We start from the raw sequence: 69,859 nt of genomic DNA on the forward strand, positions 1-69,859 counted from the left end.
GTACATAGTTGTATATTCTTCGTTGCAGGTCCTTCTAGTTGTGGCATGTGGGACGCTGCCTCAGCGTGGTCTGACGAGCAGTGCCATGTCCGCGCCCAGGATTCGAACCAACGAAACACTGGGCCGCCTGCAGCAGAGCGCGCGAACTTAACCACTCGGCCACGGGGCCAGCCCCACCAGTGAATTATTTTTAATGAATCGTTTGTTTAAATGTTTAAAGAAGAAGTGACACAATTTCTGTACAATATGTTCCAGGATAGAAGCAGAAGGAATACTTTCTAATTCATTTTAGGAAGCTTGCATTCCCCCAATACCAAAACCAGACAAAAACATTTCATAAGAGGAGAATTACAGACCAATATCTCTCATGAACATACATGCAAAAATCCTCAATAAAATATAAGGAAATCGAATCCAAAAACATATAAAAAGAATTATACACCACAACCAAGTGGAATTTATTCCAGGTATGCAAGGCTCATTCAACATTAGAAAATCAATTAATATAATCTGTCATATTAACATGATAATGAAGAGAATCATGTGATCATATCACTAGCTGCAGAAAAAGCGTTTGAAAAAATGGAACACCCGTTCATGATAAAAACTCCCAGCAGAGGGCTGGCCCCGTGGCTGAGTGGTTAAGTTTGCGTGCTCTGCTGCAGGCGGCCCAGTGTTTCACTGGTTCGAATCCTGGGCGCGGACATGGCACTGCTCATCAAACCACGCTGAGGCGGCGTCCCACATGCCACAACTAGAAGGACCCACAACGAAGAATATACAACTATGTACCGGGGGGCTTTGGGGAGAAAAAGGAAAAAATAAAATCTTTAAAAACGAAAACAAAAACAGAAAAAAACTCTCAACAAACTAGGAATACAGGGGAACTTCCTCAACCTGATTAAGAATTTCTACAAAAAACCCTACAGCTAACATCATACTTAATGTTGAGAAACTATTTTCTTTCCCGCTAAGAGTGGGAACAAGAAAAGGACGTCCCCTCTCACGTCCCCTCTTACCTGTTCAACATTGTACTAGAAGTCTGAGTTAATGCAATAAGACAAGACAAAAAGAGAAAAGGTATTCTGATTGGGAAGGAAGAAATAAAACTGTCTGTTCACAGACAATATCATTATCTATGTAGAAAATTCTCCAAGAATCAACAAAAATCCCCCTAGAACTAATAAGCAATTACAGGAATTGGAGAAAACAAGGTTAACGTGTAAAAGTCCTGTATACCAGCAATGAGCAATTAGAAATTGAAATTAAAAATAAAACATTTTCCTTGGTAACAAAACCCAAAATACTTAAGTATAAATTTAACAAAATATGTATGAGTGATCCGAGGGAAACTACAAAACTCTGATGAGAGAAATTCAAAGATTTAAATAAATGGAGAGAGATTCCATGTCCATGGATAGGAAGATAATATTACTAAGATGTCAAATCTTCCCAACTTCATCTATAGATTTAATGCAGCCCCAATCACAATCCCAGTGAGTTATTTTGTGGATATTGTGTATGGGATGTGTGCGTTTGTATTGTGTTATGTGTATTCATAAATTCTGCTAGTCTAAAATGCTGATGTGTGACAGCTGAAATTGTCCATCCTCCCAGTTTATTCTGTGAAATAGAAGTTCCTTTGGTTAAAAGTTTTAATTAAATGAGACTCTACTGTGATCAATCTTGACAGACAGGTACAATTTTGAATGCAAAATAAAGAAATGTGTTTATGTTAAAGGAAAAGCTCTTTGTCCTAAAGTGAAATGACTGGTTTTTGCAGAGTAAGGAGAGGGGTGAAGGACCAAACCTGAATGGAAATAGAAAATAGCGGAAGGTTCATGGAAAGGGAATTTTATTGGCGAAGGATTATAGGTGTGCAAATAATGAGTCTGAAAAGCTATGAAATGTGTTAAAGTCCTAAAATCTGCTCAGTTTTGATGCTCTTGTTTCTGTTTATTTTTATTGTTTACTGTCGTTTTCACCTACAATATACAAGGTCTCCCCACCCTCCACCCATAATCTGCCTACATAGCAAAGATTTTGTGTCTTCCCACAATAATTTTCTGTGTTTTGTGTTGGCTTTATGGCCTTGATTATTTAAGAAAACAAAGCTTTCTCATTTATGAAAGAGCTAAGGTTCTTGGTAGGTAATCATAACACCTTCTATGCTTATTTTAAAATGTTTTGTTGTCACTTTCTTTTTTTTTTTTTTAAGATTGGCACCTGGGCTAACAACTGTTGCCAATCTTCCTTTTTTTTTTTTTTAAGGATTGGCACCTGGGCTAACAACTGTTGCCAATCTTCCTTTTTTTTTTTTCTGCTTTATCTCCCCAAACCCTTCCCTGTACACAGTTGTATATCTTAGTTGCAGGTCCTTCTAGTTGTGGGATGTGGGACGCCGCCTCAACGTGGCCTGATGAGCGGTGCCATGTCTGTGCCCAGGATCTGAACCCTGGGCTGCCGCAGCGTAGTGCGTGAACTTAACCACTCGGCCACGGAGCCGGCCCCTTTCTTTTTTTTATAACTTTTATTTTATTTATTTATTTTTTTGAGGAAGATTAGCCCTGAGCTAACATCTGTGCCCATCTTCCTCTACTTTATCTGGGATGCCTACCACAGCATGGCTTGACAAGTGGTGCCATGTCTGCACCTGGGATCTGAACCGGCGAACTCTAGGTCCCCAAAGTGGAACATGTGAACTTAACCGCCGTGCCACTGGGCCGGCCCTGTTGTCACTTTCAAATGAATAGCCAAATATTGTTTCTAAGGCACCCATGATCCTATCCTAAGTGTTCAAAGCTGACAACTTTTGAATTTTTTTGTTTCTAAGATTGACTCCTAAGCGTGAAACGAAGCATAGTAACTTTCAGAGTCTCTTATGTATCTAAAACTATCTTTGAGATTTCCCAGAGGGCCCCTGGTAAATTCACAAAGCCTTGTTCTTCTACCTTATAAAAAAGACAGGTGCCAGAAACAATTAGGATTATCTGATATGTTACTGTTAAAGTTTCATGGGAAAAGTCATCAAATCAGAAGAGATTCCTTAGCGTTTTCCAAGTTAAACTTGTATAGGTCAAATATTACAACATTTCAGCAATCGTATGCCCTACGGGCAGTTCCTAGAGATTTGTCAATGCCCTTGCTGTCCGTCATCTATTTCTATTTTTCAGAGTCCTGATGGCGGTTTTCTTATGTTAGGTAACAGTATAATCAGTTACCATTTATAAAATGCTTATTTGGTGACAATCTTTTAAAATTTGAATCTTGCATCTTTTAGGGCCGTGCTTTTCATTTGGAGATGCACATCAGACTTACCTATGGAGTTTTATCAAAATACACACGCTTAGGACCAACTCCAGACTTACTAAATCTCTTTACTTGGTATTCTTGATATATTTTTCTTATATGCTTGGTATATTCTTGGTATGTTATGTATATGTCTTTATCTAATCGTATGTTATACCTCAAGGTATTTTCTCTGTAAAGATTATGTTTAACCATCTTTATGAATTGGATGTAAAACATGCTGAATCATTACAGACATTTTGTCCAAAGCTTTTAGATTACTTTTATCAAGTTTGTTTTGCATGCTACAGGAATGACCAAATTTCTTTGTCAGTTTCATTATTGCGACAAAATATTTCACTTTAAAAAATATTTTTTAATCATAGCTTATCTACTAAATTAGTCAGTTACATTAAACCTTTCATTTTTTTTTTTTTTTTTTTTTTAAGTTTTGCACCTGAGCTAACTTTTGTTGCCATTTTTTTTTTTTTTTCTTCTTCTTCTCCCCAAAGGCCCCCAGGACATAGTTGCATATTCTAGCTGTGGGTCCTTCTGGCTCTGCTATGTGGGACGCCACCTCAGCATGGCTTGATGAGCGGTGCTAGGTCTGCTCCTACGATCAAATTGGCGACACCCTGGGCCGCTGCAGCGTGCAAACTTAACCACTCGGCCACGGGGCTGGCCCCGAAATATTTCACGTTTGAAAGTTATCAGTAATAAGTTAACCAGAGTCATTTTAAGTCTCTGTCACCTACAGATACTTTTTTTTTCACTCCAAAGCTGTAGGCCAGTTTTTGTCTTCAACAAAGGACTGCCTCAGAACTCCGACTGGAAGGACTCTGTTGGGTACTGATAACAACTAGTACAGTAGTGAAACTCATAAGGGGTTGGTTCTTGGATTTATGTTCTTCAACTAAGGAGACAAACCATCCTCAAATTACTGAAAGATGGTCTCAACCGGTGACCTCAGGCGGAGGGTTCTTAGGAGCCTCCTGAAGCAGACAACTTCTGGATGGAGACAGCTGTGCCCAAGATCCATGGAACAAGACCACAGACTGTCATCTTAAATCTCGTATTCTTCTGTTTTCTAGTCTTTTACCTTTCTTCTTTCCTCTCACTAACTTAAGGCTACTTTTAACTGTGTTACTTATAAGCCCCTATTTCTAATATTGCTATTTGCATCCTTAATCACTCTTTGGTATACTTCTAATAACCAGCTACAATTCACCCATGAACTGGCTAAAGTGCACATTCCCTTGGGAACCACCCAGTTTCCTTTGGTACTTGTAAGAAATCAGTTGGCTTCCTGGGTAACTGGACTCAACACTGGGTGACTTTTTAGATGACAAACTCTACAGTAGGCTGGGTTGCCAGAGATCCAAAACCCCCATGGCATCCTAGAAGGGCATTGCCTCCCTGAAACAATACTTGGGGACCTTTTGTGACAGCTAGTCTTTGTAACTGACCTTTCACTGAAATAGAACTTGGAAGAGGATTAGTGGACAGGTGGTGTATGTTTGGAGACTGTCTCACTTTCACAAATCTTACAAGCAAGACACGTTACTTTTCTTTTGCTTCAGACCCACCTAATGATCTTGATACTACAAAATTCACTACCTGACACCAAATAATTCTTAATGAATGGTGCTAAAAGGTTACAGCATTATTTGATGGACCCGTAGGAGTATTTTGGCCAAAACCATATCACTGTTTGACCCCCAAAGACTGGTGCTGGATCTGGCACAGAAGACTATTAGCTACTACTCACAAATCAGACAGGAGCTTGTTACCTTGGTAAGCTAAGGCCTACTCTCAGGATTGTCTCTGACATCACCCAGGGTCCATTTTGGCCCATTGGTTTCTCCTCTAGGAAAAAGAGATCAGTAGATAATTCCACTGAAGAAGGATTAAAACTGGGCCCTGATTCAGGAACCGAAACCCTAACTACTCTAGGGGAATTCTGAATTTCTTCTCTCCTCAGGACTCTTCATGTTTTACAAGAGGCCTGGATAGTAGAGTGACTCTTACATGCTATGACTGAGAGAATAGTTGCTGATTTAGGCAATGCCACTAAGGCCATAAGAACCTTATCTCCCGAGAGCTTTATGAAATCAGACAGGTGATGGCTCAGAACAGAGCTGCTTCAGCTGTAAAACTGACCTCTTGAGGGCCAAGGTGATGTGAGTTGTTTTAGGGGAAGGATGTTGCACTTACATTCCTGCAGATCTCTCAGAGACCTTTACCATTGTTAAAGGATTCCAGAAGTAAATAAAGACATCAGAAAACTGGGCAATTTGACTAATGACCCCATATTTGGTTCTGTGCACTCTTCAGATTGGGCATGAGATCTGTTCTATTGTTTAGCATGGGCACTCCTGGCTCATGGATGAAAAGTGGACTCTATAAACTCTGGTCATAATCTCTTAGTATTTACCTGTGCACCAGTGTTCAGGTGTGTGACCTCCAGATACATCTGCTGTGCATCAAATAGTCCAGCAAAGGGTCATCCAGAAGAAAGAACTGGGCAATCTGACTCACAGGTTGAAACAATTACCATCAGAAACTTGGAGGCTGAAATAATTATCAAGGGACAATTGACATGCAAGTATGAGACCTCAAACAGTGGTGACGATCTGCACTGACACTCGCAGATACTGATGGTCTGTCCTTCGGCTCGGGCTGAAGAATGACCACAAGGACAGACTGAGAACCAAAACCATCTAGCCCACACTCAGCCTGGACACGGAGAACCCAGGCTACACCTTTGTCTCTATATTAAGATGACTTTGTGCTATGCCTCTGTCTTTATTAGCATCACTTTATTTTTCTGGGGGTCTCTTGCCCAGGCAAATGGCTTGACTGTTCATCATAGGATTTTCCCAAAGACCCATCAACTCTTCAATGGAAAGCATCACAGAAAATTTGCACTCTAAGATTCTCTGAATGCCTTGCCTCAAAATCCTGGCCTTGCTGTTGTATTGTGATTTTTATCCAATCCTAATCAAACTTTCACTTTGAAAGAATTGCCTTAAATCAAACTTTCAATTTTCAATAAATTCTGACCTTACCTTCCCCTCTGTGAGACACTGCCAAAGCTTTGCCTGCTCTAAGTAATAAATCAGTTTTGTCTCATCAACATCTTATGTTGGTGATATTTAGGGAGCCGGCTTTTGACGATAACTTAGATAAACGTATTTTGTTTTTAAAAAGAAGGAATAAATGGTGGACTAAAGAAAAGAGGCCATGGAAATACAGAGTGGTGAATTATGATCGGGATGGTTGGAAATGCTTCACAAGGAACTGATGTTTACTTTGAATCTTGAAGGACGAACAGGAGTCTGCCAAGAGAAGAAAGGGGTGGAGATAGGAGAGGGTGGTGGTTGTTACAAAGTGGGGGGATTCTGGGCAGAGGAAACAGGGGCTCGAAGGGCCCCAGTGGAAATGCCAAGAAGTTTGGGGCATGGGTAACCAAGGCAGGGCCGAGCCTCAGGTATGGTCAGGGCAGGGTGTGTGGAGAGAGGAGGTTGCTCAGAGAGCGGTCCATGCCTATGGGGAGCTGGGTTGAAATATGGAGTGTGAGATTCTGGAGCATGTTTTGCAGGATGTGGTCTCGTCAAAGGATCATGCTAGCAGCACTGAAGAGGCTGTTGGGGAGTGGGTACACTGATCCCTAGTCACCGTAGGGCAGGCCCTGTGAGCATGTCTGCTGTGGCTCTTCACTTGCTGTGAAGGCAAGAAGAGGCATCAAGCATGCGTCTGACTCCACCATTAACAGTGTCCATGTCTTTTGGACTTGGTTTCCAATTGCTGCCATTACAGCAGGGACCAATGAGATAACTGAAAAGCACACTGAAAAGCACTGGGTGCTGTTTACAGATTCAAAAACAGATAATGGTCTGTGTGGCAGGACATGTTTTCTTCCTCCACCTTTGCCCTAACCTCTTTCTTCTCCTCATCCCCTGTAGGAAAAGGATTTTTGGTAAGACAATGTAAAGAAAGATTAAATGTAATAATAACTCATCCAAGTTAGGAAGCTGGCCAGTATTAGCAGTGAGAGATGGGTTTGTCCTGTAGATGCTCCTCCCCAGGGCTCTGGAAGACTTCAACCCTCTCCTGGAGGAGGGAGGGAGCCAGAAACAAATCCACTCCCTCCAAAGACATGGGAGTAAGAGTGAGAATATGTGAGTCACTGGAGCCAAGACTCCTAGGAAAGCTCTAGAACTGAGCTAGGCTCTCAGAGAGGGCAGAGGAGCAGAGAGAGTGGGCAAGGGATTAAGGAGAAGGGTCTCCTGGGCCCGCATCCAAGACTGGCTCCATATGCTCGAAAGGACTGGATAAGAAAGTCAATATATGTTTGCATCCTCTTCTGAACTCCATGTGTCCTCAATCAGCTAATAAATGGTTTTCTTTTTCATAATGAGCTGTACCAAGCATTCTTCCAAGCAACGTAGCTATAACTTGGGGAGTTCATACATTTTTTTTCCAAGCTGTGATTCCTATTGTAATCTAATTTCCCAACCGAACAAACTTCATGTGGACTGTGGAAAGCAAGCCTGCGTTTGCCCTTCAGTCTTCCCCAAACCTCCACACAGGAAAGAAGCTGCTTTTTCAGTTTCTCTTCATAGTCAGTTTTCAATGGACTCCACACGATGCATAATTTAGGAGCTAGAAAGGCAGCTGTCGCCTCAGGAAGACCTCCAAGCCCAGCATTGCGCTCCCTCACACACGGCAGGCCTCCTCGCGTTTGTGCACCTCACTGAGTCAGACAATTCAGAGCGGAAGATGGGCTGAGGAGCAGCTGGAAGCCCACTGGGTCAGGCTCACCCTCCAACTTGGTGATCTGAACAGGTGAGTGCATTCGCCCGATGACACGGGAGGAGAGAGCCTTCTGACCCTCTTTCACTAATGGAATAATAACTCATTTTGAGAAGAGAACTCTGTGTTCTCAGACACTTTTTTTCCTCCTTGTAGAACATAAGCTGAAGGAATAGGATATCAGGTCCCCTAGAGGTGACTCCAGAGGAGATTTAAAATGGAAATCTTCGTGTAATTGGTTTTCACTTAATTTAACAGATTCCCGACATTTAACTTCACGGCACCCCTGGACCATTTGGAGCCCTGAGGTGAAAATTCCGACCCATTTCCTCTTTTCTATGGGGAGGGGAGAGTGGCAAAGAGAAGGGGGGGTGTGTGGAATATTTCGGTAGGAAAAGGTTTTCGTTTCAGGCAAAACAACTTTCCATTTCAGTCCTGCCCAAGGACCATTTGCCCACAGGGAGCCCCGACAAGGTCAGCCCCTTCAGCTGGGGCAGAGGGTGACCCAGGCTGGGTGCGGAAGGGACAGCAACTGGAGGACAACATGGGAATGGAACGTGAAGGACCAGACTCAGACACCCAGCAGACAACTGTCACCAAGGAAGCTGACCCTGTGTGGAAGGGGTTTCTCATCCCGCCACACTGGGGCACGGTGCCCTTTCTCATGCCCACTCACATGTCCCTGGAGGGAGGTAAGGACTGGTGGGGTTGGGAGGAGGGACAGTGGCCACGGGGCAGCTGCGGGGGCAGGAAGCAGTGCTGAGACTCCAGTGGTGCCTCCACGGCCCCTCCCTCCTGCCCGGAGCCCCGGCTGTTCTGTGTGTCTTCCTCTTGGGTCTCCCTCCTTGTCATGGAGCTGCCTCATCAGGGACTCAGGCCCCCAGCAGTAGAAGCGCAGTAGGCGACAAGAGGGAAGGGCTTGGCAAAGGAGGCAGATGAGGTGGATCCTGGGGCCAATGCCTCCATGTACTGTGTGCCAGGGTGGGGGCCAGGACAAGTCCCTTTGCCCACAATGGGGCAGGGGCATCTCTTCCAACCCCCCAGAAGTCCACTGCTCCCCAAGATTCTGCTTCCTCACCTACACTTGGGGCCCTGCCTGGGATGCAAAGAGGAGAAACAACATCATATCCACACACATCTGTGACCTGAAGTGTAGGATGCCCAACCGCGTGTGGCTTCTGGCCTCCTAATGGCAGCGGATGGTCTTCTCTCTGGCCTACAACTTCCTCCGGCTTCTCCAGGAGCTGGTTGCCCGCTCTGGGTAAAGCCTCACTGGCTCACAGAAGACCTGTGGCCACATTCCTGATGGGAGGTGACCAAGCACCCACCTCTGCTGCATTTTGTGGAGGTTAAGAGAGGGCTGTCTGGAGTCAGGTGGCCTGGGTGTGAGTCCCGGCTCTACCTCCTCCCAGCCGCCAGGAACGCGCTTCCCTGCCCCCCAGGCTGGTGGATGTTCACTGCTTCCCAAGGCTCAACTCAGTGTCACTAGCTCTGGGCGTCACCCTGCCACCCAGGGCTGAGGGCAGGCCCTCTCTGCCCAGCACTCTGCTCCCTCCCCAATTAAACCACCTGCCTCGGAGGGCTCCTTGCATTGTGTTGAATAAGAGTGAGCAAGGGAGGGAGGAATGGAGGGAGAGCAGGAGGGAGAGAGAGGAGAGAGAAGAAAGAGGGTGAAAAAGAACACTGGATGGGGGCTGGATTGCCAGGCTGAGCTGGCACTGCAGGCTCCCCAGAATGCACGCCCCTCTCACCTGTGCCCGGAGAGCCGCTCCTCGCCCGCCCTCTCACTCCACCTCCTGCTGTAAGAGATGGACCCGGGATGAACAGCTGACCTCTGGAAAGTTCCCCTCTCTGCACTGCCCCATTTCACTGTGCGAACCCTCAGCTGGTTCGCGGCTCCGCAGACTGGAACCCGGCTGCGGTTATTTGACTAGCAAGCCCCAGAGTCTCCAGTCCTGACATTTATCTGACATCCTGGAATAGTCATGGAGTCAGGACATCCCCACAACCCCTTGCCCCAAACAGACAGACAGAGAAAACTGCTGAAGGGATTGCTAAGGAAAGGTGACTCTAACAAAGACAGCAGGAGGGTGAAAGACCCTGGCGGGCTCTGATGGCCTCTGCCACACGGTGTTGACACAGGCGCTGTGCAAGGTACTGTGCACATGTTGTTTTTAATCCCTCCAATAGCCCTGCAAGGAAGCGGTGGCTGCCTTCATCTCATGGATGAGGCGGGGAGTGGCTGGATAACCAGACTGAGGCCACTCAGCGAGCAAGTGCCAGGCCCTGGACTCAAACCCGGGTCCCTGTCCTGGCAAGACATCCTCTGCTTCCCCGTCTCCTGCAGCAGCCCAGGAACCCTGTGGGTGGGCCCTGTGAGATGAGGGTGGACTCACCTTCCTCCCCCAGGCCCTGTAGCTGGCGGCTCATGGTCAGCAGGGCTTGCTCAGCCCCTGAGGGCTCATGCGGCTTGCTTGTCCATGCAGGCCTTCAGCCTCAGGTGCCTTCCTGCCCTCATGGTGCCTGGCCTCACTTCCTGGGCCCCTCCAGCAGCCAGGGCTCCTCGGCTTGTTTGAGATTCAGCGTGGCGGCGGGTGAAGCGTGGGAGGGAGGCGGCGAGGCCCTGAGTCCCCGGTCCTTCAATCCGGCTGCACACTCCTCCACTCGGGTTTCTCTGCTAGGAGGCGGCGTGGCCTCATGTTTCAGGCATCACTTACACGCGGAGGGGCCCTGGAGGGGCCAGGGGCTGCCGGCTCATCTCTGGCAACGACACCACTTGCACTTGGGCCGGGGGAGGAAGTGAGAGCATCCCAGGGCTCTTTTCTGTCTGTCTTGTCCCTGGTTGGGATAGGGCACCAGAGAAGTTCTAGGATGTTTGTGAAAGCTGTGAAAGCTGTCACCGGAGCTCTGTTTAAAGTGCAGATTCCCAGGCAAGGGAACTAGTTGGTCTGAGCAGGGCCCCAGGAATCTGCACTCTGAATCCCCATGCAGGAGGCCCAAGGTCTTTCTTTTCTTTTCTTTTTTGGAGGAAGATTAGCCTTGAACTAACATCTGCTGCTAATCCTCGTTTTGCTGAGGAAGACTGGCCCTGAGCTAACATCCATGTCCATCTTCCTCTACTTTATATGTGGGACACCTATCACAGCATGGCTTGAAGACAAGCGGTGCCATGTCTGCACCTGGGATCTGAATTGGCGATCCCCGGGCCGCCAAAGTGGAACGTGTACACTTAACTGCTGTGCCACCAGGCTGGCCCCCACCCCCAAAGCCCTTTCTGATGTACTGTCCCATCTCCCACTGCTAGAACCTCACTCGTGAGCTCTTCTCACTGCTGCCCAGCTTCAAAAAGGGCAGATTGTCTGCTTTGAACAGCAGGACCAGAGTTTCAGAGTTGACCCTCTGGAAGGCAGTCACAGGCCCTGGAGTGAGGGGTTCTTAACCTGGGGCTCCTGGAACATGAGAGTGATGGAGGGGATTTTGTGAGTCTGTAAACAGGGACGGGGAAAATATTACATCTTCATTTCTCCTAGCCTTTAACTGAAATTTAAGATTTCCCTAAAAGAAGCTGTGATTTTTATCCCCAATAGAAGTCACAGATATTTTCATAGCACATTAAACTGTTGGGGATATTTCAAAATATCATTTGTGCTTATCACTACTTTGAAATTACAATAGTTATAGTCCTACCACTAGATCTTGTTGTTTAATTATTAGGAAGCACATGTGTCATTATATGACAGATTTGGTTTTTTTTTACTGAGGAAGATTTGCCCTGAGCTAACATCTGTGCCAATCTTCCTCTATGTTGTATGTGGGTCGCCGCCACAGCATGGCTGACAAGTGGTATAGGTCTGTGCCTGCGAACCAACCAAACCCGGCTGCCAAAGCAGAGCACATAGAACTTAACCACTAGGCCACTGGGGCTGGCCCCATGACAGGTTTTTAAAACTATTTTGATACCTACTTCAGGATCATTGATCTCCTTTGTATTTCCAGTATTTTATTTTATGGATTTAAAATCAACGTTCTGAGAAGGGATCTCTGGACCTCACTGAGATTCTGTGACACAGTAAGATTAAGAGCCTGCCCCAGGGCAAGCCTCACGTGGGTGCTGAGGACAGACTCAGCCTCAGACCTTTACACGCTATTTCCAGCAGGGTCGGGAGTAGGAGTGCCTGTCACCTTGTGACCTTGGTGAAGGGGAGGGGTGAAGGAACTGCCACATGTGGCAGCGTCTGAAATGCACACACGACAGTTCAGCTCAAGCTTAAAACTTTTCTCTTTGTCACCTCACCTTCCTCTCTGGTCCAATGGTTCCTGCAGCACCTCCTCAGCCCCAGGGAGCGAGGGCAGTGAAGGGACTCTCAGGTGCGTTCTCTGTCCTCTGTGGTGTAGGACTGGGACCCTGGGGTTCCTGCAGCTAGCCCCTCTCCCAGCTGGGCCACCCTACTGCAGGAACTGACTCTGCAGCCACAGGCCAGCCTGCCCGGAGGAATGAGGAGCAGCTCCCCACTCTCCTGCCAGCCTCTCCCCATCCCTGATGAGCGAGGTGCCTCACAGCCTTCCTTTTGCCCCGCCCCTCCTGCTTCTCTGTTGTCCAGGAGGGGGCCTTTCTACCTCACCTTCATCTCCGGAGGGAAACTCCCTCATGTTCCAGCCCCTGCCCTGTCTACACAGTGCAACACACCACTTGTCTGCATCCCACAGAGGAGGAGGAGCACCCACTGGGGGCAGACCCAGCCCAGGCCCCGGGGAGTCATCAGCCAATGAAGCAGAGACCCCTGGTGTGTTTCTGCCATCCAAGGTGGCTACATTTAGTCCATAGTGTCAAGCGGTGATCCAGGAATTTAGAAATTTCGTCTCTCACACATCAAAGCCTGTTTTCCACAATTATAGGTGTGGAAATCAAAATCCAATTTTGGGAGTCAAATGCTGAACCCGGAGTGTTTTGTTTATTTTTGAGCACACTTATATCAATTCCACAGCTTCCAGAGGCCAGTACACGTTCGGCAAAGAGGGAGAAGGTCTCACATCAAGGAGTGAGACAAAGAGAATGACACCGATGTTTTAACACTCTTGTCCACGTTGCCCGTGTGTTGTACGTGGCTCTGTGCTCAGTCCCCCTCCCCCAGGGAGCTCTCCACAAGACTCCTATTCCTCCCAAGTGCCTGGGGAGGCGGTGTTTCATCCCCACTTTTCAGATGGAGACTGAAAAGACGCAGAGAGAGCCCTTGTCTTCTGGGTGGGTCTGTGACAAGAGATTAACCAAGCCCCTGCCCGAAGTCAGAAGATGTGGCTTTGACCTCGGTCTACCATTACATCTCTGAGTGACAGTGGGGAAGGTCGCTCTGACTTTGGCCCTCGGTTTCCTCATTGTTCAGGGTTAGACTCTGTAGTGGTCACTGTTGGTGTTCCTCTCAGATGCCCCGTCCCCCAGCTGCTGATGGAGCATGGCTGACCCCTTCTCTGGAGGAGAATTGCCCTGGGCTGAATGAGAGCCGCTGAGCCCTAAGGCAACCCCACCACCATTCCTGGATCAACCTGCAGCCACAGACTGGCTGAAATGGAGATGCAAGAGCCCAGCCTCTTTGTCAAAGGGAGGCAGCGTTTTGGTGTCACAAATGCTCCAGAGCTCCCTGTAGGATGGGCTGATGTTAGAGTCCAGTGGGATCCTTGCTTATCTCCTCCCCCTGCCCCATCTAAGACCCTGCTTCCAGGGAACCAGCCCCAGGGTCGATTTTTCTAGATTAGAAGACAAAAGCCATGCATCCTTCTGAGGTAGGTAGGGTGAGAACTGGGGGAGTTAGACAGGCGGGGATGATGGCATTGGGGTGGAGAGGGAAGGGACGAGGATGCTCGCTCAGACCTCGGGGAGACCGGGTCTGAGAGGAGGGCAGAGCTGGACTGACCATCCCCTGGGCTGGCTCACTTGCTTGGATGTGGAGTCCAAGGTGTATCTTCTGACCATATAAGGTGCCTGTCACCCTAGGCTCTAGTATCTAAGGGCCAGGCCTGTTCCTCCCCAGTCCTCGTCTACCCCTGAGTTTTAATTAAAGGGCAACAGGGCTTGCTACAGTGGAAAATGCAGAGCCCAGGGGAAACTGAAAATGTGGGGCTCCTTGTTCAAAGAGCAGGAAACAAGTGTGGTTAAAGGTACTAACATATAAAGCTTTTCCTTTTCTGCTGTTTAATGTCATTCTAAGAAAATAAAATTTTAAATTACTAGCACAGATTTTACTGTTCATCTTCGTATTGAGCAATGCCAGCTTTAAAAACAAGTACTAGAGCATTTAACTCATATGTGGAGTCACCGCAATGGTGCAATTCATATTTTACAGCTTGCACATAAGCACGTATTTCATTCTTACCAGGACAGCGGAAATGCTACACAAAATGAACTCAGCTGCTTTTATTTCATTTCTTGATACTCACATATTCTACCAATACTCCTTGTCTGTGGCTTACTGATGAGAAAGAAGACTGTCACGATTCTCTTCCTTTCCTTCTGTGCCATCGTTTTCAGTGTTAGTGGTTGGCTCATACAGGCAAGTAACATGAATAAGAAAGGATGGATAGGACCTCTTGTTGTTGTGTTTCTTAGAACACTGTTGCCTTCTTTCTGTGTTTGAAGCAAGCTCTGGTTAAAATGGAAACTGGAGCCTCTCTAGCCTGTCAAAACTCCTACATACTCCATTGCAGACCTAGCACACTTCTCTTGTACTTGCCCTGAGTTTTGCTGAACTCTCAGGCTTTGTGAGTTCACTGGAATGATATGCTCGTGGGGCATCATGCACACTATCTGTGTAGGGGGCAGTATATGCTCATATCCCCTCTGCTCATGCGCAAGTCCCATCGGATTTCACTTACAAAAGACAAGTTCAAAGATAAAATCATTAAGAATTTCAAGACAGTGGCAGCGCAGCATTGAACCTAGTGCAGGGCTCTCCTGAGTGTGGGGCCGTGAATAGCCATGCAGGTGCACACCCATGCAGCTCACCATGAGAGGCAACAACAGCTGCTGAGAGTTAGCCATCACTTCCTTCCTGCCAGGTACTTGCCAACCCCTTTAAATGACTTCTTTAATCATCCCTACAATCATTTGAGGCAGATAGTCTCATCTTTTTTTTTCATTTACAGATGAGGAAACCGAGGCTGAGATAAGTAAGGTGGCTCCGCAGTCCCTGGAGACACAGAGCAGCATTGTTGGCTGCTCTCACTCCATGTCCAGGGTTATATTTCCCATACTCTTCTGACCTCTCTGGGAAAATCTGTACCACACCATATCCTCCCTCCCAGAGGTCCCTGCATTTGCCCCCCCACCTGGACATCTGGCTTCTGGCCCTGCCAGTCAGTCTCTCTCCCACGCAGCAGCCCAGGGAGCCCCTAGAGCAGAAGTGTGACCTCCTCTTTCCTCTGCTTAAAACCCCTCCCTGAAGGGTTTCGATCAAGGGCACAACAGTCTCAAGCAAACAGAGGGTTAGAAGCAGGTGAGTCATACCGCTGTGAGGCTGTGTCACTGAACCCTAAAGTTTTGCTGTCCTTAAGGACTCCAGCCATTGGACACGGTGTGTCAGAAAGCAGTATCCAACTCCAGCCACCAGTGGGAGAGAGCAGGTCCCCTGCCTGGTGGTCTCCAGTGGGTCCAGGGCAGGAGGGACAGCCATAGCCGTGAAAGACCTTTCCTGGCAGCTGGCTTGGGTATCACGGTTACATCGATGTCCGTATTCTTCATGCTCCTTTCCTATGGAGCTTCTGAGTCCACTTGGGATAAAATCAGCACTTTGCAAATTCTGATTCTGACTTATACTCTCCTTGCATCAGTGCTGCCTGCCCAGGGTGATGGGCTACACAAAGACTCGGACGTAAAACTTCCCTCGGGGCAGGTGGTAGATTTCTTTCAGAGGATGAGGACACGGCGTACCTGAGAATTCCTGTTACAAGATAAGCTCTGCTCCTTATTTTGGGGAGATGCAGCAAGGTATAGGTCATCCCTGAGAATAAACTACATCCTCAATGATCGTCAGGTGGGGTCTGATGTCTGAGTAGATCGTTCAAGCCTCTGGGAAGGTTTCTTCTCTGCTTTGCCCTTGAGTTTTGCCTCATCAAGGTTTGCCTTTTCTTTGTGGTGATTTCACCACATCAGTGACGTGAAACCTCTTGACTTCACACGTTTGCAAGTTTTAAGAAAAATAATCTAGTTTGAGGACAGTGAAGCCAAATCATCTTTTAACTTTCCATAAAGTATTCTTTTCTTTTTTTCATTCTGCTTAACACAAGGCTTCACCTAACTAATACTTGAGTTACATTTATTGGGCATTCAACTCAACATAAATGAACATTGCTCTGAAGAGTAATAATATTGGAGTGGTGTGCTCTTAATATTTTATCAGGATGGTGAACTTTTCTACGGCTAGGGTTAAGGATGATAAGCTCTGTAATAATTCTATTTCATGGATGTGGCTTGATCAGAGAAAATAAAACCATAATATCCAATACTACAACAACAAAGATAACACATGCAATTTCAACCAAAAGTCACAGGGCATCCAAATGTAGTGGTGCTTTTGTCTCAAAACCCCTTGTTAATGGCGAAGCTTCTTGGATCATCTTGTTAATTTATCTCTCCAATTAAAAAAACATATGTATATAATTAGCTATGGGTATCTGCTTACAAAACATCCAATGTCAGTCACAGAACGTTGTAAAGCAGCACAATGGAGAGGATCCAGTGACGGGAGGTAACACCCTAGCTGGATAACGTGAGCTGGCACCGAGGCCAGGCGGCCGCCCTCCACCTACCAACCCGCACCGAAGAGCTCCCTGCTGGGGTAGCTTGTGGCGCAAGGCATCAGAGGGGCCATGGAGATTTGGACGGCAGACCCGTGACCCTGCAAGATTTGAGGCGTGTATTATGAACAGAGGGTTTCTAAGTGTGGGTCTTAGTTTCTCGAGTTTTCTCAATCAGCACTGAAGGAGGGGCAAGGGGTCTTGCTTGCAAGGGGCTGCTGGCGTTGTATCTGCCATTTGGGGCTCTTAGTCAGGAAGGAAGCCCAACACTCAGGTATTTGGGACCTGAGGGAGCATTACTCCCAGGGCAGGGGACCATTCTTGCCAGATATAAGTCAGACAAATCGAGAGACCTGGCTGGGCACATGCTACACAGCCCATGAGGAAAATTGCTACCAGGAGGTGTCTACGGGACATAGATTTTGTGTGTCTGCTTCCTCCCCCTCCACTCCAGGAGGCAGAGTCAGGGAGGCAGAGCTGGGAGCCGGGACTCTGAGGCTCTGCCGCTCCTGTCTGTAGGAGATAAGGACAATTAATGACTGGAACGCTCCTCACAAGCAAATGTGTTAAATGAGTGAAGTCAAAGCCCGTTTATAGACGTCACCTGAATCAGACAGGTGACAAATCCCTCTTCAGCTCCCCAACTACGGTGGACCACAAGCAAGATACTGAAGATTTCTATGCCTCTGTTTCTTCATCTGTTCAGTGGAGGTTAATTCTGCTACGACTCCTACCAGAGTCCTTTGGGGATTAAGGGAGATAACGTGGCTGTAACCACAACACCCCAAAGCCCTGAAGAGTTCAGAGGGGCCACTTTGCTCAAGCCCTAATCCTGGGCCTGGAGTGCACCTTAGGCCCCACTTTTACCAGGGCACACACCAGCCTCTTTTCATCTGCTCCTCAGTGCACCCGCCGCAAAGCTCTTTACCACGTGTAACTGTCTCACTGGGGTGTGGCCACATGGTAGCAGAGGGGCCAAACTCGTCCCGTTGCTGCCCCATCTCTGGCTTCTGCTGTGCTGTCTCGGGTCCATTTGGCTCCGAGGGGAGAATGGCTTCTACTCCATTGCCCAGAGCAGCACCAAGGCCAGGCTGTGGTGTGCAATCGCCCATCATGAACAGTTAGTGGAGCCCAGGGCAGGAAAGCCCAAACAAGGATGACTTAACAGCTGGAAGTTCCTTGGCCGCTTCTGCCCCAGGAACACCTCTCCCGTTCCCCCAGATGTTTTGAATTCCACCGGCCACTTTGTTTTTAGAGCTCACTCTTCCTAGCAGGACACCATTCATCTGATAAACTAGAAAGTCAGGGTAATCATGCACAGTTTGGGATGGAGGAAAAGACCTTTACTGAGGTGGAGATTCCACCTGCTGTAAGACCCCTGGGAAACCAGCAGCCCCTGGTTGGAACGCTGCTCCGGGAACATGGACCACGGCAAAGGGAGCAGGGGACGGTGCAGGGGAATTGCACTCATTGAGATGCACGTGTCTGATGGGGACATTTCTCTTCCTCAGTCATTTTGGTAAACTCTCATAAGTCCTCACTCTTTTGATGTTTGTTTTTATGGTCTGGGGGTCCTTGGTTATCTGTTTATATTCAACTTTGAGGTACAGAAAGGCTATGTGGAAGCTTTCTGCATGTCGGCAGGCCTTGCCGATGGGTGGGCCTCACCTCAGGACAGGGTTTCTCAGCCTGGGCATTACTGACATTTGAGACCAGATGACTCTTTGTTGTGTGGGAGCGGTCCTGTGACTTGTAAGATGTTCAGCAGCAACCCTGGCCTCTGCCCACTAGATGCCCATAGCACCCCCACCCCCCCACAGTGAGACGAGCAACAGCGTTGCCAGACATTGCCAAGTGTCTCCTGGGGGACCAAGTCCCCAGGAGTCGAGAATCTCTGCTCTAGGGTGATGAGGCAGGGATAAGAGACACCGGCTCTGAGTGTTCAGGGGCCTTTTCTTCTGGACAGAGCAGACTTCCTGCCTGCCTGGGGAATATACCTTTGGCTGTCAGTGTTTCAAGAGCTGAGGGAGAGAAGGACGCTGGGAGTCCCACTTGTCAGTATGTGGTTTTCACTCAATTCTCTGTTCTCAGGGTGGTACCTCATCTTGCCCTCCGCTGTGTCTACTGTCCCTCAGTCCCGAGCCTCTCCCTTTGTCAGCCTCTCCTGAGAGCCAACGCTGAACCTTCTGCAGGAGTCGGGGAGAGGAACTGTGGTCTATCTAAGATTTTTTGGTAATAGTTTGATGGAGGTATAATTCACATACGATAAAATTCACCGTTTAAAAGCGTACAATTCAGGGGTTTTTAGTATATTCACACAACGTTCATCTCTGGTTTTCGGAGGTGACTGTTTCATTCAGTTTTTCTAATTTGGTGCTGACTGTGATTATAGTTTAGCATTGCCTTCTGGTAACACTTTAGGCGTGGATGTTCTTAGCTACTTGTGCACAAGTCCAGAAGTCGGGAGGGAGTGGATCCAGCTTGCAGAGAGGGTGACCCGGGTTTGGGGCTTTGTCTCACCTCAGGTCCCCAGAAGCACCCCTGAGAGCGCTGGGCACCCCATGGAGGGCCCGGGCACTGCCAGCTGGTCCCCTCCTGGCTGTTTGTCAGGTGCCTCCCAATGCAGGTTTGTAAAAGTTGGGACCCAGAGGCCACGGAGGGGAAAAGTGGGAACTTCGCTTCTGAGCAAGAAATGGGGTCGCCGTTGGCACTTAGCCCCTGGAGGTGGGGATGTCAGGGCGGCATAGATCTTAGTCTCTGGAGCCAGGTCCGGAAGTAGACTTTGGGTCATAAATTCCAGATTCAGCTTCTGGGGTGGACTCCTGAGGGAACCGTGGGAGGGAGAGGGGGGACTAAGTATCGGGAGTGGTCAGCTGGGGTCCAGGTGGATTTGGAGGCAGGGACTCAGCTTGTGAGTCAAGAACGGGAACTCGGTCTCTAGGTACAGCTGTGCGGAGGGTCCCCCCGGAAAGGCCCGCGAGCTCCGCGGCCGCCCCCGGGGGCTCCAGGTCAGAGGGGCGCTCTCCATCCCCCGCGCCTTACAACTCGGGCCGTAAAGAACCGGGGACGGGGCCGCTGGCCGGCGGCTGTCGGGTAGCCGGGGTCCCGGCTTCGCGTCGCCCCGTGCCCGGGGCGTCCCGCCTGAAAGCCTCACACCCCGAGCAAAGGCCCCTGGGGTCCCCGCGGGTACCGCGGCTCTCCCACCCGCCGGGACGCGCGAGTTGGGCCGGGATGCCCGCTCCGCCGCCCTCGCCCTGGCGGTTCCGTCGGGCGCCCCCTGCCGGCCAGGCTGGGACTTGATCGTTGCGGAAAACCCGGCCACGACCCTGGAGCCAGAACCAGACACAGCCTTGGCAGCGGCCAGGGGACGCTTAGCGGGCTAGACGCCAGCCAGTATATGTGAAAACCACCTCAAAACCAGTTCTTTGCCACGATGAGTGTTTGTTGTGAGTTAGAGCAACTTTACATGACTCTAAGCAGTATAATTAAAAGAGGCTTCGATCTTTGATCTCAAAAGTAGCTTCTTACTGTGAGTTCGAGCAAATATAAATGCAATTAAGCAGTTTATGTTAAAATGAAAACTAAGCTATATTGACTTCTTATTGCGAGCTGGAGCACATTAGCTCAGAAAGGCAAGTTAACCAATTAGCTCAGAAAGACACGTCTCTGACTAAATATCCTATTGCAAGTTAGAGCAAATTAAGATAAATCTAAGTAGTATTCCTAAACCTAACTTCTTAAGGGGAATGAGAACAAATTGCATCTATGTGAAATCAAGCTCAAAATCATTCATTTAAAATAGAATGTATGAGTTTTAAAGTGCTATATAAATTTTTTTATGTGAAAAAAAGCTCAGAAACACAGTCACTTCAAAAGTCCTATCTTAGCGCAAATTCGAGCCAATGAATTAGGTTAAGTAAAAGAGTGTCACAGTGCACATTCATCTGTAAGGCGAATCAAAAGTATCTTATTGTGTTGTTAGTGAAAATGAAGATGAAACTAAACTATGTGTCCAAATGAGCAGTACGTTTGTAAGCAAGCTAAGAGTCAGGCATTCCCCTCTAAGGAAGCTTCCAGTGGTGGGAGATCAAATAAAAATGAGTTAGAACCAATTTAGAGAAATCTAAGCAGTACTAGAGAATATGTAATTATTCTTTAATCTACCTTGTTATGAGGAATTAGAGTAAATATAGTCAAGACTAAGCATTTTAGGTGAAATCAAGCTCAAAATCACTCATTCATTTCCAATGAAACTTGTTGGTGCTGCTCAGAGGTAATTCACACGTAACAGCTGATATTGGAACAAGTGCAGACTCAAGCGTCCTCAGAAGGACCTTCTTAGAGGGACTCAGAGTGTATCTAAGAGTTCATGTGAAATCACTCATTCATTTCAAACAAATCTTACAAGCTTCTCAAGTACTTTGTAAACTTTACATGTGCAAACAAGCTCAGAAACACAAGCACCTAAAAATTTCCTGCTTCTCTCCGTCCCTAGGGGGAGCTCCGCAGACCCGGCACAGAGGTGGCTCTTCTCCCACGACAGGAGCGGTTTTGACTGAGACCACCCGCAACTGTGTCCCTGTTTCCTCCTGCAGAGGCTGAGTCCAGATTGCAGCTCCTGAAGCTAAGCGCCCATCTCCCATTTCAGAGGCTAAGGTCCCTCTCCCCACCCACTTCTCCATCCAGAGGCTGAGTCCCCACCTCATGCCCCCCTGGCTAAGTCCACACTTCCCGGTACAGAGGCTGAGTCCCAGTTGGCTGCAGAGGTCACCTCCTGCCCCAGAGGTTTTATCTCCCTTCCCGCACTCTGGTTTACGTCTCTGCTTCTCCATCTAGAAGCTAAGTCTGCAGAGCTCTCCCCAGAGGTTAGGCCCACACTCCCCCCTCCAGAGACCGAGTCTTGATTTCGGCTTAACAGGCAGTCACTACCTCTCACCCCAGAGCCTATGCCCCTGCTTCTGTCTGCAGAGGATAAGAGCCCACTGCTGGCCCCAAAGCCTAAGTTCCAACCCCCCTTGCAGAGGCAGAGTCCCCATTTCAGCTGTAGAGCCTAATGCCAACCTGTGCTGCCAGTGACTGTATCCAATATTCTGCTGTGTATGTGCCACTTGCCCCATAGTCAGAATCCCTACTTGTCCCACAGGAGACAAGTCTCCACATTCACAAGAATTGTGAATTGTGAATTGTGACAGAATTGCTGGGACATGAGCCAACTGGTGATCTTCCCAGCCCAGTTTCCTGCTGGTTCCCCTTCTCCTTAAGGTGACTTAGAGTGTAAATAGTCAAAATTAAGCAGCATATTACTAAGAACAGCTCAGAATTAGACCTTGTTCTCAAAAGTAGCTAACTTCTTAGAGAGTTAGAGTGTAGCTAGTCTAAATCAGGCAGTATATGTGAAATCAAGCTCGAAATCACTCGCCCATTATAAATGAAATTTACAAGCTTCAGAAATGATATGTAAACTTTATACATTAAACTAGCTTAAGGTAAACCTAAGCAGTATGGGTGAAGTCCAGCTCAGAAGCAGCCCTTGTCCTCGAAAATACTTTATTATGTTAGTGGAAATGGAGATGAAACTATGTACCACAAGCTGAGAACATCTGTAGACAAGCTGAGAACCAGAGACGGCCCTCTTCAGAAGGGTGAACCGGTGAGAGAGCGAATGTAAGTGAGTTAGAGCCAAATTACACAAATCTAAGCAGTTTCAGAGAAGATAAGTGTACAGTCACACATTGTTCTCTAAATTTCCTTATTTTTGTGGCTTACAACAAATTGGGATGAACCTAAGCAGTTTAAGTGACAACAATGTCAGAATCATACATTCATATCTACAGTAACTTCCTATGGTGACTTAGACAAAATCTATATGAAACTAAGCTGAATAGTGGAAAACAGGCAAGAAACAACACTTTCAACTAAGGTCCAGGTTCAGGTTCAGGAACATTTCTAACAAAAGGTCTCATTGTGAGTGAGATGAAACTAAGCTGTTTATGTCAAACAAGCTCAGAATCTATCCTTCTTTCTGTATTAGTCAGGGTTCTGCAGAGAAATAGAACCAATAGGGGGTGTGTGCGTGTGTATGTGTATTTGTATATGTGGAGATTTATTGTAAAGAATTGGCTCACGCAATTATGGAGCCTGGCAAATCCAAAATCTGCCATGGGCTGGCTGGCCAGAGATCTAGGAGGGCCGATAGTGTGGTTCCAGTGCGAAGGCAGTCTGCTGGAGAATCCCCTCCTGCTCTGGAGGCCAGCCTTTTTTTTTTTTTATTTAAAAAAATTTTTTTATTAAGATTATGATAGTTAACCTTGTGAAATTACAGTTGTACATCATTATTAGTCATGTTGTAGGTACACTACTTCACCCCTAGTGCCCTCCCCCAACCCCCCTTTCCTCTGGTAACCACCAATCAGTTCTCTTTGTCTATATGTTAACTACCACCTATGAGTGGAGTCATACAGAGTTCGTCTTTCTCTGTCTGGCTTATTTCACTCAACATAATACTCTCAAGGTCTATCCATGTTGCTGTGAATGGGACGACTTTGTCCTTTTTTATGGCTGAGTAGTATTCCATTGCATACATATATACCATATCTTCTTTATCCAATCATCAGTTGCTGGGCACTTAGGTTGGTTTCATGACTTGACTATTGTGAATAACGCTGCGATGAACATAGGGGTGCACGGGACTCTTGGAATTGCTGATTTCAGGTTCTTAGGATAGATACCCAGTAGTGGGATGGCTGGGTCATAAGGTATTTCTATTTTTAACTTTTTGAGAAATTTCCATACTGTTTTCCATAGTGGCTCCACCAGTTTCCATTCCCACCAACAGTGTATGAGGGTTTCTTTTTCTCCACATCCTCTCCAACATTTGTCACTCTTGGTTTTGGATATTTTTGCCATTCGAACAGGTATAAGGTGATATCTTAGTGTAGTTTTGATTTGCATTTTCCTGATGATTAGTGATTATGAGCATCTTTTCATGTGTCTATTGGCCATCTGTATATCTTCTTTGGAGAAATGTCTGTTCATGTCCTCTGCCCATTTTGTGATTGGGTTGTTTGATTTTTTGTTGTTGAGCTGTGTGAGTTCTTTATATATTATGGAGATTAACCCTTTGTCAGATAAATAACTTGTAAATATTTTTTCCCAATTAGTAGGCTGTTTTTTTGTTTCAATCCTGTTTTCCCTTGCCTCGAAGAAGCTCTTTAGTCTGATGAAGTCCCATTTGTTTATTCTTTCTATTGTTTCCCTCGTCTGAGGGGTTATGGTGTCCGAAAAGATTCTTTTGAAGCTGATGTCAAAGAGTGTACTGCCTATATTCTCTTCTAGAAGACTTACTGTTTCAGGTCTAATCTTTAGGTCTTTGATCCATTTTGAGTTTATTTTAGTGAATGGTGAAAATGAATGGTCAATTTTCATTCTTTTACATGTGGCTGTCCAGTTTTCCCGGCACCATTTGTTGAAGAGACTTTCTTTTCTCCATTGTATGCCCTCAGCTCCTTTGTCGAAGATTAGCTGTCCATAGATGTGTGGTTTTATTTCTGGGCTTTCAATTCTGTTCCATTGATCTGTGCACCTGTTTTTGTATTAGTACCATGCTGTTTTGATTACTGTAGCTTTGTAGTATGTTTTGAAGTCAGGGAATGTGATGCCTCCGGCTTTGTTCTTCTTTCTCAGGATTGCTTTAGCAATTCTGGGTCTTTTGTTGCCCCATATGAATTTTAGGATTCTTTGTTCAATTTCTGTAAAGAATGTCATTGGGATTCTGATTGGGATAGCATTGAATCTGTAGATTGCTTTAGGTAGTATGGACATTTTAACTATGTTTATTCTTCCAATCCATGTGCATGGAATGTCTTTCCATCTCTTTATGTCGTCATCGATTTCTTTCAAGAAAGTCTTGTAGTTTTCATTATATAGATCTTTCACTTCCTTGGTTAAATTTATCCTAAGGTATTTTATTCTTCTTGTTGCGATCCTGAATGGGATTGAGTTCTTGAGATCTTTTTCTGTTAGTTCATTGTTAGTGTATAGAAATGCTACTGATTTATGTATGTTGATTTTATACCCTGCAACTTTGCTGTAGCTGTTGATTGTTTCTAATAGTTTTCCTGTGGATTCTTTGGGGTTTTCTATATATAAGATCATGTCTGCAAACAGCGAGAGTTTTACTTCTTCGTTGCCTATTTGGATTCCTTTTATTTCTTTTTCCTGCCGAATTGCTCTTGGAGGCCAGCCTTTTTGTTCTATTTGGGCCTTCAACTGATTGGATGAGGCCCACCCACATTATGGAAGGCAGTCTGATTACTCAAAGTTCACTGCTTTAAATGTTAATTTCATCATGAAAAACCCCTCCAAATTGACACATAAAATTAACTACCACACTTCCTAAACATAACTTTTTATAGGGAGAGCAAACTGAGTTCATACTAGGCATTTTACATGAAATCAAGCTCTGTACCACTCATACAGTACAAATGAAGCTTTCTATTTATCGTTAGAGCGATGCAAGTTCAGACACATTCTTCTCAATGATATCTGATTAGGGTGAGTTAGAGCACAGCTATTCGAGAGTATGAATGAAATCAAGCTTGGTTCGGCCTGGTAGACTGATCTGTCCAGGATTTGGGAGCTGAACTTAGACCTGGGCATTGGATCTCTGCATTGTGCCTTTACCTTTGATCTGGAACTTGCTCCTGGACATGGCCCTAGACTTAGCCATTGGACCTTGGGCCAGGATGTGGACCTGGACCTTGGAAGTGGACCTGGGATCTTGGGCCTGAGACCAGGATGGACCTGTAATTTGGACCTGAATGTTAACCACAGCCCCTAGACTGTGGACCTGGACCTTAAACTTGGACACTAGACGTCTGCACTGGACCTAATTTTGAATCTGGACTTGGAGTGAGACCTGGAACCGGATGTTGTAAATAAACTATGGACCTAGTACCTGAACTTTGGACCTGGACTTCAGATCTGAACCTTGGGCTTGAACCTGTATCTAAAACCTGGACCTTGGACCTGGACCTAGACCTTAGATCTGGACCTCAGATTTCAAGTTGGATCTTGGAGTTTGGATCTGAATTTGGACCTCAGAGGTCAAAGATACAAGTGTCTGGGTCAGAGGGAGGGTCAGGGTCAGGGTCAGTGTGAATGTCAGTGTCGGGGTGAGCATGAATGCCAAGGTCAATGTCAGTGTAAGGATGACCCAGATGTTACCTTTCCCATGACCCTGACACTGACACTTACTGTGACAATTATCAGGATAAGGGTGAGAGTGAGGGTCTGGGTTGTGATCATGGTGAGGGTGAATGTCAAGCTCAGCTTCAGACTGGAGGTCAGGCTGAGGGTCAGGGTCTCAGGTCAGGGTCAGGGTAAGGACGATGGTGAAGTTTAGGTTTAGGGCCCAGGTGAGCTTGGCTCAGAGTATAAGAGTCAGATCAGGTCATGGTCAAGGGGCTCATAATCTGGGTCAGGAGGAGGTTCAGGGTCAGTGTACAGTCAGTGTCAGTGTTAGGGTGAGAGGATAGGTCAAGGTCAGGGTTCAGAGTGTGAGGGTGGTCAGTGTCAGCGTCTGGGTCATGTTGAAAGTGAGGGTGAGTGAGGGTCAGCATCATGGTGAGGGTAAGGGTCAGGATGAGTGCAGGGAGAGGGAGAGAGTGTTGGTCAAGTGAAGTTGAAGGTGAGGTTTAGGGTGATGGTGAGGATGAAATCTGGGTCAGCGTCCTGGTAAGGCTAGGGGTGAGGGTCAGGTTGAAGGTGACGGTGGGGTAAGTGAGGTGGGGGTAGGGTCAGGGTGAGGTGAGTATGAGGGTGAGGTTCAGAGTCAGTGTGAGCGTGAGCATCAAGATAAAGGTTAGGATCAGAGTGAGCGTGAGAGTGAGCCGAGGTTCCTGTCAGGCTGAGGGTCAGGGTAAGGGCCAGACTGAGAGTCAGCGGCACAGTCAGGTTTACACTCACAGTGAGGGTCCGGATTACGGTCAGTGTCAGAATCATGGTCATAGTCAGGGTGGAGGTTGGGGTCTGAATGAGGCTGAGGGACCAGGCTAGGGTGAGGACGGTAATGAGGATGAGGGTGCAGGTGAGGTTAGGGTGAGGGAGAGCCTGAGTGTGAGGGTGAGCTTCAAGGTCAGGTTAGTGTCAGGACCAGGGTTAGTGTGAGACTCTGTTAGTTATTCTTGGTTATCTAGTTATCGCTACTTATCTCTACTTCTGATCTTCAAGCAAGTATAAGAAGTTAGAGTTGAGTTTACGTTTTTGAGCTTCTTGGCTTACTCTAGTTGTTCTAGTTATATGGTGGTCTAGTTATCACTGGTGATCTGTAACATCTAGTTCTCACCAATTACTCTAAAGGAAATAAGAAGTTATAGTTGAGGGAAGGATGTGATATTGAGCTGTATCATACACATTGCTGTATTTCTTAAAAAAAGCAGTACTGGTGCACACAAGCTCAGACCTACTCAATTTCTTATTGCTTGTTAGAATAAACTGAGATGAAAGGAAGCTTTATCTGACCAAAAAAGGTGAGAAACACACACTTATCACAACCAAACTTAGAGCTTAGATGAATGGAAAATGTATATGTGAAAAAGATCTAAAAATCACATATTGTTCTTAACAAATTTTTTTAAAAAGTACTCAAAGATTTCTTATTGCTATTTGTGAGAATTATAATGAATCAAAAACAGTATTTGTGTAAGCAAGCTCAAACTCACACACTGCTCTTAAAGATCCTTTTTGTGGCCAGTTGGAGCAAACTAAGAAGAATCTCAGATTGTGAAACCGGCTCAGAATCATTTATTTTTCTCAAAAGAATCTCTTGTCCTGCAAAAGTACTCCAAAATATACAAAAGTACTCAGAAGTATCCAACTCGTCTTATTTTTGACCACGTATCCCTCCCATTCCATGCTCACAATCTACTCCCAGCCCCACACCTACTCACTGCCTATAACCCTCTTTTTACAGACACTACCTACCAGCTCTCTACAGACCCTCAGCCCCACGTCCACTTCCCTGCCTACCTTCTGCCCCACACCCCCTCAGTACCTACCTCCTGTCCCATAACTGCTGGTTATCTACCCACTTGCTTATAGCCCCTTATAGCCCCACCCACTCACAACCTTCTCACCCACTCACTTGCCCCCTCAGACACTCACTGCGACCTAACTTCCTTAGATGCCTGATACCTACACCCTGCTCCACACCCCCTTAGTACCCACTCACTATTCCCAATCACCACCTACACCTCAACTTACAGCACTGGCTACCTAAATCCTCACTTTCACTCTGACCCTGATCATCACATTCACCATGACATGCACCATCATCACGACACGGAAACTTACTCTGATCCAGAACCTCACTATGACCCTAACTCTCACCTTCAATCTGGTCTTGAACCTGACCCTCACCATCATCCTCATTCTCACCCTCACCCTGACCCTGACCTCACCCTCACTCTCCAACTGACCCTCAAGCTCACCCTCACATTCATCTTGACCCAGACTCTCACACACACCCTGACCCTGACATTCACCAAGACTGTCACCATTACTCTCACCCTCACCCCCGCACAGAACTTCACCTTGCTTCTGATCCTGTCACCCAACCTGTCCTTAACAATGACCATGACACTCAACCCTCACCATGACCCTCGCACTGACCATCGCTCACCCTCACCATAACTCTGACTCTCACACCCAAACAGACCCCCACCACGATACTGAATGTCAATCCAACCCTCAGTGTTAGTCAGGGTTCTCCAGAGAAGCAGAACCTAACCCTTCAAAATATTATCTGCTGTTATTATATCATGAATCCTTCATCCTTTTGTGAATGGCTCTCACTAAATTGTTTACAGAGATTGAGCAAGTCAGAGCTGGAATGGACCTTTGAGATGATCCACAGCCACCCCCTCAGTTGACAGATGTAAGCCAAGAGAAAGGATTTGCCCAAGGTCCCCTAAATAGCACACCTAGAAATAAGGTTCAGGTCCCCTTCCTTCAAGGAAGCTTGGCCCAGTGAAAGGGGATACATATGGATTTGGCTCACATGATTATGGAGGCTGATAAGTCCCAAGATCTGCAGTGGGCGAGCTGGAGACCCAGGAGATCTGACGGTGTAGTTCCAGTCTGAAGGCCAGCAGGCCTGAGACCCGGGAAGAGTCAATGCTTCTGTTTGAGTCTAAAAGCAGGAAAAAACTGATGTCCCACCTCAAAGGCAGTCAGACAGGAGCAGTTCCCCCTTATTTAGGGAAGGGTCAGCCTTATTGTTCTACTCAGGCCTTGAACTGATTGGATGAGGCCCACCCACATCAGGGAGGGCAATCTGCTTTACTCAGTCTATCAATTCAAATGTTAAACTCATCCAAAAATGCTGTCACAGAAACACCCAGAATAATGTGTGACTGAATATCTGGGCACTCTGTGGTCCAGTCGAGTTGACACCTAAGATTAACCATCACACTCTAACATTGAGCCTCACGCTGACCCTGACCCCAAGACTGACTCTAACGGTGATTGTGACCCTGACAGGGTCCCTGAACCTGAACCCTACATTGACCCTGACCTTGATGCTGACACTGACTCTCCCTCTTGCTGACTCTTGTCACTAGACCTGATCTTCATCCTCTCAATCTCAACCTCATCCTCACCCTGATCCTCATTCTCATAAGGACCTTTATCTTCACCACAGACTCTCCTCACCCTGCCCCAGTCCATCCCCTTCAAACTCACCCTGACCCTTACCTTGAACCTCAAACTGACCCTGAAACTAAACATCACTCCCACATTCAGCCTCACCTTGGCCCTGCCCTGCCCCTCGTCCTGACACTTATACTCACTCAGATCCTCACCAGCACGACTCTAAACCAACCTTACTCTCAACCTGACCCTGATCTGACTTTGACTCTCACCGTGAACCTGATTCAGACTCACACTCTGACGATAATTCCCACACTCACAAATATATTGACCCTCACCATGACCTTGACTCTCACACTAAACCTGACTTTCTCTTTGACCCTGACAATCACTCATCCTAACCGTAACTATGACCTTGACCTTGACACTGATACTGATCATGAGTGACTCCCTCAAATTCAATCTATCATACTCCCCCAGATCCTGAACCTCACACTCATCTTCACCTTAACACTCTCTGACCCTGAACATGACCTTTATCCTCAATCTGACTCTGAACATCACCATGACCTGGATGCTCACCCTAAACCTGACTGTAAGCCTCATACTGGACCTGAACCACACTTGATTTTCACTTTCACACTCCCTCTCCACCTTTCACTCATCCTTACCCTGAACTTATTCCTAAAACAGACACTTACCCTGACATGACCTTGACCTCACTCTCGTGCTGACCCTCACACTTACTCTGCTCCTGTTCTCACCTGATCCTGACCCTCTTTGTGACCTACCCTGATCCTAAATCAACACTGACCCTCACCCCCAGCCTGACTCTAAGTTACCCTGAACTTCACTGTGACCCCACCTTCACCCTAAACCACCCTCTTAACCTCTCCATGACCTTAACCCTCATCCTCACCTTGATTCTAACCTGGACCAAACACAGCCTGACTCCCAAACCCCAGCCCTGACCCTTCCCCTGACTCTCAACCTCACCCTCATCCTGACCGACATCATCACCCCCTCACCCTCATGCTTACCCTCATTCTGACCCTGACCCTGACCCACAGATCACCCTGAGTCTGGCTCCCTACCCCCCGACAGAGTCACTGATCCTGACACTCACCCTTACTCTGATCCCCTCCATGATCCAGATATGAGTCATCTTCCTGACTGTGTGATGCTCACTCTGATGCCACCACCCTGACCCTGTCTCTCACCCTCATATTGACCCTCATGGTCTGAAGTTGAAGTCCACATTTAAGGTCAAAGGCTACAGGTTCAGCAAAGAACCTCTGAATCATGCATTCTTCTTAACCATAACTTATTTCTTGTTAATATAACTAGTGAGAACTAGCGGCTAGTAGAGAAGTAGTTATGCTGAATTCAGAATAACTAGACAGCTAGATATAATTAGAATAACTAGAGTAAGTAAAGAGAAGCTCCAGAACGTACATGAGTCTTAAGTTATCACTTAACTAACTTAAGTGATATTAACTAGTTTAAGTGATTTATCTAGTTATCTCGGTAACAGTAGTTCTAACAACAAAAAAGAAGTTAGAGTTTGAGTGTTTTTGAATAATTTTGTATTTTGGAGTACTTTTGAATGTTCTTTGGAGAATAATAAATGATTCTGAGCTGATTTCACAAACACTCTTATATTCTTAGTTCGCTTTAACCCTAAATAAAAAGGATCTTTTAAAATAGCGTGTAGGGGCCTGCCCAGTGGTGCAGCAGTTAAGTTTGCGTGCTCTGCTTCAGCAGCCCAGGGTGTGCTGGTTTGGATCCTGGGTGCAGACCTAGGTACTGCTTATCAAGCCGTGCTGTGGTAGGGGTCCCACATATAAAATAGAGGAAGATGGGCATGGATGTTAGCTCAGGGCCAATCTTCCTTAGCAAAAAAACAAAAACAAAAACAAAAAACCCCAAAAAAACCCTGAGGAGGATTGGAAGCAGATGTTAGCTCAGAGTTAATCTTCCTCAAATAAATAAATAAATAAATAAATAAACAAACAGATAAATAAATAAAATAGTGTGTAATTATGGGGTTGTTGACACAAATCCTGCTTCAGTACATTATAATTCCTCCATATCACAATAAGAAATCTTTTGAGTGCTTTTGCCTACGTTTGAAATTTTATTAAGAGCAATATGTGACTCTGAGTTCATTTTTATAAACGTCAAAACTAGCTTTAACAGAGCAAGAAAGTGCACTTGTGATGAATGTATGATTCTCATTTGGTTTGTTTAAACAAAGTTTATGTTAATCTCAGTTTATTCTAACCAGCAATAAGAAATTGAGTAGAATGACTGAGCTTGTGTTTACTAACACTGCTTCTTTAAAAAATACAATATATAGGGGCTGGCCCCGTGGCTGAGTGGTTAAGTCTGTGCACTCCGCTGCAGGCGGCCCAGTGTTTCGTTGGTTCGAATCCTGGGCACAGACATGGCACTGCTCATCAAACCACGATGAGGCAGCGTCCCACATGCTACAACTAGAAGGACCCACAACGAAGAATATACAACTATGTATTGGGGGGCTTTGGGGAGAAAAAGGAAAAAATAAAATCTTTAAAAAAAATACAATATATATGATATTGAGCCTCTTTACATTAGACTGCTTATTTTTTCAAATACTGCCTGGATTCAGATTACTTTGATTTTACTAGCAACAAGAAGGTTCTTTTGAGAACATGTGTAATTATGCCCTCATTTACACAAATACTGCCTTGATCCACTATAATTGCTTATAATTCCCAATAAGACAAATTCTGAGATAGAGATTATAAAAAGAAACCAAACAGATATTCCAGAGTTGAAAAGTACAAGGACTGAAATGGAAATTCACTAAAGGGCTTTGCACTGTGAATGCTGGCTACCATCTTCAAGACACCACGGAGCCAGGGAGGGGAAAGGGGCCAGAGCAGGTAGAAAGGAAAACAAAAGGAATAAACACCCACTCCCAGTCTTTGCAGACTGGCTCTGTGTTGTGGGCTCCTTCCAAGCCTGGACAGGCTGTTTACAACTCTGTCTTAGCTTTCATTTTCTGTTTATAATGAGCCTAGAGATCAACCAGAGGTAAAAGCTTAGGGTCTTCTCTGGTCCTTTCTGAGCATGTGCCCTGCTCTGGGCACATGAGTAGCTTTTGAAACTACTCATTATTGTGGCTGGCTCAGTGGCATAGTGGTTAAGTTTGCACACCCTGCTTCAGTGGCCCGGGGTTCACCAGTTTGGATCCTGGGTGCAGACCTACACACCGCTCATCAAGCCATGCTGTGGTGGTATCCCACGTAGAATAACTAGAATGACCTGCAACTAGAGTATACAACTATGTACTGGGTCTTTGGGGAGGAAGAAAAAGTGGAAGAATGGCAACAGATGTTAGCTCAGGGCCAATCTTCCTCACCAAAAAGCATCAAATGCAAGGGAAAAAAAAAAAGAATACACTTTAAGGAGTCCCCCTAGGGGAAGGGGGAAAGAAATTACCCAGTATTCACAGGAGCATTTTAATGCTCTAATTTCCTTTTTAATTTAATTAAATTAATTTTGGTGAGGAATATCGTCCCTGAGCTAACATCTGTGCCAATCTTCCTCTATTTTGTATGTAGGATGCCACCACAGCATGGCTTGATGAGTGGTGCGTAGGTCTGCACCTGGGATCTGAACCCACGAACCCCAGGCCGCTGAAGCAGAGTGTGTGAACTTAACCACTACACCACTGGGCCAACCCCAGAGAAATTCTCTCCTCAGCTTGTCCTCCCAGGCTCTCAGCACTCTGCTGTTTGCCTCAGCTGAAATCTTCTGCCCAGATGGTAGCTGCTTGTTCATTTGCCTTCTCGTGTTTTGGGGGAATGCTCTCTGCATAACTTCTTTTGTGTTCCGAGTGAGTTCTGAATTAGGCAAAACAAAGGCAGGTGCCTGTGTCAGTCCTTCAGGTAGCCCCTTGACAGGCTAGAACAGACAAACATGATTCTTTGAGAATAAGTTCTGCTCTGCTTCCTCTGGAAGCAGGGACTAGGGCCCTACACTGTGAATGTGGGCTACCATCTTCAAGACCACCACTGAGCCAGGGAGGAGAATGGGGCCAGGCAAGCAGGAACTTTGCATTTAAAATTTTTTTTAAAAAACAGGCTCTTTCTTAAAAGAGCAGTTTTAGGTTCACAGAAAAATTGCACAGAAAGCACAGAGATTTCCCGTATATCCCCTGCCCCGACATATGCACAGCCTTCTTCACTATCCAAATCCACACCAGAGTGATACATTTGTTACAATCAATGAACCTACATTGATGCATCATTATCACCCAAAGATCATAGTTTACATTAGGGTCCACTAATGGTGTTGCACAATATATGGGTGTCGAAAAATATATGACATATATCCACCATTATAGTTCCACACAGAATAGTTTCACTGTTCTAAAAATCCTCTATGTTCTGCCTCTTCATCCCTCCCTTCCCTCAAACCCTGACAACCACTGACCCTCTTACTGTCTCCATAGTTTGGCCTTTTCCAGAACGTCATATAGTTGAAATCATACAGTTTGTAGCCTTTTCAGGTTGGCTTCTGTCATTTAATAATATGCACTTAAGATTCCTCCATGTCTTTTCATGGCTTGATTCTTTTTTTTTTTAAGTACTGAATAATATTCCTTTGTCTGGATGTGCCACAGTTTGTTCATCCATCATCTATTGAAGGACATCTTGGTTACTTCCAAGTTTTGGTAATTATGAATAAAGCTGCTATAAATATCCATGTGCAGGTTTTTCTGTGAACATAAGTTTTCAGGTCCTTTGGATAAATACCAAGGAGTACAACTGCTGGATTATATGGAAGAGTATGTTGAATTTTACAAGAAACTGCCAAACTGTCTTCCAAAGTGCCTGTACCATTTTGCATTCCCACCAGCATTGAGTGAGAGCTCCTGTTGCTCCACATCCTCTCCGGCATTTGGTGTTGTCTGGGTGTTTTGGGTTTTGGCCATTCTAATAGGAGTGTAGTGAAATCTCATTGTTGTTTTAATTTGCAATTCCCATCACATATGATGTTAAGCATCTTTTCATATGCTTTTTTGCCTTCTGTATATCTTCTTTGGTGAGGTGTCTGTTCAGATCTTTTGCCTATTTTTAAGTTGGGTCGTTAGTTTTCCTATTGTTGAATTTTAAGATTTTGTATATTTTAGATAACAGTCCTTTATCAAATATTTTTTGATACTTGGTCTTTTCCAAATATTTTCTCCGAGTTTTCCTACCATTTTTGAGTTGTCATTTTCTTGATTCATCACTCACTTGATTTCTGTAAACATTTGACTATTATCCAGAGTTCTGACAAAGTTGATTCTGATGGTTTTTGCTTAACTTATCATGTTTTGTGGGGAGATGAATCTTTGGAGCTACCTACTCATTTTCACTGGCATCACCTCTGTTGTATTTTTATTTAAACTGCTTCTTGGATGATGTTCACGTGGTGAATAACAGTCACAATGGAGCACAAAGGGATGCTGAGAGGGAGGTCTCGAGATCCAGGGCAGGATTCTGTCCGGTATGAACCTGCTGCCTCCAAGACAACAGAAAGGGACAAGTCCATTCTGCAAGAGCCAGGACAGACGTTCAGGAAATTCTTATCTAGCTCCTGGCTCACAGTGGCCTCCTGGCCATTTTCTCTGTCTCCTGAGACTGGACAACAGAGAAGTCTCAGAAGGCTGATATAGGGAGGGTGAAGAGAAATGGGAGAGATGGTGGTGAAGAAGATTAAAATAAAATCTCTTGCCAACCCAGAAAATCTCTTCACAAACGTGGGAAAGAAAATAGTTTTATCATTGAATAAGTGTTAAACCAGACTGTGAAACACGTCACAGGCAATCTGCTAATGAGATTGCAAAGACAGAAAGAAATTCCACTTTTATATAGTCAAGCAGATACAACCCATTAGAAACAAGTTCTCAAGATTAAAGGTAATTTGTCCTCTTATAAGAGGATTTGACAACATGGTTTGCTGTAGATTTTTTTCACAGTTCATCCTAAATTTACCTGGTAATTGGGGTAGCCACCTCTTCTAGTTAATTGCCTTTATTTGAAAGAAAAAGAAAACATCTCCTATCTCTGAGGGAAGCAGGTGGTTATGGTTTGGAAGTAGGCACCTAAGCTAAACTCTCACAGTGACAGGGCACTATCTCCCTTAACGTTTACATTTAAAAGAGATGGCTCCCAAGCCTTTAAGAAAAATATTCCTAGGTTATAAAGCAGGCAGATACTTTTCAGCCTTTAAAAAGATTTACATACATATCAAAGGGGTACATTTACAAATGGGTTTCTCAAGGAAATACTGCGAGAAAAGGGAGGGAGGAAACGGTCTATTTCCGTTTTGGAAACAGTGAAAACTAAATTTAATTTTCATTTACCATTACAATGTAAATGCTCTTCCTATGAACTGAAATAGGTCTGCTTTGCAAATCCCCAATTGGCGTGTTTCCAACCGAAGGTGAAAACCAGTAGAGGGAACCTCAACTAAAATTGAAGTCAGGATGGCCTGTAGAGGGAGCTCTCACACCCGACCACTCCTTGTCAATTACCCCAACAGGAAAGACTCCCTCGCATCTCCAACTAGAAGGGTTCTCTGCTTTACAGGAGGAAGGAACATTTTCTACTCGTTGCGCAACAAGCTCAGCCACTGGAAACTGCAGCAGCTCCGCCAATGAGGAGCCACTGCCGCCCTGAACTCTCACTCTCCTCCGATGATCTTCCACTTAGGACAACCCCTCTGAACTTCCCTTTTTCTCTACAAAGGCAAGCTGGGGCCCCACTTTTGTTCCCTGGATTTGCCTATGGTCCGTCATAACTTGCATTTCCTGAGTTGCAATTCCTCTGGCTATGCCCGAATAAACTGAGGGAGTTGGTGTTAAGATGGCAGCATAGGCGGACTCTGAACTCACCTCCTCCCGCGGACACAACCAATTTACAACTTCTCTTGGAACAATTACCCCCGAGAGAGAACCCAATAAACTAATTTTGCTGTTAAGATAACTGGCAATTTTTTAAAAAGTTGACAGTACCGGTGTAACCGTTAACCCGGGTCCTAGATAAAAGGCCGGAGAGCCAGGCTCCAGCCTGAGTGAGCCTTCCATCCTCTAGGAACTGGATGAGAGTTTGTCACTAACTTCGGCCACTTGGACGAGAGGAAGATGACTACACGGCATCCAAAGGAGAGCGCTGGAGTTGAGGATAACTGGCTTAACTGAGACTTCGGGAGACCGCTTTGCCTTCCTAGACTGTTTCTCCCGCAAGTAAAATGGCGATGACCACAGGGGTGCGCGGGCAGCAGGAAGCCAAACTTAGATGGCGCTCACGGATGGTGGTGTGTATGTTGCTGAGCCTAAGCCCAGGAAATTTAGCTCCGTCGGGGAAGGAAATAGAAAAGCTAAAAGGCAAGCCTGGCACGCCAACCGGAAAGGCCTTCGCCGCTTGGACCCGGCGCGCAGAGGGGCGGGACCTGGAAGCCACCCGCGGAAGCAGTTGCAGGGGCTTCTGGGGAATGTAGTTCTTCCGGCGAATGGGCAGGGGAGACAGAGACTTCGCTCCGGAACCACATCTTGTTTTATGCATAGGTGTTTTATGAAAAGAGAGGGTAGCCGTCATTGAAATAGCCATTGCGTTGGTAAATTAACCGCGCGGCCAGGAAGTGGCTCTCAGGGCGACCACTGGAAGGCGGGGTCTGCGGGGATTGTGGGAACTGTAGTTCTGGCGTCGTTGAGCGGCGGAGGGCTGGACTGCCCTGTACCGCTGCTGCTGGTGAGCGAGGCCTGCACCGCTGCTTCCCCCAGCGGGAAGGAGGGTGTGGAAAGGCGTGGTCTAGGGCTGGGGCCCGGGGTGCGGTGCAGCTGGTGGGGGAGTGCGGCGGCTCAGGCCGGGGGTTCGGAAGGCTTCATTTCTGGAGGAGGGGGCGCGGCTGGAGGCGTGCACTCGGGGCGGGTACATGGGGTGAGACTCAGCCAGCATGGATGCCTGAGGTGATGGGCGCTGCGCGGACCTTCCTTTCTCGGCTGGGGCGAGTGACCTGGAACTCTAATTTCTTTTTTGAGGAGGTGGGTATATTCTGGGCCAAACAGTTTCCGAATAGGGGGGCCGCTCCAGCGTGCATCCCTGGGGTTTCTTTGGGCTGTGGGGCTGGGTTCAGCCAGGGCCAGATAGACAAACATCCCCTGTGGTGGGGGTGGGGGCGCGGCTCGGGCCATATATCCCCGGGTGTTTTTAGCAAGTGAGCACTTGCTTGGGTCCTGCATCTCCGAATGGTGGTGGGAACGCAGGGCTGATCGTAAATGTCATTTTGTTTTGGTGGGGCTGGACTGGGGCGGCCTGGCGGGGAGAGCATCTCGGGTCCTGCCGTGCCTTGGTTTGTTGGGGGTGGGTGGAGGTGAGCTAGACGTGGGCAAAATATCTCCAGGGGGTCGTGAGGAGTATCTTGGGTCTGGAGTCCCAGGAGTTTTTAGGGGGTGGGGGAGATTTTGGCCTGGGACTGACATGCTCCAGTGGCGTGGACTGCACCGTCAGAGCCTGAGTCTAGGCAGTTTTTTGAGTGGGGGCGGGTCTGCTTCTCTGGGACATTTTTCTCAGGGTTTGTCGTGGTGCAGGGGTGCACTCTGTGGCAAAGATCCCAGATTTGGTTGAAATGGGCGTGACTAGATTGGCTGATTCCCCCTTTTCTTGTCTGCTTTTCCCTTATGTGTTGGGCTCAAACCTCTGGTTTGGGACTTAGAGGGGTTAGGTAGGGGGGTGTCTCTGAGAACACTAGGGCGACTATTCAAATTACTTCTGGCATCTGATGGGGCCCAAATATCAGGACTTTAATTTAATTATTATTATTTTTATGTTTTGCTGAGGAAGATTAGCCTTGAGCCAATATCTGTTGCCAATCTTCCTCTTTTTTTGTTCGAGGAAGATTAGTCCTGAGCTAACATCTGTGCCAGTCTTCCTCTATTTTATATGTGGGTTGCCTCCAGAGCATGGCCAGCAAGTGGTGTAGGTCCGTGGCTGGGATCTGAACCCTCATACCTGGGCTGCCAAAGCAGAGCACACCGAACTTAACCAGCAGGCCCCAGGGCTGGACCCCTGGAAATGTTTGTTAAATGTAATTTTCCAATTGTTTCTGACTAGTATTTAAAAATAGAATTGTTTGTATATTAACCCCTCATATCCTGCCACCTTGCTAAATTTAAATTTACTTATTAGTTCTAGTTCTTATTTTGATTTTTTGGATTGTAGAACGCAATTATGTCCATGCAAATAAAGACAAATTTATTTCTCATAGATAATCAGTTTTGTTAATTTCCTATGTATCTTCCCAGTATTTTTTTTTTATGAAAAGACAGTCAAAGATTAAACACACACATATTTATGCACCCCCCCCCCCCCCCCCCCGCTTTCCTAAAATTGCCTTTGGTTTAAAGTTTTTAATTAATACATAGTAAAATTTATCTCCCTCTTCCTTAATGGCTTCTGGATTTTATGTTTTTTCTTTTTAAAGTAGGTCTGCCCTTCCCTAGCTTCCTATGTATATTCTCCTGTGTGTTTCTAAATGTTGATATTTTAGATTCTAATGTTTAGCTCTTTCTCTGCTTGGAATTTATTTTTATGTAAGGTGTGAGCTAGGAATCTGACTGCCAATTGGATAGCAGCTTGCCGCAACCCTTTGTGATGAGGCCATGCTTTCCTGACTGTTGAAATGCTGTATTTACCATTGTCTGTACCTACACTCTCTCTTCTGTTCCATTTACTGTCTACTGCTGCACTAACACCACAGTTTTATTTTCTTTGCTGTTATGTATTTTCTTTTTTATTATAAAATAAAACTCAGGAAATAAACCACACAAAAGAGATGTATAATGTAGAGTTAGTGTAAGGTGAACACTTAGGTCGGGAAACAGAACTGTGCTGGTCTCCCCCAGATGTCCCTCCATTTGTTCCATCCCAATCACCACTTTTTTTTCTTCTTTTCCAAAAGTAACCTTTCCCTTGAGTTTCTTTAAGGTCAATCAGCCAAGTATGCATCCCCAAACACTATAGTTTAGCTTTAAAAAAAAAAAAGCCTAATGATTTTTTAAAAAGTCTCTTTTAATCTACAGGTTTTTCCTTCCTCCTTTTCCTTACGGTTTGTCTGTTGAAGAACCCAGGCCATTTGACATGTAGAGCTTCCTGCAGGCTGGGTTTTGCTGATTACATCCTCTTAGTGAAGATTAAAGCCTTCTTTTGTATTTCCCCTAAATTGGCAGTTTGGCGTAGAGCTTCATCAGACTCAGGTTCCATCGCTTTGAAAGGATTCTAAGTGATGTTGTGTTCTTTTATCAGGATGCAAAGAATGTCTGATTTTTGCTCTTTTTTGATGTTAGCTCTTCTTAATACTTAATGCCTAGATCTGTTAATTCTCTGGGGAGTGTAAAATGGTGATATGCTAATTCGGTCGTTTTGCTGTATTAGCTGGAATAATATTATAAAGAGACACTTCACCTCATCTGCTGTTTGATTACCCAGTGGCACAGTCATATAGGGAAGGAGCTTAAATGCTTGAAGCTTTTATTTATCTAGATTTCAGAATACTAATGGATTGGTTACTTGTCATTAGAAGTTGACCTTTAAAAAGAATTTATTACGAACTCATGAATTTAAACACGTCTGATGGGTTTCAATCTATTGCAAATCTTGTTCTTATTAAAACTAACATTGTCCAATCTGTGGCCCCTGGGAGCCTTATCTAGCTAGCTCCTAAGTCATTTTGATAGGAATCTAAGGCATCTTTGTAAACATCTTGGCCTTCTGCTATGTCAAGATATTCTAGGCTCATCTTGTACATTTCCTGCACCAGATTTGGCATCAGCCATTTTTCCTGCAAGTGTGTGTTTCTTAAATGGTCATTCAGGACCACAATCTGGGCAATACAGACAGTCCCTGCAACTGAATTGATCATTGTTCCTAGACTTTTGCAGTGGACATGGCTAAGAAATCCCTCGTGACTTCATACTGATATTTCCAATCCAATTTTAGGATTACTGGGTTTTTACCTCACCTTTTCAGTATCACGTCAATATCTGCTTTCTTCTACTTCAAAACCCCTGTTTCTCTAGTTCACAGGGGTTGATAGAATGGGAATGTCCCGTAAGTACTCATTTGTTTTAGAAGGAGACTTGCTTCAGGTAGCTTTGCTAATCTCTGTTGTTTCTGCGTGTTTTATTCCTGTGGCTGCCTCTGTACTGGGTCACCGCAGCTCATTGTGTACCTCTGCTGAAAGCCAGAACTTCTGTCAAGCAACCCTCCCTCCACGATTCTAGCTCCTGAGTCTGGTAACTGCTCCCCCCACCTTTAGACCTGGGGTTGGTAAAGACCCTCTGGTCTTGTGAGTGTCCATGCTGCCACAGCATCCTTTTGTTTTCCCTGACGCGCCCCACACCTTTTCAAAGAGTACTTTACTAAACTCTCCTCAGTTACCGAGTTTGAATTGCCATCTTTAACCTACCAATACAGGGACGATGCACTTTAAAACGCCTTTGTTACTGGCAGTGGGACAAATAAGTAATGTAAGAGCTGGAGAGGTCTGGAGAGAAAATTCTGACCAAGAATTTAGAGGTAGTTGGAATGTTCTTGTGTTATATCACGTGGTTAGCTGGAAATGAGATCCCTTTAGCCTGACTTTTCTGTAATGCCATAGAAGCCTAAAGAAGATTATGTATTTCAAATACTTGTATTTTTGTGAGGGAATAGATTTGTCACAATGGACTTGGCAAACGAAAAGAGAAAGTGAAATTCATCTGGATGTACTGTATAAATTATATCATTTGCCATCTCTGGGACACCTCTTACAATCAGATGGCACTAATGGAAAATCTTATCCCTGAGGTGTTGTTGAGACATAGAATTTTATGATGCAGGTTGGACTTACAATATTTATTTTCTACAGATTTCATATTATACTATTTTTATGGCCATAGATAGCTTTTCATCTCTGAAGTCGCTTATAATGTAGTGAGAGAGATAATTATTTACCTTTGGAATGAAAATGAGACAGTTAAATTCATTTCTCTGGGAAATAGCAATAAGCAGTTGATTTTTTACACTTATTGTATATTTTGTAAATATTTAAGTCTTTTTGGATCCAGTTTTTCCCCAACATTTTCGTGTGACGTTTTTCATGCAAACGGAAAAGCTTAAAGGTTTGCTGCGCTAAATGTCTGCATACCCACCTAAATGAATGCATAGATGTGATGAAGCAAATAGGGCAAAATGTTAACACCTGGCTCATATTTCAACAAGAAGGTTTTCTCAGGTAAAAGTATTCTGAATTATCAGTTTACTAAAAGAAGACTAAAGTTCCCCCCCGCCCATTGTAGGGTTTCTGGTGGTAAACTGTCCTTTCATTCTTTTTTTTTTTCTCCCTCCTTTGAGGAAGATTAGCCCTGAGCTAACATCCACCGCCAATCCTCCTGTTTTTGCTGAGGAAGATTGGCCCTGAGCTAACATCTGTGCCCATCGTCCTCCATTTTGTATGTGGGATGCAACCTGGCATCTGAACCGGGGAACCCCAGGCCACCAAAGTGGAGTGCGAACTTAACTGCTGCGCCACCGGGTGGGCCCCTGTCTTTTCATTCTTGGGGTAAAGTCTGCTTGGTCGTGATATATTATTACTTCTTTAAGGTACAGCTGGATTCTGTTTGCACGTGTTTTATTTAGGATTTTTGTATCTGTTTTTTATAAGTGGAATTGACCTCTAGTTTTCTGTTTCTGTTGTGTTCTTGCTTGCTTTTGGTGTCCTTGATGAATGAGTTAGGAAGCTTTTTTTTTTTTTTAATGTGTTTGGGCACTTAATATTTATTACAGGAATGACCTGTTCCTCAAAGTTTTACAAAAAGTGACCAATAAAATTGCCTGAGGCTGCTGCCTTTGGAAGAGATCTTTGACTGTCTTTTCATTTTCTTTTTTGGTTAATAATTTGTTCAGCTTTTTCCTTTAGCTTCATTTTGGGCAGTTTATATTCACCCAGGAAATTACCCATTTCTCTTGGTACCCCTCCCCCCCGCCCCCCGCCATTTGATCTTTGATCAGACTGACCCCTCTGCCTGGAGTGTGCTTCTTGGCCGGATGGGCAGACTTCATCTCATGCTCTAAAGAGCAGCATCCTTTTCATTTCTCTGGATCTTCCCTGATAGAGTCCTCTTCCTTCTGTGCTGAGTTAGGATTTTCCTGGTCAGTATCCTTGCTTGTTCTCTGATAGTATGGTAAGTGTAGAGACGGTGTCTTTTATTTTTGTGTCCTGGGCACAGCCACAGATCCTAGCACACTTATGTCCTAATCCATAATGAGGACTGGGCCTGGGTGAGAATTGGTTTATGGGCTTGGGACTTTGTAGTAGAGTGTCATTGTTTATCAGACATCCTCCACTCCCCCCGCCCTGCCTGTATGGCCTCTCCTATTGAACTCAAGAGTGACCATGTGACATGGTTTGCTTATGTGCTATGGTCAGAAGTGTCACTTTGTTTTTTGTTTTGTTTTTGAGGAAGATTAGCCCTGAGCTAACATCTGCTGCCAATCCTCCTCTTTTTGCTGAGGAAGACTGGCCCTGAGCTAACATCCGTGCCCATCTTCCTCTACTTTATATGTGGGATGCCTGCCACAGCACGGCTTGCCAGGTGGTGCCATGTCCACACCCAGAATCCGAACCAGTGAACCCTGGGCCACTGAAGCGGAACGTGCGAACTTAACTGCTGCACCACTGGGCTGGCCCCAGAAGTGTCACTTTGGGTAGAGTTTTTAAGAGGCTGAGTATGGCGCTCCGTCTTTCATTTCCCTCTGCCGCTCCTGCTAGCCATGTTCTGAACAGAGGCTGCACCGTTAGCCTTGGTCCTGAGTGAAGATGACTTTGAGCACAATTACAGTTGACACATGATGGACGTGGAGCTGGAGTGAGAAATAAACTTTCATTACTTTTAAGTCGCTGAGATTTTGTGGGGGAGTACTTGTCACTACAGAATAACTGGGCCCGTCCTGATTGATACAGACCCCTTTCTCCACTTCACTCTGAGGCTCCTGTCTTCTTCAGGGTGAACTTTGAACCCTGTGGACATCTGCTTACTCTTTGCCTTTTCATTTAGGCATTTGTTCACTGGGCACTATTTTAGGCAATGGGGAATAAAAAGGGCTTTGGAGTGAGAATTTTGGGTTCTAGACTTGGCTCTGTCACTTGGTAGCTGTGTGATCTTTTTTTTTTAAGATTTTATTTTTTTCCTTTTCTCCCCAAAGCCCCCCGGTACATAGTTGTATATTCTTCATTGTGGGTTCTTCTAGTTGTGGTATGTGGGATGCATCCTCATTGTGGTTTGATGAGCAGTGCCATGTCCGCGCCCAGGATTCGAACCAACGAAACACTGGGCCGCCTGCAGTGGAGCGCGCGAACTTAACCACTCGACCACAGGGCCAGCCCCGGTAGCTGTGTGATCTTAAGGACAGATAAACCGAGCTCTTAGTCCTTGGTTTCCTCTTCTGTGAGATGGAAAGAATAGCAGTGTCTTCCTCTTGGCTCTGTTGTGAAGATTTCGTGGAACTCTGCACTTAGTACAGTGCCTGTTTTATGAATGTTGGCTACACATACTAGTATTAGTGGAAGGGAGAGGGCTGTATTTTCCAGCTTAGGTTAAGTTGCACGGCAGTAGCACGGCCCCCAATCTCAGTGGCTCACACGGGAATCTAACCTTCAGCCCAGTCTTAGTCCTCCTCCATGTGGGTCAGCTTTAACTCTGCACCGTGACATTTTACAGTAGAACCAAGACCCCTTTTGGGAACATGCTGCTTTGAGAACATGGCAGATGGTGGAATCAGGCAAGGCTTAGAAGTGACTTTCACTCACATTTCATTGTCCAAGGCAAGTCTCAAGGTCAAACCTGATGTCAGGGACAGGGAAGTACAATCTTATTACAGAGAAACCAGTAATTGGGAAAAGTAATAAAGTCTACCACAAAGGCTTATTTTAGTCTAGTCACTAGGATTAGCAAAACGACTGAGGAGTATTTCTTCTTACAAGAAGCTTACATTCTGGTAGAGATAGTCATATGAATAGAAAAATTGTGATGTGTTGTGATTACGGTGAGGTGCCCAGGTTGCACAGGAGAGAGGGTGGCCATGTCTGCCTTTGGTGTTGGGATGAATCACAAGCGCATCTTAAGGGAGCCCTAGCCAGCCTCAGAAGGGAACTTATGAAATAGTAGGTCTGCAGCCATTTGGGCTGAGATGCTGGACAGGGTGTCTGAGTTGCTTCTGCTTTGTGATCACGTGAGTGGAGGACTTTAGCCAGGGCCCATCGGGAGACACAGTGCGTATCTCTGATAAAGCATGTGGTGCACACACACAACAGGAAGGTGAGAGGTTGTTTTACAGAGTCATTGTGAGACCTGGAGCTCTACCTAACCTGAGAAGGATTCAGGTTAGGCCTCCCAAACTCCTCAGAGCACAGGGACATAGCGGGGCGAACACAGCTGGAACCTTTGGCCGGGCAGTCAGAGCTGAGGTCTGCATGCCCCAATCGGTCTGGAATGAGACCTTCTGAGGCTCTGTCTCCAAAGACATTTTGCTGTGTCTTCTCTCTGACTCAGGCTTCAAGTAGCAGAGACTGATATAGGACATGGAGTTTGAATCTGAGGAGGGAATAGTAAATTTTGACAGATAAGGGAGAGTGGCGGGGGACAGACTTGAGGGAAAGGAGTGAGGTAAAAAAATCCAAGGAACCCGCATAGACTGAGACTCCACATTCGTTGGATGAGGACGGTGGGAGAGGACAGGATCCCTGCTGAGCAGGCAGAGGCTGAGGGCCTGCCATAACGGTCCTAGCTACGTCAAATTGTTTCTCCATTCCACAGGTCCTGACTTCTTGGAAACAGGATGGGCGTTTACAAGTCAGGTTCGGAAAAGTCACCCCAGGCAGCAGAAATCCATCTTGAGATGAAATACCTTCTACCTGGCCCTCTGGCAGAATTTCAAGGCAAACGCTGGGCTGGCTCTGGGGCCATGACATTGCCTGATCTTCTGCCTGGGGAGAGCAGGACCGGGAGGAGATTTTGCCTTTGGAGAACAGGGAAGATATGGAAAGCATGAAGAAATTGACTCAGAATCCTAAGGCCAAAGGTGAGAGTTGCTGAGGATCTGGAGGGGTGGAGAGGGGAGCAGGGCTCCAGGTTCCGCTGAGAGTGCTTTAGGACCACAGCTTGGTAAAGGGGCTGCCTCCTCCACGGCAAGGCTTAGGGGAGCTCCTCTGGGCGCAGAATGGGGGGTCTGGGTCTCCCAGCTGTGTTTTCTTCAACTGCGTTTGCCTCCTAACGATACTGACTGGCTGCAAGAAAAGGAGGGAAAGCCCCCAATACTGGTGAGTTGGGGTTATGCTTTTTTTCCTGAGATGCTGGGTTGTTTCCCCAAGAACAGGCATGTATTCTTTTTCTTGGGAAGGGAAAGGCAATCAGCATTTCGGCAGGTCATGCTTGGGCCAGGTACTGTGTCAATCACTTTATAATCGTTCCTGCATTTGTGCGTTTTATTTTCTTTGTTGAAAAATATACCCAAGATTAATATTAAGAGTCCAGAAAACTTTTAAACATAAGGAATATTTTTGAAAAACTGAGACAATTAAAATTTTTAAATGTACTATTAAATTTCACTTCCCATCCACACTATCTAATGATATTGCTCACTGGGCTTTTTTTACTTTTTCATTGAAATTTTTGAACATATATCGAAATAGAGAGCATAGCAATAATGGGTCTCAGGTAGCATCATCTAGCTTCAGTAGTCATGTATAACGGCCAATGTTATTTTATTTATACCCCTCACACTTCCCTCATTGTATTTAAACAGATCTCAGACGTCATAAATTTCTCCACAAATTTTTCTTTTTTTATGAAGAAGATTCGCCCTGAGCTAACATCCGTTGCCAATCTTCCCTTTTTTTTGCTTGAGGAAGATTGTCCCTGAGCTAACATCTGTGCCAGTCTCCCTTTATTTGGTATGTGGGATGCCTCCACAGAATGGCTGATGAGTGGAGTAGGTCCGTGCCTGGGATCCACACCCACCAACCTGGGCTGCTGAAGTGGAGCGCACGGAATTGTAACCACTCGGCCATGGGGCCAGCCCCTCTCCATACTTCTTAACAATAGCTATGAGAAGGTAGTGGTGGTGGTAATAGTACTTATTTCAGAAGGAGAAAGTCTGGCTCAAGGGGGTGCGTGATTTGTGTCTGGCCACACTCATCTAGTACATGGAGGAGCCAGGATTTAAGCTCAGTTTTCTCTGACTTGTAAGCTCCTGCATCTTCTAAAGTATTGTATAACCTTCTTGCTGCCACGTAAATCCCCTTCGAAAAATGTGGGAGCATATTTTCCAACCCTCAGGAAGGGGCCTATATTATTTGATGACTGACTCAGAGAGAATGCTCTCTCTAGATACAGTGCTTCACCCCCAATCCAATCCCCCCTCAATCTTCTCTCCTCTACCAGAAATTTGATGTATTCTTTCATTTGAATGGGTTGTGTGAGATTCTGTAAGCCAAACCAATAGATTTATAAATACACTATCCTTATCCTCAAGCCTACAGGTTCTTTGGAAAAATAATGTATAAAAACAAAAGATGATGACAGTAATAGTGATTTTTATTATAATGGTTGAAATGGTTACATAATGGTGCAGTGAAAGTCACTGCAAAGTCCTAGCCTAAAGCTTTGAAACCAATGTCCAGCCACTCACAGTGGACTGACAGTCAAACTCAGAGGACCCGGGAGAAGCACTTCTGGAATGGTGGTGTGAGGAGCTCCACAGACTCTGGCCAGTGAAATAACCCAAATGATAAAAACAAACCTCTGCCCAGGGACCTGCTCTTAGAGCAGAAGGGTCTCTCTTGAGAAGTGGCTTCTGGTCCTGCCGCCAGCTCCTGAGCAGCGGTGCAGAGGTCCTGCCCAGGGGGAGAGGCAGGCTGTAAGAACAGAGACCAGTACAGTGCTGCCTAAGGGGACTGGCTTTATTTGGAACAGAGCATAGGGAAGTCGAAGCCTAAGGGTGCTGTTAAAAACAACAGAGATTTGGTGGCGAGCAGTAAAGAGGAAGCTGGCCAGGTGCATGATGACAACAAGCAAAATGGCAGATCAGCTAGAAGTTTAACAGAGAGAACCAGGGAGAGAGAGAGCTGAGAAGAGCCTTGCTGGGGTCAGAGCAAGTCTCACATACTGGCCTCAAAACTACCCCTGCAAAAGGGCCTGACTTTAATTGGATCAGCCCTTTATAGCGAGGGACATGGTTGAAACTAATAGAGCAACCAGCCAGCGATTCGTGGAGGCTAACAGCTGGGTGTGATACCAATAGAGGCAGACCAGCCAGAAGCTTAACAGGGGCATCAAGGAGAGACACAAAGAGAGCGCAACTAAAAGGACTGTCATTTCTGGAGGGGGAGGGTCAGAGTGACTGTGCATGTCCAAGGCTGCACCGTCTGAGCAGTCACATCTTCAGAGGAAATAGCCTTTATTGAACCAGTCCAGGCAAGTCACAAAACAAATGAACAAGCGACCACAGCAACAGCCTGGGGAGGAGGCAGGGTTGGTATCCAGAGTTACTACAATATTTTACCTAAAATGTCCAATATTCAACAAAGAATTATATAGGTAGATAGACGGAGAGAGAGAGGGAGAGAGAGAAAGAGAAAGAATATATGAATATGAGAATGAGAGAAAGCCTAAATAAATTTTCCTGGTAAGTAAAATGAAAACAACTTTTCAATTCTATGTGTTAGATTACAACCTCATTGGATTAAAAATTCATCCTCCCCGTATTGGTTATGGGTTGTTCATCAGGTTATACACTGTGGACACAAAGTTATAGTCCCAGAGAATGTCAGATGGGCTTCGGAGGAGGAAGCCAAGCAAGCTGCATGCCCTGCTTTCCTTCCAGGAAGCTGATTGAAGTATGCTCTAGTAACCTGTAATATTTTTTCCAGATTTTAGAAAAAATGTTTTCTCCAAAGTCTATAAAATATAAATGTCCTAAGTATTTATAAGATGAAGACACTTTTGTAGGCTAGAGTAAGCCGCGAGGTCGTCTTCTTTTTTTGTGTGTGTGGGGAAAGATTGCCCTGAGCTAACATCTGTTGCCAGTCTTCCTCTTTTTTGTTCCCTCCCCAAAGCCCCAGTGCATGGTAGTATATCCTGGTTGTAAGTTGCTCTAGTCCTTCTATCTGAGCTGCTGCCGCAGCATGGCAACTGACAGATGGGTGGTGTGGTTCTGTGACCAGGAAGTGAACCTGGGCCGCTGAAGCAGTGAACGCCAAACTTTAACCATTAGGCCCTCGGGGATGGCTTTGGGAGATCTTGAAAGTAGTGAGATTTGAGTTGATCCTGAAGGATAAGTGGATTTTTACATAGTAGGAAGAAATAGGAATGATGTATTCAGATAGAAAGCCATCATGCCTAAAACTAAGAGGTGGAGCAAACAGGACATCTGCAGGGAACTGTGAGGACCCAGACCTGGCTGGAGCAGGGAGACCTGATTACAGGAAAGAGAGAGGTAGGTTTTGCTAATTGGGAGAAGCCGAGTGCAGGCAGGCCTTGAATGTCAATCTGAAGCATATGGAGGCCATCTACAGTGTTTGGGCAAAGGGGATCAATGAATGGAAAAAGCTAGGGTGTGGATGAGAGAGAAGAGTCAAGGTCACTTCAAGGTGTCTTTGGCACGGGAACCCGGCAAAATAAGAGCAATGCAGATCATTGAGTCTTTGGGCTGTTGGAGAACAAGGCTCATGTTGTCTAAATGGTCTTTCAAATATGGAATTATTTTCAAGATGAGTTACACTGAACTTACCCTAAAGATTTTGGTTATAATTTTCTCTTTCTTAGGAAAGTAAAATACCCAAGATAAAGGCAGTTGCCCTACCACTGACAGTTAAAATGCACTTGAAGTTGAGGAAGCCCATGCAAATGTGTGATTACACAGGTTCCACTCCTTACGTCATAAGAAGTAACTGTATAGGAATCAGAGAATGAAAATTATAGTCTTTGTACTATTATTAGTTTCAGGAAGGATACTCAGGGCAAAACCTTTTATTCCTCTTGTGTTTAGTTCCATCTGTAATACTGAGTTCTAAGTACTGACATGCTGTGTGTAGCCCTCAGATGTTACCATCATGATCAGGTCCTCAGTCATGAGCATTCAGTGTGGAAACTACTAGTCACCGTGTCTCCAATATTTTCAAGTTAAATACCTACTGAATGTCCTTTTAGAGAAACCAAATCCTGGACACTTAGCTCACAGGGAATTGAAGTATGTGGATCGCATCCTTTCTGCCCCCCATGCACTTTAATCGGTTACCACTGCACTCAAGATTGGGCACGTAGAGCTGAAAAGTGCCCTCATCTCATACCATTGCCTATGGGCAAACATTGTACATCGTAAGCAATCTTCTGGGAAAGAAGCACTTTTAAGTATTAGGAAAGAATGATCTCCCACCCAACCAGGTTTTGCTTGTTTTTAAATTTTGTTGAGGTGTAATATACATATAACAAAGTGCATAGTTAAAAAAAAGTACTCAGTAAACTTTCAGAAAGTGACCACCACCACGTAACAGCCCCTCGGTCAAGATATGGAACACTGCCACTGTGAACCTTCCACGCTTGTAAACCTTCTAGTCATTTCTGCCCCAAGGATAGCTCTGTGCTGACTTCTGACATCATAATTTTTCTAATTTTTTTAAAATTAATGTAACACATAGTTTGCACTCGTTTGTGTTTGGCTTCTTTTGTTCAACATTATGAGTTATCTGTAAATGCCCCTTTTCTTGAAGATTACTGCCATTCCCCTGACAGCTGTTTCGCATAAATGGCATACTGCTCTACGTGATGAGAGAAGCATTAGGAGCTTTATTTTTAAAAGGTTATTAAAATACTAGGCAAAGACAGAGATTTTTACAGATCTCACTTAATAGGCCTGAACTCTTCAAAAATGCTTGTTTCAGATCCCAGCTGTTGGCTCCCACTTTTCTGTGTGGTTGGAGTGTTCTTCTGTTTTCTCCTCTAAACCTTCTCCATCCCCTAAGGCCCAGCACGAGACCCATGTCCATGAAGCTCTTTTTCTTCTGCAGCCCATACTCTGTCTTCCATCACAGAATTCCTCCATAACGGATCCTCAAGGTCACTTTCCGGAGCACTGCTTGTGGTTTTTCCAGATTGATCCACAAATCACTTCTCCAATGAAATCCTAAGTGTCCGACGGCCAGGAATGTGCTTTCTGCATCAGTTATGCTCCTCTTGGATTATAACACAAAGCCATAGTAATGCCCAGAAGAACTTAATATGGTGAACTGTGTGCTCTGAAAAAAATGAGACTGACTTCTTGTGTATCCAGACTCCAGGGCCACTAGATAGATTCCTTGCGCTAGGAAAATTGGTGGTGACTTGCTGTCCATTAATTTATTGCTTGTTTATAGATACCAGTTACATTAAGGAATGTGGCAGTGGTCTTCATGGAGGCAAATGGAAGAGACTGAGCTCTGAGCAGAGGAACCTATACAAAGAAGTGATGCTGGAGAATTACCGGAATTTGCTCTTGTTGGGTGAGGCTGTGTACCTTCCTTCATTAATTCAGTAGAGATTTATTGACCACCTACTATGTGCCAGAAAATGTTCTAGACACTTAGAACACATTAGTAAATGAAATTGTAATCCCTGCCCATGGGGCTTACTTTTGAGTGTATGGAGACAGACAACAAACAAAAAGCTTCATATCCAGGGATATTATAATATGGTATGTTAGAAGGTGATAAGTGCTCCATAGTTTAAAGTAATTATAAAATAGAGCAGGTTAAAAGAGAATCGAATGTGAGAGGGTGGCTAGCTGAATTTTAAAATTGGGGATTTGAAGTCAATGAGGAGGTAACGTTTGACCAAAGACATAATGTGGTGAGGGAGTTAGAACTCTGGCTATGTAGGGTAAGAGCATTTCGGGTGGAGGGAACCATTGGTGCTAAGACTTTAAGGAAAGGATGTGCCTGCCTAGCATAAAGAACTGCAAGAAAGCCAGTGAGACTGGAGGCACAGTTTGCGAGGAGGAGAATGGTAAGAGAAGCCTTCTGTGACAGAAGTTAAAATTAAATGTCCAATTTTGTATGGCTTTTGGGTTTCATAAACCATATTCTTTTCTTTTTCCTTTGTTTAGAAGCTTACACTGATTCCTTAAATCTAGGTTGATAAATATTTTCGATTGAGACATTACTCTGGATGCGAGGTTGGCCAACTTTTTCTGTAAAGGACTAGATAGTAACTATTTTAGGTTTTTGGGCAATATCATCTCTGTAAACACTCTCAACTCTGCCCTTGTAGTGCTAAATAGCCATCGACACTACGTAAAAAAATGAGCGAGGCTGTGTTCCAATAAAACTTTATTTGTGTATACTGAATTTTGAATTTCACATAATTTTTATGTATCGTGAAACTTTATTATTCCTTTGACTTTTTTCCAACCATTGAAAAATTTAAAAACCATTCTTAGTTTGTAGGCTATACCGAAACAGGCAGAGGCCTGGATTTAGCTTGTGGGCTGTAGTTTCCCCACCCCTTGTTCCAGATCACTGCCATTCAATAGAAATAAAATGGGAGACATGTGGGTAAATTTAAATTTCCTAGTAACCACATTAAAAAAGTAGACGTAATGGGTGAAATTAGTTTTAATAATGTACTTTATTTAACCTAACATCAAAATATCGTTTAACATGTAATCAATATAAAAGTTAATTTGATATTTTACTCTTTTTTTTGTATTCTCTTCAAAATTTATGTGTTTTACAGCTAGAGCACATTTCAGTTCAGACTGGCCACGTTGCGAGTGCTCAGTCAGCGTGGCTAGTGGCTCCCATGTCAGATAGTGCAGTTCTAGCCATTCCTGTATTTCTAGAGAAAGCCTGTAGAAAAGAACCACAGTTTTAGAGACACAAACCAGCTTCAGGCAGGAGTCTCCTTAAACGGCATGGCTGTTTCCCTGATGGGAATCAGTCAGGGAAACTTTGTTCTATTTTCGTCGTCTTTGATGTGTTTTGATTTGGTTCCATCCGGTTTGAGCTCCGTGTAATTAAGTGTGGCTTCATCCATTTCAGTCTGGTTATATGTGTTTTGGTTTTTGGCCTTAGCTAGCCATTCTAACTCGATTTTGTGTTCATTTTTCTCTGGTCATATTAGTCCCTTTTTCTATGTTAATACATTTAATGGTTTCAGAGGAAAATGTTAAAATGCCCTGGTTTGGATTAGTCTTGATGTTGAAAGCCTGGATCCCAATTGCACTTCTTGACATTGTTTCCTCTGTCTTTCTCAACACCACAATATTCTGCAGTCCTCCAGCCTCTTATGTCTCTCTTTTGGGCTTTTCTCTTCTTTCTCTTTTCTTTGGACTAGGGATCCACAGGACTGGTGTCACATATGCTTTTTTTCTGTGTCTATATTTACACCCTTAAACAATTTTGTGAACTTCAACAATTTTCCCTGTCCCATATTACAATGAACTTATTTTCTCTGTCACTGTCTCACCTGTGCTTTGTCCTCTTATTTCTATTTGGTTACAAGACAGCACAAGTTTATTCTCAAACTTATCAAAAATTGAGACCTTACCATTTTTCCTCCTAAACCAATCTCTTTCTCTAATTCTTCACATATTCCTACTGTGATGTCTCTTCTTCAAGGATACTGTTGGAAATAAATGGGCCAATTTCTCCTGAAATAATCTTTAAAGCTTTCACAGGGGAGATATTTCAGTGAGCCTAGGCTAGGTAACACTGTGATAACAAACAACCCCAAACTTTGGTGGCTTATAATAGCAAATGTTCATCTCTTACTTATATTACCTATTGCCTACAGTTCAGGCGTGGTTCAGCTCTATTGGTTCTGGAATCCAGGCAAAAAGAACAGCAAAAGACCTCTATCTGGGTCATGGGGTTCTTAAGGAAAGAGGGCAAAAGAGCAATGATAGAACCACATTGTGCCTCTTAAAGCTTGTTTGAAAGAGGCACTAACTTTTCACTAACCTTCGTTGGCCAAAGCAAACCCCACAGCCAAGTCTCATGTCGTTGTGATGGATTGGTTTGGGCACAAGGTGCTAGAATCCTGAAATCATGGACCATGTCTTTCTTGTCCACTGCTGAATCCACACTACTTGGTAGAGAACCTCACACTTAGAAAATTCTAATAAGTATTTGTTTGCAGACGGGCAACGTGAAATTCAGGTTTCTTTCATATATAGTCTGTTCAACCACTGTTTCTTATACTGACTCCTATGTTTGGAAGCCCTTCAGATCGAGTGACTTTTTATGTGTATCAGTCCCTTTTTTGTAATAAGAAAAGTGATGAAGAAGATTTCCACATAGGTCACAGAGACTGTTACCTCCAGTTGTGGACAGTATATGTCAGTGTGAGTGTTGATGGCTTAGACGCTTTAGTAGGAAGAAAAGGCTAAGGATAATTGAAGCTGCTTACAGAGCAGATTGCTTCCTTGAAAGGTTGCTAGTCTGGCTGACCTGTAGAAGATGTTTTTGGCATGGATTTTCTGGATCACTATAGAAAATGGAATGTGTAGAAATGGAATGTAAAGGAATTATTGGCAAGAAACAAATCAGGTTGTACACATATTATCAGTTACACGTGTGGCAGGAAGACACCCTCTGTCCTAAGACAAGGCGGAGCAGCCCACGAGACCCCTTAGCACTTCTCTAACTGGAAACTCTCTCTCCAGCAGAACCAAAGCCAGAAATCTACCCCTGTTCCTGCTGGCATTCTCTTGTCAGCAATTCCTCAGCCAGCATGTGCTTCAGATCTTCCCTGGCTCATGTGTGGAAAATCACTTCCATCCAGAGGATTCTGGCCCGGAGCCTCAGGAGCAGCATTATTCTGCTCAGAGTTGCTGGAGTGAATACACGGAAGGGCAAGAGAGGGAAGGTGGCTCCAAAGCCTTGTGTGCGGGGACAGAGGAGAGAAAGACCTCAAGCTCATTCTCTGGCCCCCCCCCAAGGACCGTCAGCAAGTCCTAGAGAAGTCACCACAGTGGTAGAAATAGAGTCCAGTTCAGCCCAAAGAGTAAACCCTGTGCAACCAGACAAAGAATTGAAGGAATCAGAAATCTTGAGATCTGGAGCAGCCAACTGTAGAGAGCATGAACGAGACTGTAGCCCTAAATCAAACTTCGTTACCGACCAGACGACCCCCTTCAAGGAGAAACCCTGTTTGCAGGGAGCGTGGGTGAGGCTGTAAAGATAAGGCAGCCCTCATCAGACACCACTGGACACAGTTGGTGGAGAAGCCCTATGTGTGCAGTGACTGTGGCCAAGGCTTCAGCCTGATGTCAGTCCTTATTAACCCCCAGGGGACACACTCAGGGGAGAAGCCATATGTGTGCAAGGAGTGTGAGCAAAGCCTTAGTCAGAAGTCCAACCTCAACACATGAGAAAAACAGATTCAGAAAAGTCTTATTTGTGCAAGGAGTGTGGGCGAGGCTTTAGCCAGAAGTCAGACCTTATCAAACACGAGAGGATACACTCAGACTAGAAGCCCTATATTTGCAGGGAGTGTGGGAGAGGCTCTTGTGATCTTGAGATTCTTGTGAGAAGGCGAGTCAGCCTTCTTCACATGCCACAGGGAGAATCCTTCTGTGGGATACTGTGGAACTCTGCCCAGTTAACCTTATCAGGGCCAGCGCCCACGCCGCTCCGGATAACTGCTGCTGATGGCTGCAGAGCTGACTTCCTCACCAGGACTCGTTCTCAGCCACGGGGAACTGCACCTTCCCAAGGGCTGGCTGGCTCCTTGCCAATGAATGAGTGATATGGGTAGACAAAACTCCCCTTGACTCAGTTGGGACAACTCCCAAGGTTCATCCCAGATCCAGAGGTGCCTGTTGGACTGAAGGATCTCTCGTTTGCAAATACATTGCAGGTCAGCTTCTTCCTCTGCCCAGCCCTGCCCTCATTCCCCAATAAACCACTCAATTCTTCATCTCACTGTCTCTCCAGGGAATCCAACCTAAGACATCTTAAGTTGACAGGGAGTGTGGACAAGGCTTTGGCTATAAGTCACCCCTCAACAAACCCCAGAGTACATAGCATAGAAGCTCTGTGTGTGTGTGTGTGTGTGAACGGGCAAGGCCTTAGGAAAAGCACACCTCAGTGTACATCAGAGAACAGGTTTTTTGGGAGGAAGGGAGGGAGACTGTGAGATGCGTTAGTCATGCCTCATCTTGCACCAGAGGACATACTCAGGTGAGTAGACCCGTGGGGCAAGGTGTGTGGGTGGAGCTTTAGCCTGATGGCCCCCTCAACAGATGAAGAGGACAGAGTCTTGCCACCACAAACCACTACCTCATGCACCTCTGAGGGGGTTTCAGAAGTCTTGACCACCCCCATACTCTGTATGAGTGTGAAAATGGCACTAATGACTAAATAGACATGCTTTTCACTTTTTGTAATCAGATGGAATAAAAAAGTAGAAAGCTTTATTTAAGTAATCTAAGAGTGATCAACTTGTTTTATTTTCATACACCAGTTCTTTCCCATGTTTTCTTGTCCTTTGTTCTAGTAAAATCTTTACTGAGCTCAGGCTTTGTATCTTAGTCTCTCATTTGTCTGGAAAGGAATTCACATTCACAACCCAGATTTCCTCCATTAATTCAACTTTTAAGAAAAAATAAGTCTCAAATCAATCTAACAGGTTTGCTGGGCATCGGAGCCTTTGCATGAGGAGGATGATTTAAGTTCTGGAGACAGGCCCGCTGAAGGGAGGGAACTTCCCAGGTCTCCAGGGGCTGGGTTGCCTCTTCTCCTACCTGATCCCTCCCTTTGACTTCTGTGCAAGCTCCCTTCCCTGGGTTTTCTCCTTCCTTCTCATCTCTTTCAGATCTCTGCTGAATCCTCGACCCCATCAAGCATTGCTGTTCCTCAGTGGTCTGTTCACGTCCTCCAGCTCCAGGGACCCTTTAAGCATGCTCCCTCTGCAGCCTTCCAGATTCCAGGGTCAGGTCCTTTAGCCAGGCCCAAACTGTTATCCATCATGAATCATGGCTCTGGGCCCCTTAGCTACTCCCCACGTCAGGTCATAGGTCTAAAGATCCCTGAACACAGCTCCAATGCTGTGCCCCCTCAGCCCGCCAACCCGAGGGTCCAGTCCTGCTAATGACACCTCCCATCATCCCTCTACTAACTGGTCCGAGACAGCCCAGCCGTACTGCGGCCATTGTTTCTGAGCCCAAGGACCTGGCCCTTTAGCCACACCCATACCTAGTCCTGCTCCCTCAGAGCCCAATTTGCCCAGATTTTAGACAGCTCCGCAGGCCCAGGCTCTGACTTCTACGTCCTGGGCCAGTAACTGTTTACTGGAGAGGGTCTGCCTAGGCTCTAGCAAATTGGTTTGCCAATTGGCCAGATTCATGAAATGGACATCAGGCTTTGAAAATCAGAAAAAGTGCGAAGTGGTTTTGACACCCCAGCAGAGGAGGGGGCAGTAGAAGAGGGTCTGAAGGCGTCACTGACTCCAAGGTCTCTACTCACTCCCTCAGCCGTGAAGTCAGCTTTCCAGTGGGTCCTGAGTCAGCTCTGGCGAGGGCAGGTGTGAGCCCCAAGTGTGGGCCCCGCCCTCGCTCCCGTCTCCCCTCGTGCTCCTTCGCCAGAGCTACCCCTGTGACACCAACGCTTTGCTTCTGGTCTGAACTGGAAGCCAGAGAGGGACAGGTGTATGTGGGTAGGCCCTCTACATTCCGGATGACCCCAAGGCCTTGCCCATGCCTGCCATTGGGAGAGAAAATGCAAACAAGAAAACCAGCACCTTCCTTTGGAAAAACGGGTATACCCTATTCATCAGTTTTAGTCTAGAAGTCCTTTTGGAGAATAGCCAAACACTCAGCTGCCCTTTAATTAAAGAGAAATTTGGGCCAGCTTGAAACATGATGTTCTAGAATCCTAAAATGAGAAAAGGTTCTTAGAGTTCCATCCACCGGTGTTGTAAACAGGATGAAAGCATTCCATGTCTGTCTGAGTTGGGGGGCAACAGCTGAGGATTGGAAAATCTCACCAAGCCGGGGACACACAGGCTCAGGTATCGCCCTCAGCTGCTGCTGAGGTGGCCCCCTAGGGAGGGTCCCAGCCTACCTGGCTTACCAGGCTCCACAGAACGCTCGCTGCTGCTGGTCATCCGTTCCCCTTTTCCTGCTCCCCACTTCCTCTGGGAACTAGAAAGCTATTTTTTGGCTGGGAGGAAGAGAGCCTAATTTTATGAATGTTAATACTGCTTACAGTAGTTTTTGTCTGAGCTGCCTCTCTTCTAATTCCCTTGGGTAAAAGCAGCAGGGCCCGCACCTTCTGCTTAGTCTGTAAACACTGCCACCAAAAGAGGTTTACTTGTCTTTTGAGAGGGGGGCCCAACCCGTCAAAATTGTAGCATAAATAAATTGTGCAATATTGGAGGTGTGTCTGACTAATAGAATTGTGAAAACCTTTCCGATCAGATTTTCTGCTGAATGTATTGGCACGGAAATTATCTGGCGGTTGAAGATCTGGAAGAGACAGTGCAGGGAATCTGAGAAAACGTAAGAGAAAGAGATGGTGTGATGGCCAGCACTGAGACTGGGATAAATTTGGGAAGCAGGAAGTGTTGCAATTGCCCGGGCAAAATTTACAGCACAACTATGGCAAGAGTGTGGACTGAAAGAGAAGATGGACTCTGTAGGGTTTGTCTTCAAAGCACTTGGTGGTTGCCTGGATGCAGAAGATAAGGGAGAATTTAAAAGGACTCCCACAAACACAGCTTTCTAACAGTAGAAACATTTGCAAAGGAGAAAAAGTTCTCATCACTCCAAGAATCCAAGCGGAAAGCCAACATCATCCTTTCTGTGTTTACCATAAGAATATTTCCTTCTCTAGAGGTAGGTTGAGCTGGCTATCCTCTTTCCGCATCTGAGTCTTGCATGTGCTGACCCGTGTGGTAGAATATATTTGTGTGTATGTGGGATGGTGCCACTTACCAGCATATTGTCTCAGCTCCAAATTCACCTTTTGTTGCCTATTTGTGAAAATGGACCTGGGCCCTTTAAATATTTGCCCGGTGGTGTGAGATTCATCAGTAGCGAGCTCTGGAGCCACGTGACAGGAGGAAGGGGTCCTCTTTCCTGGTTCAGGTGGCTCTTTCACTAGGCTCCTCAGCCAGCGCAGTTTTCTCCCATGCTAAATGCCTGCAGGACACAGCTTTCTCCACTGATTGGCACCCTATATTTTCTCCAGCTGTCCACCCGGGCACTGGTGGCTTAGTCGGGAGCGCAAACAGTACAAGCCTGTGCCCCAGCCCAGCTCACTGCTCCTGCACCCTCTCTTCAGCCCCACGGGCATACACCCTGGGGCCCCACTGGACTGGCTCTCTGGCAAGCAGATCACCTGGCCTTCATCCCCGGCAGAGGCTCAGAGCCTCCCAGCCTGGTTGCTGCTCCCACACTTTCTCCTTGGCTCTCTGTGCATGCACACCAGGGCCCCAGCAGCCACTCTGAGCTGCCCCAGTCCAGGCCGTGCACAGAAGTACACTAGGTTCTTGCAGCTTCTCAGCCTCCTTTCCAGCAGCGCCTCCAGCAGTGCCTTGACCTCCTCTGCTCACTTGCCCTTCAGTCTCAGCTCGCTTGTCCCCCCAGAGGTTTATTTGCTGCGGCCCTCCAGACACAGGCACTGTGTGGTCCAGGCTTTGTGTCAGCATCAACACCCTGGCCCTCTGTGCCCATCCAGCTCCCTCTGTGCACCTGGCTACCAGCTTTGGTTGCCTGCATTCCAGAGGGTTATTCCTGCTTGCTGGTGATGGTAGACCTGCTCTGGCCCGTGCAAATCCCCCTTACCCTGACTTTTCCACCATCCAGTGGGCTGTAGCAACTTCTCCAGTGAAGGCTGAACCCCAGCCTTGGGGAGGGAACCTTCCTTCCAGCTTTATACTTCCTTAGCACTCTCCCTCAGCTGAGGGTTTCATTCGATATTTACAGTTGCTCCCCTATCATTGCATAATAATTCTTTATGTTAAATTTCCCATTTAAATTACTGTCTGGTTTCTGTCTCCTCATTGGACCCAGATTGACAGAGATGTGAATGTGCATGAGTGCAGTTTTTATTTGAAGGCAAAGAGGTGAATTTTTGACTGCATCTATTCAGTGAACACAGCAATAAGCCAAAGAAACAATGCAAGTCAAAGTTATTATCAGCACCAGCTGGGGCTATGGCCCTGAACCCAGACCCAGAAATATGATGGTCTACATCTGGGAATGGCAAACTACAGATCTGTCCTGCCACCTCTTTTTGTATGGCCTGTGAACTAAGTATAGTTTTTACATTTTAAATGGTTGAAAAGAATGAAAAGAATAATATTTTGTGATACATTTGTGTTCATAAATAAAGTTATATTTGTAACACAGCCACACATTTGTTAGTATTGCCTATAGTTGCTTTCATCCTACTTACAGGGATTGAGTTAAGTAATTGTGATGGAGACCATATGGATCACAAACCCAAAATACTATCTGACCTTGAGCAGAAAAAGTTTGCCAATCCCCAATCTAGACTGAACCTTGAGAACACTTTAGCAAACAAAAGGCCAAATGAACAGCCGATTTAACTCCCAGCTCTGGCATTCATGACCCCCCCCTTTTTTTGTTTTTAGAAATTGACAAGCTGATTCTGAAATTTATGCGGAATTGCAAGGGATTCAGAGCAGCCAAAACAATCTTGAAAAAGAAAAACAAAGTTGGAGGACTCATTTTTTTGTTATTTCAAAACTTAGTACAAAGCAATGGTACTGACTTGAAGATACACATAGAGATCAATGGAATAGAACTGAGAGGTCAGAAATAAAACCATGTCTATGGTCAACTGATTTCCATTGAAGACCATTCAATCGGGGGAAGAATAGTCTTTTCAACAAATGGTGCTGGGACTATTGTATATCTACCTACAAAAGAATAAAGCTTGACCCCTACCTTATGCCATGTACAAAAATTAGCTAAAAATGTATTAAAGATCTAAATGTAAGTACTAAAACTATTAGAAGAAAACATAGGGCCAAATCTTCATGATCTTGGATTTGCCAAAGGATTTTTAGATATGGCAACAAAAGCATGAGCAACAAAAGAAAAAAAAAAGATAAATTAGACTTCATCAAAATTAAAAACTCTTGTGCAGGACACTATCAAGAAAGTGAAAAGACAACCCACAGAATGAGAGGAAATGTTTATAAATCTTATATCTGATAAGGGGCTTGTATCTAGAATACATAAAGAGCTCTTATAACTTAGTAATAAAAGACAAATAACCCAAGGATGATATACAAATGGCCAGTAAGTAAATGAAAAGATGCTCAACATCGTTAGTCACCAGGGAAATGCAAATCAAAACAACAATGCGATAGATACCACTTTACACACAGTAGGATGGCTGAATCCAAAAGTCACATAATAACAAGTGTTGGGGAAGATGTGGAGAAATCAGAACACTCCTTACACTGCTGGTAGGAATGTAAAATGGTGCAGCCACTTTGGAAAACAGTCTGGCAGTTCCTCAAACAGTTAAACAGAGTTACCATATGACCCAGCAATTTCACTTCTAGGTATATACCCAAGAGAAATGAAAGCATGTGTCCACATGAAAACTTGCACACAAATGTTTACAGTAGCATTAATCATGATAGCCAAGAGGTGGAAACAACCCAAATATCCATCAACTGATGACAGGATAAACAAAAATGGTCTAACCATACAATGAAATATGATTCAGCCATAAAAAGAAATGAAGTACTGATACATGCCACAATATGGGTGAACCTTGAAAACATTATGCTAGTGAAAGAAGGCAGTCTCAAAAGACCACGTAAGATATGATTCCCTTTGTAAGACATGTCCAGAATTGAGCCAGCCCTGATGGTCTAGTGGTTAAAGTTCGGTGCGTTGTGTTTTGGCAGCCTGGGTTTGGTTCCCGGGTGCAGAATCACACCACTCATCTGTCAGCCGTGCTGTGGTGGCGGCTCACGTAGAAGAACTGGAAGGACACACAGCTAGAATATACAGCTATGCACTGGGGCTTTGGGGAGGAAAAAAAAAAGAAAGAGAGGAAGATTGGCAACAGATATTAGGGCGAATCTCTCCCAGGAAAAAAAAAAAAAAGAAATGTCCAGAATGTCTTTCACTTCATTGAGGTCTTTGCTCACATGCCGCTCCTCAAAGAGGCTTTCTCTGATCATTCTAGCCAAAATTGCAACCCATCACTTTCAGTCCTTCTACTCTACTTTGTTTTTTTTTCATATCCCTTCCACGGTACTTTGTATACTTATTCTTTTGGTTTATTGTCTTTCTTTCTCACTAGAACATAAGCTCCTTCAGGGAAGGGACATTGTATCCCAGTAACAGTATTAGTAGGTGCTAAATAAATATTTTTAAAATGAATGCATGAATGATATGTTATGAGGTGGCTTGGTGGCAAAGGGACAGCTGAGGAGCCAGATGGAACTATATTCCTGTTCTGCCTCTACCACCTTGGGCAAGATAATTCATCTCTGAGCCTCCATCTCTTCATCTGACAGCACATACATCTTAGGGATGGTGTGAGGATTACAAAGCCCTGAGGTGGAAGCTTTTCTTGCTGGGTCTGAGGAATAGCAAAGAGATTAGTGTGACTGTAGGATGGTGAATGAGGGGAACAGTGAAGGAGATGAGGTTAGAGAGGGATGCAGGGCTGGATTTTATTCCACATGTGCTGGGAAGTTATTGGGAAGTGGAGAGCAGGGCAATGACATCATCTGGTATAATTCTAGTACATTATAGAAGGAGCCGTCTGGCTGCTGTGAGAGCAAGAGACCAGGTAGGGGCTCGTTAAATGATCCAAGATAGAAATGATGGTGGCTAGGACTAGCGTGGTGGCAGTGGAGCAGGGGACAACACTCAGATTCAAGACATTTTGAAGGTAAGGTCTGTAGGATTCGCTGACAGATTGATTATGGGATGGGAGAGAAAGAAATCAAGCATGTTTCCAAGTTTGTCCTTTTCCTTTTTGTTTTTTAACTTGAGAAACTTCTGAGATGGGGAACACTGGTAAGAAGTGGTTTTGGGAAGACGAGTGAATAGAATCAAGGATTCAGTTTTCAACATGTTAAATTTAGTATACCTATTAGACATCCATGCCAAGCACGTGGCTGGATATAAAAGGCCAAGAGTTAAATGAAGAGACCAGGTTTAGAGGAATAAATATGAAATTCCTGAGCATTTCAGTATTATTCAAAAGTCATAGGACTGGACAGGATGGATTGACTCATTCATTCATTCAAATATTAATTGAGCCTTTGGTTTGTGCTAAGCAGTGTTCTAGACACTATAGCAATGAAGGATACACAAACGAAAATCCATAGTCTGGGAACTTCCATTCTAATGGGGAGGGATTATAAAGTAATGAGCAAAAATCTGTAGTACGTTAGGGATCGATGTTAAGGAGAAAAAGCAGAGATTGGTGGGAAGGTTGCAGTTTTAAACAGGATGGCCAGGGAAGTCCTCAGGGTGAAAATGTTATTTGCGCTCCGGTCTTGAAGGTGAGGGCATGAGCCGTGCACATACCTGGACGACTAGCATTCCAGGCAGAGGCAAGCAAATGCAAAGGCACTGAGGCAGGAGCACGCGAGCAAGTTCACGGAAAGGCAGGGGAGTGGCTGTACAGGAGAGAGCCCGGGGAGAGTGGGAGATGAGAGGACCGAGAGTAGTGGGCCGGGGCGCGGGGGACGAGGGTGAGGAAGAGCAGCTCGTGTAAGGACTGAAACTAGGAAGGCGTCCGAGCCTCTCGGAGTTCAGTTAGACGTTAGCGTCGTCCCAAGCCCCGCCCCGCCTTGGGCTCCAGCTCCGCGTTTTGGCCGGAACTCAAGAGCGGGGAGCCGGGACCGGAAGCAGCTTTCCACCCGACCAGGTTTTACCGGCAGCCGCGTTTCCGGTAGCGGCGGCGGGAAGCTGCTACTGGCAGGCGGTTAGGCCTCTGTGGAGGCGAATCCGGCGGGAATCGGAGCCATCAGAACCGCCACCATGGTAAGGAGGCGCAGGCCGGCCGCGCGGGAGCTTCCGAGTCTTTTGTGGAGTGGGGACCGCGACTGGTCGGGGAGCAGGCCGTGGGTTGGCCGCTCATGGCGGTGAAGGCCCGGGCCGCGGCCGCTCGGTCCCGGTTGGGAAGAGCCGGACCTTGGCCGTTCGGCGGGGTGGGGGAGGGGAAGGCAGGAACTGAGGGGCCGCGGCCGGGGTCGCTAGGTGGGGGCGAGGGTGGAAGCGCGGCTCCTCGCCGCTGGAGCCGCAGTGCTTGCAGTCCTGGAGGCACTGAGAAAACTTTTGCAGAGTCGATGTGTGTCCGCGGTTTGGGAGCAGGCGCTGGAGCGCGGGAGACTGGGGAGGACCCGGCGAGAGGCTGAGACTGGTGCAGGGGGAGGGCCGAGGAGGAGGTGCGGAAGGAGTTGGAAGGGCTTGTGGCCCCGACTCAGCGTCTTCTTGGGTTTAGTAGATGGGGAGGAGGAACGGGGGGTGAATGAGAAAGTTTGGAGGAAGAGTTCGGCTCGTTTGTTCACAGCGATGTGTGTTGGAGTGTGTCTGACTTTAGGCCCTAGGGCTACGCAGTGAAATGTTCCTGCCTTCACTGAGTTCACTTTCGAGTTGGGGACACGGATGATGTAATTCGGAGTGGTAGTTCAGCATTAAGTCGAAGTAACGGCGGGGCGGGGTGAGAATGCCTTCTGGAGTAGAGGATTCCTGAGCAGTCACAAAAGATCGTCCGGCGTTTTCCCGGTGGGAGTGGGAGGGAATAGTAGAGATCCGCAGGAGTGCAGGGGCGAAGCAGGAAGGGGAGCGCTGTTGGAAGCTCCCGGAGCGGGCAGGGGAGGAAGAGGTGGAAGAGGAGATGGGAGGAATTGGCAGGAGCCTGGTTCCTAAAGGCTTTAAATGCTATTTGAGACTGTTGGTGATGGGGCATGCCGTCGAAGGATGTTAACCAGCAACGTGACATGAACTAAGTTGTGTTTGGGAAGATCACCCTGTTCTGGGTCTGTTAGGTACTGGGTCAACTGTAGGCAGGGAAACCTGGTAGGATATTGTTGGGGAATCAGTAGAAGAAGAGTAGGCTCTGGATTCAGGCTGGCTAGATTACAACGCAGCTTCCTGGCTGTGAGGCAGGGCAAACTGCTCAACTCCCAGCCTCAGTGGCCTGTCTGTAAAATAGGAATAATAATGGATCTGATTTTGAGGAATAAATGAGATGTATAACGCTTATCACAGTGCCTGACACAGTGAGCACCTAGTGAGAGTTAGCTGTCACAAGGGAGATGGACCAATAAATGTTGCCATAAAGGTTTAGATCTGTGTGGTTAGAAGCTGTGATTACAAGCCGGTTAAAGTGGTCATCTAAGGGAGGCTGAGCCACATAACCTGGGTCTCCAGGGTGGCAGCAGTCAAGGTTCTGATCCTCACATTTGTGGGTCCAGAAAACCTGTTCTTGTCCAAGCTCACAGAGATGAACAGCAGGCACAGTGCCTGGTACATGGAAGGCACTTGGATGAGTTATGACTGGCCCACAGCAGTCAGACTGGTGGGAGGCTGATACACAGGTCAAATGCTGGGTCATTTATTTCTAGAGAGGACTATAACTGTCCAGGGCTCTTGACAGCTCGCGTTGTGATGTCTGTATCGTCTCTCTACTTCAGCAAAGCAAAGCTACACTGGAAGCCAGGCTGTAAAGCAGAAAAGGTTGGGTTAATTAAGAAGTATGAGAAGTTTTATGTTCTTAAAGACCATTATGTGTTCAAACTGATTAGCACCCTGACCACCAGAAAGTTTTCCTCTCCCAAAGGTAGTCTTGAAGGCGTACTAACAGATTCTTGGTTTGGGGATTCCATTCTCACTTCCAAGCTGGCTGGCTCCTTTCTGCTAACAGCTTCTCACTGATTGGATTTTTAGTGCCGGTCCTGTTCCAGCTCTTTTACTCGGTCTTTTTAATAGGTTGTGGGTGTTCCACAGCACCGGAGTCACACCCAGCATCTGCACAACGGCAGGTGGCTAATCTCTGATACGAGTGGGTTTGACTAGTTTGGAGACACCCTGCCTTCTCACCCCTGAAACTGTCACAACACAGACAAAGGCAATTGTAATATGAGAAAGATGACTTTAAGGGAAGGGGGAATAACAGAGGTCAGGACCGAAAACAGGGTGACATGGGAGAATTGCCCAGGAAAGGGCTGTGGCTGGAAGACAGAGGTGAGAATCTATTGGGAAAGACAGATGTAGAAAAGAAGTTCACAGCAGACGTTATTAGGAAGGACCAGGGGTGTGTGGGCCGAAAGAGCTGAGTCTCATTCCTTCTGATTTCTCCTTGCAGACTGTGGGCAAGAGCAGCAAGATGCTGCAGCACATCGACTACAGGATGAGGTGCATCCTGCAAGACGGCCGCATCTTCATTGGCACCTTCAAGGCTTTTGACAAACATATGAATTTGATCCTCTGTGACTGTGATGAATTCAGGAAGATCAAGTGAGGAGTGGGCTGTGGGGGGTGGACATAGGTTGTGGGAGTGGATTGGGTGGGTGGATTGAGTGACAGGTGGTGATGTAGCTAGCTGGGTCCTCTCGGCTTGCTCTCCTGTTTTAGAGGGCAGATTTAAATGGGGACATTGGCCACTGTGAAGTCTTGCTTAGCTCAGGCAGCGTTGCTCTCTAGCCCTGGAGTACAGGTTGTCAGGAGGGCTGCTAGGCTTTTTGTTTCTCTGACTTTGTGCCCCTGGGTACTGGGGTAAAGGGCTCTCCTGTTCTCCCCACAGGTGTGTAAGGGGGGAGAGCTTGATTTTCTGGCCTCATTGCCTATTTGTAAAGCTGTAGCCTAAAGGGCTCTCCCAATGCAGCCTGGTCTGAAACTGCTTTAAGAAGCCTCTGACCCTCTTCAGGGTAAGTGCTCAGCTCCCCTTGTGGGTTTGGGGCCATTGATTTTTGTTGGGATTTATACAAATAATTGGAGATATTTTCTACTTTCTTACAATCCCATAAGTTATTGGATAACTCCCTTAGGACTCACAGATCTTAAGCTTCTAACCCATTAAAAGATGTGGTCTAGCTTTTCATCCTATTTTACATTCAAGGCATCTTGAGGCCTAAAGAGGATATGTGACTTCCATGATCATCCAACTCTCTTGCCACATGCAGTTTCTTTATTATGTAGTCAGTGGCTGTGAATCCCTTTGAGGCTATTGTTTTCTTTGTTGCACGAGGTGAGGAAGTACAGGACAGAAAATGTGGGTAGAGATGGCTGAGTGCCAGGTACACATTGGAGAGGGTCCAACGGATCAGTGGAGAACTATTCCAAGTGGTTCTCTTCTGTTCTTTTAAATGAAACTAACTATTCTAATTAAAGAATGTTTATTAGAAAAATTTAAAAAAATAGATAACAGTATATGAGAAAAAATTAAAATACCCAGAAGGTTTTTTTTTAATCATGAAAGGGCAGTACATGCTTTTATTAAAAAGTAGGAAAATATAGATAAGCGAAAAAAAGGAAAAATGTCCACCCATAGAAAACTACTGTTGATTTAACATAAAATATCATTAAAATGAAACCTGTAAGTTATTTTTTTAAATCAGGGTACTTTGTTTCTCCTTTATTTTTAGGGTATTGGCTTTGGCTTTCTCTTCCTTTCCCCTGTTTTGTTGCGGTTATTTTTTCCAGTTTATGTTTGTATTTTGTTCATCCCTTTCTGGTTGTTGCTGTTTGGAGGTTTCTGTTTTTGTGCTTTGAGGACAGAGGTGTAATTTCAGTGGAGTTAACTCTTTTTTCTTTATGGCTTCTATTTTTGATGTGAGGTAGGGATGGGATCCTAGGCCTGTGGGGTGAATTGGTACTAGATGGATACCACCTGTCAGTGGGGTGAGTGGAGTTCATTTCACTCGAGGAATTGTTTAGCTGCCTCCTAACACTGGCGAGGCCTTAAGCTGAAGGGAGGGAACAGGGTAATGGCAAAGAAGAGTTGACTGAGGAAAGGCCTTCATGATGGCTACAGAATAACGTGTGAGCCAGGGCTGGGCTTTCTTGACTCTTGTCCTGTCTCTTGGTCGGTGCATTGTCGTCCTCTTGGCATGGGAGAGCACCACCTGAAGGATTACGAATTCAGCCTGTGAAGACTGTGCAGAGGAGCTGTCTTAGGGAAAGTTGATGTACCATTTGTCAGGACACACAGTGTGAAACAAATCTTGGAGGGCCCCTAGGCAGGTGAACATGAACTTTACCCATTTTCTAATGCTTGCTTTTTTGTTTCTTCTAAACCTATCTTTAGGCCAAAGAACTCAAAACAAGCAGAAAGAGAAGAGAAGCGAGTCCTTGGTCTGGTGCTACTTCGAGGGGAGAACCTGGTTTCAATGACAGTAGAGGGACCTCCTCCCAAAGATGTAAGTCAGAGCAGAGTGCCACTGCTAGGCCAGAAAACCTTGTGGAAGGGGGGCCCTGCCATGAGCCAGGCTCTGTGTTAGGTTCTCTGCATCCCATTGCAGTACTCGCAGCGACCCTCTGATTTTTGTCCCCCTTTTGCAGATAATAAACAGAATCTTAAAGAGGTTACCCTGCAAGTAAGAAGTGGAGATAGAGAACTAGAATTTGGAGGTTCCGAACTTTAAAGCCCTCCCCTTTCCTTAGTTGATGTGCATAGTAAGTCGGGAGAAGAGGTAGCTAAGGCCATTTGGATCAGTTCTTACTATGATGACAATCAAGCTGGACCATAAAAAGTTGTAACTCCAAACAAAAATCTCTATTTTATACAGTTATAGAATAATAGTTAACATTTATTGAGCATCTTCTGTGTGCCAAGCATTTCAGTATTTTATTTAATCCTTGTAACAGTCTTTTTTTTTTTTAAATTTTTTTTAAAGGTATGCTTTTCGGTGAGGAAGATTGGTTCTCAGCTAACATCTGTTGCCAATCTTCCTCTTTTTTTTTTCTGCCCAAAGCCCCAGTGCGTACTTGTATATCCTAGTTATAAGACATCCTAGTTCTTCTGTGTGGGCTGCTGCCACAGCAGGGCTTGATGAGCAATGTGTAGGTCTGTGCCCAGGATCTGAACTGGTGAACCCCAGGCTGCTGAAGTGGAGTGTGTGAACTTAACCAGTTGGCCACAGGGCTGGCCCCTGTAACAATCTTTTGCAATAAATTATTGCCACTTTATAGATAAAACAAACTGGTGTCTAGTAACTTGGCCAAGGTATCATACTAGGAAGTGATGAAACTGGCAGTTGATCCCAGATGTTCCTTCCATAAACACCAACGTACATTTAGAAATCAGAGAGACTCTAGAGAACCTAACCAAATTTTTCTCTTTTTCATTTTAAGACATGGTTCATCAAAGGACTAATCCTCTTACCTTGTTTTTATTTTTATCCACATATGTGTCTGTTATTTGGTACTTAACACATTTTTGTTCCGCCTTTTCACTTAACGTTGTGAACATTTTTCCAGTTGCTGTATACTTTTTAAGTCATGTTAATGACTTAAAGATATTCTCAAGTGAGTACAGAATAGTTTATCCTAATCATTTCCCTTTTGTGGACTCTTACGTTGAAGTTTTTTCCATTTATAAAATGTCTGCACGGGATCTTACCATATTTTTGGGGTCAAAGCATGTGTACATATTCATAACTCTTAGTATCTATTTCCAGTAGAATTTGCTACTCTGATGTAGCCCATTGTAAACCTTCATGACCACAGTCAGTTTTGTCATAACTCCATCATCTGCAGGTGAGGAAACAGTCCTAGTCATGGGATTACTTGCCCATTGTCACCCACCAGGTGAGAATCAGCTAGGACTGGACCTCGTGTCTCTAATGCCAGGTCAAGGGCTCTTGTTTACTGCCCCTTTCTGAATGGAGCCCTAGCCCTTTGTTGGCTTAATTTTCACAGGAGTGCATACAGGTTGAGTTGTGATGTGATTCTCTTGACTTACTCTTTTTCTATCCTGCTGTAGAGGTGACAGCTAGGCACATAATCTTGGATGATGGAGGATTGGTGTTAACACATATGGGTGGGTAGTGTTTATAAGCTATTTTCATGCATTGTAAATCTGAAGGGCACTCTTGGCAATGGTATTCCAAAGTGTACTTTTGATCCTATAGGCCAGAAACATTTGAGCATGTTTCTTTATTTTTCAGACTGGCATTGCCCGAGTGCCACTTGCTGGAGCTGCTGGGGGCCCAGGGATCGGCAGAGCTGCTGGCAGAGGAATCCCAGCTGGTGTTCCCATG

General features: G+C 45.6%; 1 protein-coding gene and 1 long non-coding RNA gene across 8 annotated transcripts in view; both read left to right on the forward strand.

Annotated features, from left to right (window-relative positions):
* Positions 1–34,660: 34,660 nt before the first annotated feature.
* On the forward strand, positions 34,661–60,559 carry LOC124248939 (uncharacterized). Of its 6 annotated transcripts, none has more exons than XR_006891194.1 (5): positions 37,336–37,618; positions 45,428–45,692; positions 51,022–51,147; positions 58,065–58,481; positions 60,245–60,559. It is a non-coding gene; the product is annotated as an uncharacterized LOC124248939 (long non-coding RNA). The 6 variants fall into 6 exon arrangements; XR_006891191.1 differs by lacking the exon at positions 60,245–60,559 and adding an exon at positions 54,309–57,403 and having other exon boundaries at positions 58,065–59,950; XR_006891193.1 differs by lacking the exon at positions 60,245–60,559 and adding an exon at positions 54,312–57,403 and having other exon boundaries at positions 58,065–59,950.
* Positions 60,560–63,484: 2,925 nt separating this feature from the next.
* The window catches only part of SNRPB (small nuclear ribonucleoprotein polypeptides B and B1), an 8,601-nt gene continuing 2,226 nt past the window's right edge, over positions 63,485–69,859 (forward strand). For both annotated transcript variants that reach the window (XM_046680049.1, XM_046680048.1), the window contains exons 1-4: positions 63,485–63,638; positions 65,965–66,116; positions 67,906–68,017; positions 69,767–69,859. The exon at positions 69,767–69,859 is cut by the window's right edge and continues 60 nt beyond it. In XM_046680049.1, coding sequence (XP_046536005.1) covers positions 63,636–63,638; positions 65,965–66,116; positions 67,906–68,017; positions 69,767–69,859 — 360 coding nt within the window. In that variant the 5' untranslated portion in view covers positions 63,485–63,635. The remainder of the gene's footprint in view (positions 63,639–65,964; positions 66,117–67,905; positions 68,018–69,766) is intronic.

Source organism: Equus quagga, chromosome 12 (genome assembly GCF_021613505.1).
Source record: "Equus quagga isolate Etosha38 chromosome 12, UCLA_HA_Equagga_1.0, whole genome shotgun sequence".
Classification (NCBI taxonomy): Eukaryota; Metazoa; Chordata; class Mammalia; order Perissodactyla; family Equidae; genus Equus; species Equus quagga.